This window comes from Leishmania martiniquensis, chromosome 34 (assembly GCF_017916325.1).
Source record: "Leishmania martiniquensis isolate LSCM1 chromosome 34, whole genome shotgun sequence".
In the NCBI taxonomy this organism is placed as follows: Eukaryota; Euglenozoa; class Kinetoplastea; order Trypanosomatida; family Trypanosomatidae; genus Leishmania; species Leishmania martiniquensis.
Genome location: NC_090169.1, coordinates 385,073 through 452,525, shown reverse-complemented (window position 1 = coordinate 452,525; position 67,453 = coordinate 385,073). Strand labels below are relative to the sequence as shown.

At 61.5% G+C, this 67,453-nt stretch overlaps 15 protein-coding genes across 15 annotated transcripts; all 15 read right to left on the bottom strand.

Annotated features, from left to right (window-relative positions):
- Window positions 1–20,587: 20,587 nt before the first annotated feature.
- LSCM1_02154 (uncharacterized protein) lies at window positions 20,588–23,290 on the bottom strand (the record flags this gene model as incomplete). Its single annotated transcript, XM_067319741.1, has 1 exon — window positions 20,588–23,290. The coding sequence occupies one exon, from the start codon at window positions 23,288–23,290 to the stop codon at window positions 20,588–20,590; it is 2,703 nt and encodes a 900-aa protein (XP_067175116.1).
- A 2,201-nt stretch (window positions 23,291–25,491) lies between these two features.
- Window positions 25,492–28,548, bottom strand: LSCM1_02153 (uncharacterized protein; the record flags this gene model as incomplete). The annotated part of the gene is made up of 1 exon (XM_067319740.1): window positions 25,492–28,548. One exon carries the CDS (start codon window positions 28,546–28,548, stop codon window positions 25,492–25,494), a length of 3,057 nt encoding a protein of 1,018 aa, XP_067175115.1.
- A 1,984-nt stretch (window positions 28,549–30,532) lies between these two features.
- On the bottom strand, window positions 30,533–30,856 carry LSCM1_02152 (uncharacterized protein; the record flags this gene model as incomplete). Its single annotated transcript, XM_067319739.1, has 1 exon — window positions 30,533–30,856. One exon carries the CDS (start codon window positions 30,854–30,856, stop codon window positions 30,533–30,535), a length of 324 nt encoding a protein of 107 aa, XP_067175114.1.
- Window positions 30,857–31,965: 1,109 nt separating this feature from the next.
- On the bottom strand, window positions 31,966–34,248 carry LSCM1_02151 (uncharacterized protein; the record flags this gene model as incomplete). The annotated part of the gene is made up of 1 exon (XM_067319738.1): window positions 31,966–34,248. One exon carries the CDS (start codon window positions 34,246–34,248, stop codon window positions 31,966–31,968), a length of 2,283 nt encoding a protein of 760 aa, XP_067175113.1.
- A 1,756-nt stretch (window positions 34,249–36,004) lies between these two features.
- LSCM1_02150 (uncharacterized protein) lies at window positions 36,005–36,370 on the bottom strand (the record flags this gene model as incomplete). The annotated part of the gene is made up of 1 exon (XM_067319737.1): window positions 36,005–36,370. One exon carries the CDS (start codon window positions 36,368–36,370, stop codon window positions 36,005–36,007), a length of 366 nt encoding a protein of 121 aa, XP_067175112.1.
- Window positions 36,371–37,375: 1,005 nt separating this feature from the next.
- On the bottom strand, window positions 37,376–38,242 carry LSCM1_02149 (uncharacterized protein; the record flags this gene model as incomplete). Its single annotated transcript, XM_067319736.1, has 1 exon — window positions 37,376–38,242. One exon carries the CDS (start codon window positions 38,240–38,242, stop codon window positions 37,376–37,378), a length of 867 nt encoding a protein of 288 aa, XP_067175111.1.
- Window positions 38,243–40,254: 2,012 nt separating this feature from the next.
- LSCM1_02148 (uncharacterized protein) lies at window positions 40,255–40,734 on the bottom strand (the record flags this gene model as incomplete). Its single annotated transcript, XM_067319735.1, has 1 exon — window positions 40,255–40,734. One exon carries the CDS (start codon window positions 40,732–40,734, stop codon window positions 40,255–40,257), a length of 480 nt encoding a protein of 159 aa, XP_067175110.1.
- A 1,433-nt stretch (window positions 40,735–42,167) lies between these two features.
- Window positions 42,168–45,203, bottom strand: LSCM1_02147 (uncharacterized protein; the record flags this gene model as incomplete). The annotated part of the gene is made up of 1 exon (XM_067319734.1): window positions 42,168–45,203. The coding sequence occupies one exon, from the start codon at window positions 45,201–45,203 to the stop codon at window positions 42,168–42,170; it is 3,036 nt and encodes a 1,011-aa protein (XP_067175109.1).
- Window positions 45,204–46,389: 1,186 nt separating this feature from the next.
- On the bottom strand, window positions 46,390–48,015 carry LSCM1_02146 (uncharacterized protein; the record flags this gene model as incomplete). The annotated part of the gene is made up of 1 exon (XM_067319733.1): window positions 46,390–48,015. One exon carries the CDS (start codon window positions 48,013–48,015, stop codon window positions 46,390–46,392), a length of 1,626 nt encoding a protein of 541 aa, XP_067175108.1.
- A 1,209-nt stretch (window positions 48,016–49,224) lies between these two features.
- On the bottom strand, window positions 49,225–49,893 carry LSCM1_02145 (uncharacterized protein; the record flags this gene model as incomplete). Its single annotated transcript, XM_067319732.1, has 1 exon — window positions 49,225–49,893. The coding sequence occupies one exon, from the start codon at window positions 49,891–49,893 to the stop codon at window positions 49,225–49,227; it is 669 nt and encodes a 222-aa protein (XP_067175107.1).
- Window positions 49,894–51,521: 1,628 nt separating this feature from the next.
- On the bottom strand, window positions 51,522–52,796 carry LSCM1_02144 (uncharacterized protein; the record flags this gene model as incomplete). Its single annotated transcript, XM_067319731.1, has 1 exon — window positions 51,522–52,796. The coding sequence occupies one exon, from the start codon at window positions 52,794–52,796 to the stop codon at window positions 51,522–51,524; it is 1,275 nt and encodes a 424-aa protein (XP_067175106.1).
- A 2,917-nt stretch (window positions 52,797–55,713) lies between these two features.
- LSCM1_02143 (uncharacterized protein) lies at window positions 55,714–56,418 on the bottom strand (the record flags this gene model as incomplete). The annotated part of the gene is made up of 1 exon (XM_067319730.1): window positions 55,714–56,418. One exon carries the CDS (start codon window positions 56,416–56,418, stop codon window positions 55,714–55,716), a length of 705 nt encoding a protein of 234 aa, XP_067175105.1.
- A 3,078-nt stretch (window positions 56,419–59,496) lies between these two features.
- Window positions 59,497–59,730, bottom strand: LSCM1_02142 (uncharacterized protein; the record flags this gene model as incomplete). The annotated part of the gene is made up of 1 exon (XM_067319729.1): window positions 59,497–59,730. The coding sequence occupies one exon, from the start codon at window positions 59,728–59,730 to the stop codon at window positions 59,497–59,499; it is 234 nt and encodes a 77-aa protein (XP_067175104.1).
- Window positions 59,731–61,691: 1,961 nt separating this feature from the next.
- On the bottom strand, window positions 61,692–62,396 carry LSCM1_02141 (uncharacterized protein; the record flags this gene model as incomplete). Its single annotated transcript, XM_067319728.1, has 1 exon — window positions 61,692–62,396. One exon carries the CDS (start codon window positions 62,394–62,396, stop codon window positions 61,692–61,694), a length of 705 nt encoding a protein of 234 aa, XP_067175103.1.
- A 765-nt stretch (window positions 62,397–63,161) lies between these two features.
- Window positions 63,162–63,500, bottom strand: LSCM1_02139 (uncharacterized protein; the record flags this gene model as incomplete). The annotated part of the gene is made up of 1 exon (XM_067319727.1): window positions 63,162–63,500. One exon carries the CDS (start codon window positions 63,498–63,500, stop codon window positions 63,162–63,164), a length of 339 nt encoding a protein of 112 aa, XP_067175102.1.
- Window positions 63,501–67,453: the final 3,953 nt, after the last annotated feature.

The window sequence follows — 67,453 nt, the reverse complement described above, 5'->3', positions numbered from 1 at the left end:
ATTGAGCCGCGCCTGCATAGGTTGAGAGCGAGGGAGGCGCGCAGCTTCGCACAGCAGAAGTAGCTGGATCTCTCTGCACTGTCGCGACACCAGCACTCAGCATTATACGTCGTGGCTTATCTTCTTCCTCTCACGTCTCTCCCCATGCTCAACCTTCCCTGCCCTCATCCTCGTTTCGCAGCTTTCCTACCCGGCAGCCCGCGCGTCTCCTCGCTACCGGCCGCTGCTCCATTCTCACACACCACTCGCACCCGCCACCCGCGACGTGTTTCGCACCTGTTTCTACACCGCCCCCTTCTCAGCCGCTCGAGCGCCACGTACACTAACCTTTATGTACAAAAAAAACGGGAAAGGAAAGAAGAAAGAGCTGAAAGGCGTAGCCCACTAGCACGGCAACATCAGGAAGAAGATGTTGATGAAGCAGAGGCCCCATCCGACAATGTGGAGGGCGAAGCCGGCACCGTACGTGTAACTGGTGAGCTCTGAACCGTCACCAGTGGCAAAGGGCTGAGTGACGGATCCCCTCTTGCGGAGCGCGAAGCAGGTATTCTTGTCGCGCTGAGGGCCGTCCTCGTGATTGTTGTAGTAAGCGTCGATCATGAGCGCGGTGACGGCGCAGCCGCAGCCGGTGGCGAGAACGTTCAGAGCCAGGCACACCCCGCGCAGGCAGCGGCAACAGCAAAGCATGACAAAGCCGAAGAGGCACGCCACACCGCTGATGGCAATAGCAGCAATGCTTAGCGCCTCGGCCGCGCGGAAGCGCTTCAGGCGCTCAGGGCACTCTTTCCATAGCTCGTTCGTTCGGACATCCCACTTGGCCGAGTTGCACTCCTTCTTCAAGCCCCACAGCGAGAGGCACGGACTGTTGCTGAAGATTTGCGTGTTCTGCACACGGAACTGGTCAATGGGGGTGCCAACGAGGATAAAGAGGAAAGCGGCGAGCTGCAGAATGCAGTAGATGGTGATGCCTGCGCGGCAGGGTGCGTTGCACATCTTCAAGTAAGCGCAACAGGTGTTCTCGTCTTCGTTGGGAAAACGCTTAGACGCCTCGGTAGAAAGAGAGCCCCTGCCGTGAGAGAGTCCACCTGTAGAAGAGCGCAAAGCAACGGTGTGTGTTTGTGTAAGGGGAGGGGAGGGGGGGCACAGACGCTGGGGCGATATGCGTTCGCTAAAAGGGAGAGTAAACGAAAGTAAGAGAGAGAATAGAGACGATGAAAGCGGATTGCGCACGCGCAAGGGAGAGACAAAACGGATGAGAACGAATAAGAGCTGGTGTGGAGGAATGCAGCGTTAAAAGGCAAGTGCAAGCGAGAGAGAGAGGGCGAGCGAGCTGGGGGAGCGGCCAGTGAGCACGTGCACCATTGTGGATGAGTTGGTAAGCGGGGGTATAAATAGTGGCATGCAACGATGCGATCACCACACAGGAAGACATGTTGAGATAGAGAGAGACAGAAAAGGAGAGGAGAGTGAAAGATTTGTAGCAGCGGCACGAGCGCAGTGGAAGGACGGATGCATATGTGGACCGGATCGCCACAAAGGGGGGCAGCAGCGCATAGAAAAAGGTGGAAAGGAGAGGGGGGCATGTAGCGCGAGAAGCTTGCGTGTGTGTGGGAGGGGGGAGGGGGAAGGAGCGCATTGAACACTGGCGAGCAGGCGATCGAAGACACGGAAAGTGGCACGAGGTGGAAGAACAAATGAGAAGAGAAGGGTAGTGGACGGAGGCCGAAGCACAGAAAGCGCATGGCACCGCACTCTTTACCACCGCGCCTTTCCCTTGCTCGCTCACCTTCTCCTCCATCTCCAATCTTCCAATCATTCCTGCTCCCCTCTCGGTGGCTGTACCCTCTCCTCCTCTGCTACCCTCTTCTCACTCTTTCACCACCACCCCACACACACACACACACGCATACGCGCCAACCTTTCCTTTTTCGTCAACTGAGACTGATGCAGGCGCCTGCGCCAGCACTCTTCCTAACTTCTGCGTTGGTGTGGCATTTTCTTCCGTTGCCTGAACGCCTGGGATGTATGCTCCTCTCCGTTTGAGAGAGGGGGGAGTCGGTTATTTACGGCGCCTGTTGCATTCGCTCTCGTTTCGCCGCACCCACTCGTCCCCTGAGTATGTTTTTTTTTACGCAGATCAAGAGAAAAAAAAATGTATTTCTGTTCTGAAAGGGCGACAATGACGCGCTAACAACGCTCAGCTGCCTTTGCTCCTCTGTCATGGTCGCTTCCACATAGGTCCTTCTCTTTTGTTTCTTCTTTTCCGTTTCTGTATATATGCACTGTCTACGGTACAGCTGACGTGGGCTGCAGCGGCGCCAACGCAAAGGCATTCTCACACTCAAGGAGAGATACAGCAGCATCGAAGACTAAACGTGCTCCTGTCCCGACAGGGAGAAAAGCGCTGACGGAGAGAAAAAGAACCACAAGGGGGGAATGGGGAGGGGGGGCGCACCACCAGCCAACGGCAGGAATATGTCACAGCCGTGAGAGGGGAGAGCAAGGAGCACAAGGCGAAGATGCATAACGTAGTGAGCTATATGTACTGCTAAACGACCACACTTTGGCAGAAAGCACAGAGAGAGAGAAAGAGAGTGCACACGCGAACAAAAAAAGAAACGAAACGTGTCACGGAAGACCGTTCAAGAGAGCTCTCGGGGAGCACTGAGAACTTTCCCTGGCCGTGTCGAGAGAGAAACAGAGAGGCATGGAGCAAAAATGTTGAAAGAAAAAAAAGAAGAAACGAAACCGAAAATAGAAAAAGAGGAGCAAAACGGAACAGACGGAGCACCACGAAAACAGTGGGGGGGGGGGGTAGAAATAAAATACGTATACGCATGCACATACATATATCTATCTAGATACTTAGATATTATATATAGATATATATAGATATACGCATACATATCTGTGAACATGTATATATATACCCGGGATACGCATGATACCACGCCTTCCTCCCTTCTCGCCCTTCACCTGCTCCTTTCCACGGCAAACGGTCAGAAATCATTTCCAAGAAAAAAAAGAAAAACTCTCTCACACGCCCGATGAAAAAGAAACCCAAACACAGCCAAACTGTGTTGCGCGCCCACCTGCTCCTTAACTTCACAAAGCAGTCCGGATCACGACATCTCCAACGGCACTCGCACGTTTCACGTCGCGATCGATGTCAAACGACCAGTCACCAAAAACGCTTTGGGGAACACACAAGCATTAAGGCAACCTGACATCGGCAAGCCAACGCTTCGCACGGCCAACGCGGCGAAAAAAGGCCATCCCTCTACCACGCCCGTTCAGGCAAAGAAAGCAAACAAAATTTCCCCATCCTCCTCTTTGCTGCTCCCTTCAACTTCTGCCAGCTTCTCCCACATCCGCAGGGGAACACGCCGACCTCTCCTTCAATGAAGCAGCTCCTCCTACCCTCCGCTTCTCCTCTCGCAGACGAGTGGGACAGGGGGCGGCAGTCGTGGCGGTGCCGCCGTTGGCGCACGCCAGTCGAGCAGCGAAAGCACGGACAAGAGAGATCGAAAAAACGCGCAGAGAGGCGCCGTTGAAAGCACAAACAGAAGAGAGAAAGGAAACGCACACGCGCACACTCCTGCCGTCTCAGGCGGGGGCGAAGCGCAGTGTGCGGCGTGTTGGTGGTTTTGGTTACGGTGCCGTAGGGCAGTTATTGCGCTCTGCCGCGCCCCTCTGCCAGCGGCAATGCAGCACTCGCCCTTCTGTCAGTCGCGGCGCGCATTTGCGTGGACACACGCGCACGCACCACGGCGCACCGGCCTCTGCTGCGCAGCAGCGCCGTCCTCATCAACAAGGACGTGCCGTCACCCGCCGAGTCGGGCCATGCGTCGAGCGGGACTCCCCCTGCCCGTCCTCGTCCCTTCTCCGCACACGCGCCGCTCGGTCGGCGCCGGACGGACCCGGGTGCACGGCATGCCCCGACCCACGCGGGCTGCGCTCAGGCTCCTGCACCACCGCAGAGGCCGTGGCGGCCGCCGTGAGGCTGACAGAGGGTGCTCTGCGTGGATACCGGGTGCGCCCGAGGAGAAAGTCGGCCAGCGGCACACCGGGGCCTTGTGAGGCCCTGGGCTCCGCCAGCGCCTCGTGCCTCTCCCCCGGCCGCACCAGGCGCACCATCCCACAGTGTGAGGTGGATGCTCCCCACAATAGCGTCGGGGGACACACTGGTGGAGCGAAGCGATGAAAAGCACAAAAGAGGCCGAAGAGGCGAAAGAAAAAGAAAACCGAACGCATACACAGACGCAGAGAGACGCGAGTCGCAGAGGAAAGAAGCGCAAAGCCGTCCTCTCTCTCTCTCTACCCGCACCGCTGCGCGCCCTCTGCGTCAGCGTGCGCGTGGCTGCATCCGCCCTCTCCACACGCCTCCTTCGCCTGCACGCACACCCAGAGAGAGGGGGAGCGACAGACGCAAGAAGCAACGGCGGCACAGGAGGAAGAGCAAGAGGGCGCGAGAGACGAAAAGGCAGACAGCGGAACGAGCACACGTGCAGCCGTGTGGGAGACAAATGAGGAAACGCAGCAGAGGTGGGCAGCGCCAGCGACGGCGCTCGCTGCCTCTCCTGCTGCCACGGTGCCGCCACCCCTCGCGCGCGTGCCGGGCGCACAGCACAGCCGCAGCGGCAGGGCAGCGGCGTCGTGGAGGGGGGAGGGGGACTCGCGCATCGGGGCGGCGGAGGGCCACGCGTGCCCCGCCCGCTGCAGAGCACCGCACAGATCGGCAGCGCAGCGAGCACAAAAGCGGAGAGACCCAACGGCGAGCAGTGCAGTAAAGGAGAGACGCCGCGGCAACCGCATTCGGCCTTCCGCTCTCATATGTACGCGCCGCTCTGCCGTCAGCGCGCCGGCAGCTGCCCGCCCACACCGCAGCGGCAGTGGGGAGGGCACGAGAGGGCACCCGAGAGCAGTCGCTCACACACGCCGGGGGCACTGCGGAGGCACACGAACGGCCATGCGAGGCGCCACGGCCAAGGCAGCGGAGAAGAGCGAGAGGCCAGCGACAGGCGGGCAAGAGGGCCCGCTACATTCGCTCCCTCCCTCCCTCACACGCTGGCACAGGTCTCGCCGGCGCCCTCGCGAGGACATCATCGTGCAGGCGCCGCGCCGCTACCAGGCGAGCCTCCTCTGCGTGCCTACTCAATGCCCCTGAAGTGTGCCCCCCCCTCATCACCACCCGCGGCCCCTCGTCTAGTACGGCAGCAGCAAAAATAGGATGTTCAAGATATTCAGGCACCAGGCAGCCACGAAGAGGGCAAAGCCTGCACCGAAATTAAAGTCTGTAAGAAGATTTATGCAAAACTTATCATGGTCAGTGCGCTGGGCCGTCAACATCAACGCCCACGGGATGCACAGGGTGGCAATGCCGATGATGTTGAGTGCCAGACAGACCCAGCGGAAGCCAGCAGAGCTGTACAATAAGATAAGTAAGCCCAGCACGGCCGCAGCGCCGTAAAGGAAGATGGACATGACCGCAAAAGCTTCACCAGCGCGGAAGCGGCGAAGGCGGGCCGGGCACTCGGCCCAGAGATCCACTAGCGTGATATCGAAACGAGTTTTCGAGCAGTTTCTACTAAACCCCCACAACGTGAGGCAGACCCTCGTCTCAAACCCAAGGCCCTCCTTTATGACAAAGAACTCGATCGGTGTGCCCACCACCACGAACAGAAACGAGATGAACTGCAGAATCACGTATACACTAATTCCGATCCTGCACTCCATTGTCGCAGAACAGATGCGTGATTGACGGAGGGGCTCCAGTGGAGGTGGGCAGCAAAGACAGCCACGAGGGGGTGTCGCGCCCGCGCAGCAGCGCTGATGGGGCGGCTGAGACAGGTAAGGGAATAGGGGGGTAGAGGGGGAGAACGGAGGAGAGACGGGAGCAGAGCAAGAGAGGATCGAGTGTAGATGGGCGTGTGCCTTTGTGTCTCTGCTCGTGCGTGTTTGGCGCCAAAGAGAGGATGCGCCGATGTGCAATGCGAGCCCGCGTGGCAGCGAGGCGGACAACAAAGAGGGGGGAGGGAGGAAGTGCGAAGTGCCGGGTGGCCAGAGTGGTGGGGCACAGAGACGTGCGGCTCAGGTGGCGTGGCGTGCGCAGCGGGAGCAGAGGCGCCACCCGCCGACGCGCACACAGCACCAATGGTAACTGAGGGAGGCAGGCGGGCCCAAGACACGCCGCGACGGCACCGAGCGAGCGACACAAGCGCAAGAGGGGCCGGTCAAGCGTACAGGGCAGAGGGCACTGCGTGCTCCTCACATCACCCCTCCCCACTCGTTCGCTGCCCCGGTGGCGGAGCACAGGAGCTGCGCACAGCGGGGAGGGCGGGCGCGCAGGGTGCCGCCGCTGCACAGCGCACCCCCGGCCCCTCGCCGCGGCGTTCTCCACTCGCGCTGCCCTCGGTGCACCGGTGTGGCGCCCTCGAAGCGGCCGGTGCGTCTGTGCGCCTGCGTGGAGAGTCGCCGCACCGCGTCGCCACCGCCCATCCCGCTCACGGCGCACAGCACGCGCAGACAGGCTCAGCAGGTCCACGCGGGCGCAGAGGCACCACCGCAGCGGCTCCGCATGCGCGTGACAGGGTGAGGGGGGGGCGTCGGCGCACGCGCACCTCGCCACCACACACGCACCCAACCCGAGACGCCGCGAGGGCTGCGCACGCAGGGGCGCCGGGCGCACACCCATAGGCAGGCCTCCCGGGCTGCCGCACGGCTCTGCCGCAGACGCCTCCCGCCGCGCCGGGCAGCGGGCCCAGTGGCGGCGCGGCCACGGGGCACACACCGCTGCCTGCGTACCGCCGTCGCCACCACCGCTCCAGAGGCGGCCGGTCAGTCACAAGCGGAAGGGGACATTCCGCGACGCGTGCGCAGCCGCTCCACGGGCAGCAGCCGCAGCTCCTCAGCACCGCGCCTCGCCAGCAGGCAGCAATCCGCGCCACTACGCGCGCACGTCAGCTTCCGTTCGGGGAGTGGCCGTCTCCGCGTCGGCCCCAGGGCGGCAGCTCATCATCATCACCTTCCGAGGAGGCACGCCCATGACACGGGCGCGAAGGTGCAGCAGACCGCAGAGGGGCAAATGGAGAGGCGCGAGTGCAAGAAGGGGGGCCGCATCGTCAGAGGGACACGCAGAGTCGTCTCCACACGATTACGCGCACGAGCCGCGCGTGCGAGGCCGCGCACATGCACGCACACAGCGCAGCCCTGCCACTCGCCAGCAGCAAGCGAGTCAGCGCCGCCTCAGCCCCTCCTCTCGCAGACGAGTGGGACAGGGGGCGGCAGTCGTGGCGGTGCCGCCGTTGGCGCACGCCAGTCGAGCAGCGAAAGCACGGACAAGAGAGATCGAAAAAACGCGCAGAGAGGCGCCGTTGAAAGCACAAACAGAAGAGAGAAAGGAAACGCACACGCGCACACTCCTGCCGTCTCAGGCGGGGGCGAAGCGCAGTGTGCGGCGTGTTGGTGGTTTTGGTTACGGTGCCGTAGGGCAGTTATTGCGCTCTGCCGCGCCCCTCTGCCAGCGGCAATGCAGCACTCGCCCTTCTGTCAGTCGCGGCGCGCATTTGCGTGGACACACGCGCACGCACCACGGCGCACCGGCCTCTGCTGCGCAGCAGCGCCGTCCTCATCAACAAGGACGTGCCGTCACCCGCCGAGTCGGGCCATGCGTCGAGCGGGACTCCCCCTGCCCGTCCTCGTCCCTTCTCCGCACACGCGCCGCTCGGTCGGCGCCGGACGGACCCGGGTGCACGGCATGCCCCGACCCACGCGGGCTGCGCTCAGGCTCCTGCACCACCGCAGAGGCCGTGGCGGCCGCCGTGAGGCTGACAGAGGGTGCTCTGCGTGGATACCGGGTGCGCCCGAGGAGAAAGTCGGCCAGCGGCACACCGGGGCCTTGTGAGGCCCTGGGCTCCGCCAGCGCCTCGTGCCTCTCCCCGGCCGCACCAGGCGCACCATCCCACAGTGTGAGGTGGATGCTCCCCACAATAGCGTCGGGGGACACACTGGTGGAGCGAAGCGATGAAAAGCACAAAAGAGGCCGAAGAGGCGAAAGAAAAAGAAAACCGAACGCATACACAGACGCAGAGAGACGCGAGTCGCAGAGGAAAGAAGCGCAAAGCCGTCCTCTCTCTCTCTACCCGCACCGCTGCGCGCCCTCTGCGTCAGCGTGCGCGTGGCTGCATCCGCCCTCTCCACACGCCTCCTTCGCCTGCACGCACACCCAGAGAGAGGGGGAGCGACAGACGCAAGAAGCAACGGCGGCACAGGAGGAAGAGCAAGAGGGCGCGAGAGACGAAAAGGCAGACAGCGGAACGAGCACACGTGCAGCCGTGTGGGAGACAAATGAGGAAACGCAGCAGAGGTGGGCAGCGCCAGCGACGGCGCTCGCTGCCTCTCCTGCTGCCACGGTGCCGCCACCCCTCGCGCGCGTGCCGGGCGCACAGCACAGCCGCAGCGGCAGGGCAGCGGCGTCGTGGAGGGGGGAGGGGGACTCGCGCATCGGGGCGGCGGAGGGCCACGCGTGCCCCGCCCGCTGCAGAGCACCGCACAGATCGGCAGCGCAGCGAGCACAAAAGCGGAGAGACCCAACGGCGAGCAGTGCAGTAAAGGAGAGACGCCGCGGCAACCGCATTCGGCCTTCCGCTCTCATATGTACGCGCCGCTCTGCCGTCAGCGCGCCGGCAGCTGCCCGCCCACACCGCAGCGGCAGTGGGGAGGGCACGAGAGGGCACCCGAGAGCAGTCGCTCACACACGCCGGGGGCACTGCGGAGGCACACGAACGGCCATGCGAGGCGCCACGGCCAAGGCAGCGGAGAAGAGCGAGAGGCCAGCGACAGGCGGGCAAGAGGGCCCGCTACATTCGCTCCCTCCCTCCCTCACACGCTGGCACAGGTCTCGCCGGCGCCCTCGCGAGGACATCATCGTGCAGGCGCCGCGCCGCTACCAGGCGAGCCTCCTCTGCGTGCCTACTCAATGCCCCTGAAGTGTGCCCCCCCCCTCATCACCACCCGCGGCCCCTCGTCTAGTACGGCAGCAGCAAAAATAGGATGTTCAAGATATTCAGGCACCAGGCAGCCACGAAGAGGTCAAAGCCGACACCAAAGGTGCATTCCTCCTTCAGCTTGGAGCAGAATTGCCCATCATCCTTCTCATAGACTATCACCATCATTGCCCACGGGATGCACAGGGTGGCAATGCCGATGATGTTGAGTGCCAGACAGACCCAGCGGAGGCCGGAGCAGCAGCAGAGGGAGATGAATCCGAAAAGGCACGCGAGACCAAAGAGAAAGGCTGAGATAACAGCGAACGCCCCAGCCAGGTGAAAGCGCCGGCGTCGGTGTACACAGCTATCCCAAAGTGTGTCTGAGGTGATCTCAGTATGCGTACCTCTGCAGTTACTCTTTAGTCCCCACAGAGTCATGCACGACCCCGCGAAATATCCCCCTCCCGCCCCGACGCGAAACATCTCCAGCACCGTCCCCGCTACGACCAGCACAAAGGCGATCAGCTGGATCATTGAATAGATGATAATTCCGATCCTGCACTCCATTGTCGCAGAACAGATGCGTGATTGACGGAGGGGCTCCAGTGGAGGTGGGCAGCAAAGACAGCCACGAGGGGGTGTCGCGCCCGCGCAGCAGCGCTGATGGGGCGGCTGAGACAGGTAAGGGAATAGGGGGGTAGAGGGGGAGAACGGAGGAGAGACGGGAGCAGAGCAAGAGAGGATCGAGTGTAGATGGGCGTGTGCCTTTGTGTCTCTGCTCGTGCGTGTTTGGCGCCAAAGAGAGGATGCGCCGATGTGCAATGCGAGCCCGCGTGGCAGCGAGGCGGACAACAAAGAGGGGGGAGGGAGGAAGTGCGAAGTGCCGGGTGGCCAGAGTGGTGGGGCACAGAGACGTGCGGCTCAGGTGGCGTGGCGTGCGCAGCGGGAGCAGAGGCGCCACCCGCCGACGCGCACACAGCACCAATGGTAACTGAGGGAGGCAGGCGGGCCCAAGACACGCCGCGACGGCACCGAGCGAGCGACACAAGCGCAAGAGGGGCCGGTCAAGCGTACAGGGCAGAGGGCACTGCGTGCTCCTCACATCACCCCCTCCCCACTCGTTCGCTGCCCCGGTGGCGGAGCACAGGAGCTGCGCACAGCGGGGAGGGCGGGCGCGCAGGGTGCCGCCGCTGCACAGCGCACCCCCGGCCCCTCGCCGCGGCGTTCTCCACTCGCGCTGCCCTCGGTGCACCGGTGTGGCGCCCTCGAAGCGGCCGGTGCGTCTGTGCGCCTGCGTGGAGAGTCGCCGCACCGCGTCGCCACCGCCCATCCCGCTCACGGCGCACAGCACGCGCAGACAGGCTCAGCAGGTCCACGCGGGCGCAGAGGCACCACCGCAGCGGCTCCGCATGCGCGTGACAGGGTGAGGGGGGGGCGTCGGCGCACGCGCACCTCGCCACCACACACGCACCCAACCCGAGACGCCGCGAGGGCTGCGCACGCAGGGGCGCCGGGCGCACACCCATAGGCAGGCCTCCCGGGCTGCCGCACGGCTCTGCCGCAGACGCCTCCCGCCGCGCCGGGCAGCGGGCCCAGTGGCGGCGCGGCCACGGGGCACACACCGCTGCCTGCGTACCGCCGTCGCCACCACCGCTCCAGAGGCGGCCGGTCAGTCACAAGCGGAAGGGGACATTCCGCGACGCGTGCGCAGCCGCTCCACGGGCAGCAGCCGCAGCTCCTCAGCACCGCGCCTCGCCAGCAGGCAGCAATCCGCGCCACTACGCGCGCACGTCAGCTTCCGTTCGGGGAGTGGCCGTCTCCGCGTCGGCCCCAGGGCGGCAGCTCATCATCATCACCTTCCGAGGAGGCACGCCCATGACACGGGCGCGAAGGTGCAGCAGACCGCAGAGGGGCAAATGGAGAGGCGCGAGTGCAAGAAGGGGGGCCGCATCGTCAGAGGGACACGCAGAGTCGTCTCCACACGATTACGCGCACGAGCCGCGCGTGCGAGGCCGCGCACATGCACGCACACAGCGCAGCCCTGCCACTCGCCAGCAGCAAGCGAGTCAGCGCCGCCTCAGCCCCTCCTCTCGCAGACGAGTGGGACAGGGGCGGCAGTCGTGGCGGTGCCGCCGTTGGCGCACGCCAGTCGAGCAGCGAAAGCACGGACAAGAGAGATCGAAAAACGCGCAGAGAGGCGCCGTTGAAAGCACAAACAGAAGAGAGAAAGGAAACGCACACGCGCACACTCCTGCCGTCTCAGGCGGGGGCGAAGCGCAGTGTGCGGCGTGTTGGTGGTTTTGGTTACGGTGCCGTAGGGCAGTTATTGCGCTCTGCCGCGCCCCTCTGCCAGCGGCAATGCAGCACTCGCCCTTCTGTCAGTCGCGGCGCGCATTTGCGTGGACACACGCGCACGCACCACGGCGCACCGGCCTCTGCTGCGCAGCAGCGCCGTCCTCGTCAACAAGGACGTGCCGTCACCCGCCGAGTCGGGCCATGCGTCGAGCGGGACTCCCCCTGCCCGTCCTCGTCCCTTCTCCGCACACGCGCCGCTCGGTCGGCGCCGGACGGACCCGGGTGCACGGCATGCCCCGACCCACGCGGGCTGCGCTCAGGCTCCTGCACCACCGCAGAGGCCGTGGCGGCCGCCGTGAGGCTGACAGAGGGTGCTCTGCGTGGATACCGGGTGCGCCCGAGGAGAAAGTCGGCCAGCGGCACACCGGGGCCTTGTGAGGCCCTGGGCTCCGCCAGCGCCTCGTGCCTCTCCCCCGGCCGCACCAGGCGCACCATCCCACAGTGTGAGGTGGATGCTCCCCACAATAGCGTCGGGGGACACACTGGTGGAGCGAAGCGATGAAAAGCACAAAAGAGGCCGAAGAGGCGAAAGAAAAAGAAAACCGAACGCATACACAGACGCAGAGAGACGCGAGTCGCAGAGGAAAGAAGCGCAAAGCCGTCCTCTCTCTCTCTACCCGCACCGCTGCGCGCCCTCTGCGTCAGCGTGCGCGTGGCTGCATCCGCCCTCTCCACACGCCTCCTTCGCCTGCACGCACACCCAGAGAGAGGGGGAGCGACAGACGCAAGAAGCAACGGCGGCACAGGAGGAAGAGCAAGAGGGCGCGAGAGACGAAAAGGCAGACAGCGGAACGAGCACACGTGCAGCCGTGTGGGAGACAAATGAGGAAACGCAGCAGAGGTGGGCAGCGCCAGCGACGGCGCTCGCTGCCTCTCCTGCTGCCACGGTGCCGCCACCCCTGCGCGCGTGCCGGGCGCACAGCACAGCCGCAGCGGCAGGGCAGCGGCGTCGTGGAGGGGGGAAGGGGACTCGCGCATCGGGGCGGCGGAGGGCCACGCGTGCCCCGCCCGCTGCAGAGCACCGCACAGATCGGCAGCGCAGCGAGCACAAAAGCGGAGAGACCCAACGGCGAGCAGTGCAGTAAAGGAGAGACGCCGCGGCAACCGCATTCGGCCTTCCGCTCTCATATGTACGCGCCGCTCTGCCGTCAGCGCGCCGGCAGCTGCCCGCCCACACCGCAGCGGCAGTGGGGAGGGCACGAGAGGGCACCCGAGAGCAGTCGCTCACACACGCCGGGGGCACTGCGGAGGCACACGAACGGCCATGCGAGGCGCCACGGCCAAGGCAGCGGAGAAGAGCGAGAGGCCAGCGACAGGCGGGCAAGAGGGCCCGCTACATTCGCTCCCTCCCTCCCTCACACGCTGGCACAGGTCTCGCCGGCGCCCTCGCGAGGACATCATCGTGCAGGCGCCGCGCCGCTACCAGGCGAGCCTCCTCTGCGTGCCTACTCAATGCCCCTGAAGTGTGCCCCCCCCTCATCACCACCCGCGGCCCCTCGTCTAGTACGGCAGCAGCAAAAATAGGATGTTCAAGATATTCAGGCACCAGGCAGCCACGAAGAGGTCAAAGCCGACACCAAAGGTGCATTCCTCCTTCAGCTTGGAGCAGAATTGCCCATCATCCTTCTCATAGACTATCACCATCATTGCCCACGGGATGCACAGGGTGGCAATGCCGATGATGTTGAGTGCCAGACAGACCCAGCGGAGGCCGGAGCAGCAGCAGAGGGAGATGAATCCGAAAAGGCACGCGAGACCAAAGAGAAAGGCTGAGATAACAGCGAACGCCCCAGCCAGGTGAAAGCGCCGGCGTCGGTGTACACAGTTATCCCAAAGTGTGTCTGAGGTGATCTCAGTATGCGTACCTCTGCAGTTACTCTTTAGTCCCCACAGAGTCATGCACGACCCCGCGAAATATCCCCCTCCCGCCCCGACGCGAAACATCTCCAGCACCGTCCCCGCTACGACCAGCACAAAGGCGATCAGCTGGATCATTGAATAGATGATAATTCCGATCCTGCACTCCATTGTCGCAGAACAGATGCGTGATTGACGGAGGGGCTCCAGTGGAGGTGGGCAGCAAAGACAGCCACGAGGGGGTGTCGCGCCCGCGCAGCAGCGCTGATGGGGCGGCTGAGACAGGTAAGGGAATAGGGGGGTAGAGGGGGAGAACGGAGGAGAGACGGGAGCAGAGCAAGAGAGGATCGAGTGTAGATGGGCGTGTGCCTTTGTGTCTCTGCTCGTGCGTGTTTGGCGCCAAAGAGAGGATGCGCCGATGTGCAATGCGAGCCCGCGTGGCAGCGAGGCGGACAACAAAGAGGGGGGAGGGAGGAAGTGCGAAGTGCCGGGTGGCCAGAGTGGTGGGGCACAGAGACGTGCGGCTCAGGTGGCGTGGCGTGCGCAGCGGGAGCAGAGGCGCCACCCGCCGACGCGCACACAGCACCAATGGTAACTGAGGGAGGCAGGCGGGCCCAAGACACGCCGCGACGGCACCGAGCGAGCGACACAAGCGCAAGAGGGGCCGGTCAAGCGTACAGGGCAGAGGGCACTGCGTGCTCCTCACATCACCCCTCCCCACTCGTTCGCTGCCCCGGTGGCGGAGCACAGGAGCTGCGCACAGCGGGGAGGGCGGGCGCGCAGGGTGCCGCCGCTGCACAGCGCACCCCCGGCCCCTCGCCGCGGCGTTCTCCACTCGCGCTGCCCTCGGTGCACCGGTGTGGCGCCCTCGAAGCGGCCGGTGCGTCTGTGCGCCTGCGTGGAGAGTCGCCGCACCGCGTCGCCACCGCCCATCCCGCTCACGGCGCACAGCACGCGCAGACAGGCTCAGCAGGTCCACGCGGGCGCAGAGGCACCACCGCAGCGGCTCCGCATGCGCGTGACAGGGTGAGGGGGCGTCGGCGCACGCGCACCTCGCCACCACACACGCACCCAACCCGAGACGCCGCGAGGGCTGCGCACGCAGGGGCGCCGGGCGCACACCCATAGGCAGGCCTCCCGGGCTGCCGCACGGCTCTGCCGCAGACGCCTCCCGCCGCGCCGGGCAGCGGGCCCAGTGGCGGCGCGGCCACGGGGCACACACCGCTGCCTGCGTACCGCCGTCGCCACCACCGCTCCAGAGGCGGCCGGTCAGTCACAAGCGGAAGGGGACATTCCGCGACGCGTGCGCAGCCGCTCCACGGGCAGCAGCCGCAGCTCCTCAGCACCGCGCCTCGCCAGCAGGCAGCAATCCGCGCCACTACGCGCGCACGTCAGCTTCCGTTCGGGGAGTGGCCGTCTCCGCGTCGGCCCCAGGGCGGCAGCTCATCATCATCACCTTCCGAGGAGGCACGCCCATGACACGGGCGCGAAGGTGCAGCAGACCGCAGAGGGGCAAATGGAGAGGCGCGAGTGCAAGAAGGGGGGCCGCATCGTCAGAGGGACACGCAGAGTCGTCTCCACACGATTACGCGCACGAGCCGCGCGTGCGAGGCCGCGCACATGCACGCACACAGCGCAGCCCTGCCACTCGCCAGCAGCAAGCGAGTCAGCGCCGCCTCAGCCCCTCCTCTCGCAGACGAGTGGGACAGGGGGCGGCAGTCGTGGCGGTGCCGCCGTTGGCGCACGCCAGTCGAGCAGCGAAAGCACGGACAAGAGAGATCGAAAAAACGCGCAGAGAGGCGCCGTTGAAAGCACAAACAGAAGAGAGAAAGGAAACGCACACGCGCACACTCCTGCCGTCTCAGGCGGGGGCGAAGCGCAGTGTGCGGCGTGTTGGTGGTTTTGGTTACGGTGCCGTAGGGCAGTTATTGCGCTCTGCCGCGCCCCTCTGCCAGCGGCAATGCAGCACTCGCCCTTCTGTCAGTCGCGGCGCGCATTTGCGTGGACACACGCGCACGCACCACGGCGCACCGGCCTCTGCTGCGCAGCAGCGCCGTCCTCGTCAACAAGGACGTGCCGTCACCCGCCGAGTCGGGCCATGCGTCGAGCGGGACTCCCCCTGCCCGTCCTCGTCCCTTCTCCGCACACGCGCCGCTCGGTCGGCGCCGGACGGACCCGGGTGCACGGCATGCCCCGACCCACGCGGGCTGCGCTCAGGCTCCTGCACCACCGCAGAGGCCGTGGCGGCCGCCGTGAGGCTGACAGAGGGTGCTCTGCGTGGATACCGGGTGCGCCCGAGGAGAAAGTCGGCCAGCGGCACACCGGGGCCTTGTGAGGCCCTGGGCTCCGCCAGCGCCTCGTGCCTCTCCCCCGGCCGCACCAGGCGCACCATCCCACAGTGTGAGGTGGATGCTCCCCACAATAGCGTCGGGGGACACACTGGTGGAGCGAAGCGATGAAAAGCACAAAAGAGGCCGAAGAGGCGAAAGAAAAAGAAAACCGAACGCATACACAGACGCAGAGAGACGCGAGTCGCAGAGGAAAGAAGCGCAAAGCCGTCCTCTCTCTCTCTCTACCCGCACCGCTGCGCGCCCTCTGCGTCAGCGTGCGCGTGGCTGCATCCGCCCTCTCCACACGCCTCCTTCGCCTGCACGCACACCCAGAGAGAGGGGGAGCGACAGACGCAAGAAGCAACGGCGGCACAGGAGGAAGAGCAAGAGGGCGCGAGAGACGAAAAGGCAGACAGCGGAACGAGCACACGTGCAGCCGTGTGGGAGACAAATGAGGAAACGCAGCAGAGGTGGGCAGCGCCAGCGACGGCGCTCGCTGCCTCTCCTGCTGCCACGGTGCCGCCACCCCTCGCGCGCGTGCCGGGCGCACAGCACAGCCGCAGCGGCAGGGCAGCGGCGTCGTGGAGGGGGGAAGGGGACTCGCGCATCGGGGCGGCGGAGGGCCACGCGTGCCCCGCCCGCTGCAGAGCACCGCACAGATCGGCAGCGCAGCGAGCACAAAAGCGGAGAGACCCAACGGCGAGCAGTGCAGTAAAGGAGAGACGCCGCGGCAACCGCATTCGGCCTTCCGCTCTCATATGTACGCGCCGCTCTGCCGTCAGCGCGCCGGCAGCTGCCCGCCCACACCGCAGCGGCAGTGGGGAGGGCACGAGAGGGCACCCGAGAGCAGTCGCTCACACACGCCGGGGGCACTGCGGAGGCACACGAACGGCCATGCGAGGCGCCACGGCCAAGGCAGCGGAGAAGAGCGAGAGGCCAGCGACAGGCGGGCAAGAGGGCCCGCTACATTCGCTCCCTCCCTCCCTCACACGCTGGCACAGGTCTCGCCGGCGCCCTCGCGAGGACATCATCGTGCAGGCGCCGCGCCGCTACCAGGCGAGCCTCCTCTGCGTGCCTACTCAATGCCCCTGAAGTGTGCCCCCCCCTCATCACCACCCGCGGCCCCTCGTCTAGTACGGCAGCAGCAAAAATAGGATGTTCAAGATATTCAGGCACCAGGCAGCCACGAAGAGGTCAAAGCCGACACCAAAGGTGCATTCCTCCTTCAGCTTGGAGCAGAATTGCCCATCATCCTTCTCATAGACTATCACCATCATTGCCCACGGGATGCACAGGGTGGCAATGCCGATGATGTTGAGTGCCAGACAGACCCAGCGGAGGCCGGAGCAGCAGCAGAGGGAGATGAATCCGAAAAGGCACGCGAGACCAAAGAGAAAGGCTGAGATAACAGCGAACGCCCCAGCCAGGTGAAAGCGCCGGCGTCGGTGTACACAGTTATCCCAAAGTGTGTCTGAGGTGATCTCAGTATGCGTACCTCTGCAGTTACTCTTTAGTCCCCACAGAGTCATGCACGACCCCGCGAAATATCCCCCTCCCGCCCCGACGCGAAACATCTCCAGCACCGTCCCCGCTACGACCAGCACAAAGGCGATCAGCTGGATCATTGAATAGATGATAATTCCGATCCTGCACTCCATTGTCGCAGAACAGATGCGTGATTGACGGAGGGGCTCCAGTGGAGGTGGGCAGCAAAGACAGCCACGAGGGGGTGTCGCGCCCGCGCAGCAGCGCTGATGGGGCGGCTGAGACAGGTAAGGGAATAGGGGGGTAGAGGGGGAGAACGGAGGAGAGACGGGAGCAGAGCAAGAGAGGATCGAGTGTAGATGGGCGTGTGCCTTTGTGTCTCTGCTCGTGCGTGTTTGGCGCCAAAGAGAGGATGCGCCGATGTGCAATGCGAGCCCGCGTGGCAGCGAGGCGGACAACAAAGAGGGGGGAGGGAGGAAGTGCGAAGTGCCGGGTGGCCAGAGTGGTGGGGCACAGAGACGTGCGGCTCAGGTGGCGTGGCGTGCGCAGCGGGAGCAGAGGCGCCACCCGCCGACGCGCACACAGCACCAATGGTAACTGAGGGAGGCAGGCGGGCCCAAGACACGCCGCGACGGCACCGAGCGAGCGACACAAGCGCAAGAGGGGCCGGTCAAGCGTACAGGGCAGAGGGCACTGCGTGCTCCTCACATCACCCCTCCCCACTCGTTCGCTGCCCCGGTGGCGGAGCACAGGAGCTGCGCACAGCGGGGAGGGCGGGCGCGCAGGGTGCCGCCGCTGCACAGCGCACCCCCGGCCCCTCGCCGCGGCGTTCTCCACTCGCGCTGCCCTCGGTGCACCGGTGTGGCGCCCTCGAAGCGGCCGGTGCGTCTGTGCGCCTGCGTGGAGAGTCGCCGCACCGCGTCGCCACCGCCCATCCCGCTCACGGCGCACAGCACGCGCAGACAGGCTCAGCAGGTCCACGCGGGCGCAGAGGCACCACCGCAGCGGCTCCGCATGCGCGTGACAGGGTGAGGGGGGGGCGTCGGCGCACGCGCACCTCGCCACCACACACGCACCCAACCCGAGACGCCGCGAGGGCTGCGCACGCAGGGGCGCCGGGCGCACACCCATAGGCAGGCCTCCCGGGCTGCCGCACGGCTCTGCCGCAGACGCCTCCCGCCGCGCCGGGCAGCGGGCCCAGTGGCGGCGCGGCCACGGGGCACACACCGCTGCCTGCGTACCGCCGTCGCCACCACCGCTCCAGAGGCGGCCGGTCAGTCACAAGCGGAAGGGGACATTCCGCGACGCGTGCGCAGCCGCTCCACGGGCAGCAGCCGCAGCTCCTCAGCACCGCGCCTCGCCAGCAGGCAGCAATCCGCGCCACTACGCGCGCATGCCAGTTTCTGTGATTTATCGCGAAGGTGGAGAGGTTCTTATGTCATGTTAGTAGAAGCGGTTGAAGGCAACGTGCGCTTCTTTGGGAGAAGGGAAGCGCGAAGGGGGTATAATGAGGCTTTAGCTGTAGATGAGCCGAAGGGCGGCGCGCGAGGTGAGGAGGATGGAGACGTGAGGTGGCGATCACCGAGACGCATGGCACACACAGGAAAAACGGAGGCGACGAGGAGGAACGAGTGGGAGAGGGCATTTGAAATGAGAGGAGAGGATTCTGCCCGAACGTCTGTCCAGCGCCGGCTGGCTCAGGAACGCGTGTACTCAGGCCGTCATGTGAACCCGGACAATGGAGTGAGGGAAGGGGGGCGGCTGTACTGCCGCGCCTTGGGTCAGCTGTAGCACTTTAGGTCAAGAGGTCGGTGGAGGGACTCCCAAAGGACGAAGACGATAGTGAGGGGAGGGGGTAGAAATGCGCCTCCCGTTGGGCAGAGGCAGGAAGGGTGCGGCTTCTCAAGGGCGCGAGGAGACAGTGTCTCACTGACTCTCCTTGCCCTCCCTCCCTCCCCCTGTCCGCTCATCGCTAGTCTCTCCCCTCTCTCCCTCTCTCTGTATTTACCATATCTCTGTGTGTAAGGACCTCCCCTGACAGTCGGATCATCATGAGCACCTTCGTCTCGAAAGGGAAACGAAGTGCCTCTTTCACCACACCAGCCTTGCTTGAGAGTTGGCCCACAGAGAACCGGAAGGCGCGATGCGTCGCGCTCCCTCCTGCATGCGCACTACCAGCAGATATGCGAGTGCCGCCGATGAGGCTGGGGAAAGAGAGGGCGAGACGCTTCGCAGGAGCCATAGAGAGCCAGCAGAAGGCGGAGGGGCTGGTCCGAAGTCCCTTATTAAGCGAAGGTCCGCACGGACGCAGGCGACGCATGTGCCACAGCCCTCTCATCAGTTCCTTCGAAAGAGTCGAACAAAGACGCGTAAGAAGTCACTGTACAAGCAGTCGGTGATGGCACGCAGATACGAGAACATGCTTACGAGCACACAAGGTTAAAGGCCAAGCACCGCGCGAGGCCAGAGAAAGGTCGCAGCATGATGGGACGAAAGGTTGTGTGTGTTTGGGGGGGAAGGGGAAAGATGTACGCCTTTATGGGCTATCCTGATCCCTTCTCCGCTTTGGCAGCCATCACCGCGACCCACCCACCCCACACACACACACACTTACACTTACGCTTACATGCGGGCCCAACGCCTGCGATTGTGGCGCACTCCTAAAAGATGCGCGACTCTCCATCGCTGCACGTGAATGCAGGAGACGAGAGAGCAAATAATAATATAACTTTCAGCTCTTGGATACCGCGGAACGCGGCCAGCATCCGCACCTATTGGGTGATACCGGTGCCCCCCCTCCCACCCACGCTTCGCCTCCGCCTCCGTCCTTATTCTGTTATGCCCTCGCTGTAGAAGTGATGAGGCCCTCGGGGCTGCTCATGTGCGCGTACGGGCACGAAAACGCTCAGCGTGGAATGGGAAGCAGGAGAGAAGGGATGGTGCCGGCAACACCAAACGTTTCACTGTTTCAGTGTGGTTGAGGAAGAGGAGGGGTGCTGGCGCGTGCGAGAGTGGCTCACTGTTCCGTTGTCGGGGTGAATGGTTTCCTCCAAAGGGCGTCATAGACAGATGAGGCATACGCACCAAAAACGCATGCGCACGTATGTTGATGAATAATCGGAGAGGGGTAGGAGAGAGGAGAGAGGGAGGGGGAAGAGGGGGCGTTTCGCACCCACGCATCGACAGACAAGCCGCACCTCCTTCCTCTCCTGCAGCACAGCACCTCTCCTCCCCTCCCCCCATACTGCATTCCGCCTCGCCAAGAGTCTGCAGATATATATATATATCTGCTTTTGGATGAGTGGCGTGTGGCTCTATCGAGGTGGGGGGAGAGAAGGAAGTTGCACACGTTCACACAAGGGATACACGTACACTCTGAGCAATAACGACAATGCGTAGGTAGCATGAAACGTTTGAGGGTGGTGTGCCGAGGAAGTCTTACATCGGCGGGGCAAATGGAAGAGCTTTGTGGGGGGAAAGGGGGAGGGAGGGAAGGCGCATATGTGGCGGCACTCTTTGTGGGCGTGTGTGTGTGTGCATGTGCGCACTCTTCGGGTCCCTCTCCTACCTGGGTCAGCTAATACAAACAATGGAGCGGTCCTTCACCCTCCACAGGTCCGGCCGCTGCGTCATGATTTGAAAAGCGCCACCCGAGACGTTGGAAATGCGCAACGAGCGCCACGTCATGGTCGCAGAGGTTTCCATGGCGCGCTGCAGCAACGATGAGGCGATCAGCGAGCGATATCCACCAGCGCAGTAGATGACGACATCAGAGAGGGACGACTCCTGCTGGACGACGGGGAGGCCTGCAAGGAGCGCTGCGGAGTGTATCCTTTTCATATAGGCGTCCGCCAGCCCCGGGGAGCAGCCGCAGCACCACTTCGATTGCAGCGATGATGTCACCAAGGCGTCCTCCACAGCCATTGCGCATAGCTCGGAGAGCCCCACGTGCACGCTGTGATGGTGCGAGCCGTTTTTAAACTCGTACGGCGTACGCACGTCCAGCACGACGCGCGCGGAGGCGGGCTCTATTGCCGTGAGGTCCTCATACGATGCCAGGTGAGTCAGTGCAGCACCGTGTTTGATCCAGAGCAATTTTCGAGGAAGGGGCACATCGGCAGGCACAGTTGCAGGCACGTCACACTCCACCTCCTGCCATGGCAGATCCGTCATCGTTGCTGGGCCGCCTTCTGCCGGGTTTTCTGCCGGAGTTTCCGCGGCATCAAAAAATTCGGCGACCCTAAAGATGTGTACGGAGCTGCCAGGAGAGAGGGCTGAAAGGCGTCGCGACAGTTCGGCTCGCTGCGCCTCGGCTGCACAGATGGCCACAATCGGCGTAAACGGAACGAGTACACATTGAAGCCATAATTCCGCTTTCCGGGCACCGTAAGCCACCCCTGGGAAGCTCATTGGTACGTTGACAGCGCCGCATACGTGCAGCGCGTGATATTCGGCGGCATCGCGCACGTCAATGATGTTTGCATAGAACGAAGAGGCGGTACATTGTCGGCAAGACGCACTCAACAGGTCACCCGGGGCTCCAGTGGCAGCGAAAGGGTCGAAGGAATACCGCAGCGCGTATTGCATACCTCCGGGCAGCTGCGCCACGCAGTCTGCCTGCTGCTCCGGCCGCAGCAGCGTCAGTAGTTGGCGAAGATGCGCTACTCGACTGGCGTCAAAGGAAGGCGGATGTGGCAGCGGTGGCAAGCGCCTGTTGTACCTGGCGAACGCCTCTGCTGTTGTGGCGAGTGTGTCAATAACGATTCGGGTATGCTGCATACGGGTGAGGTCGCCCAGATGCGCCGCCCAGCAAAGATCCAGCTGATTCGTCACGTTGCTATACCCGCCGTGTGCGGGGAGCAACACGACGCGCTGCAAAGCATTGCTGACAGCAGTCAACTCCCCCGCCTTCTCCCCTGCGCTCTCGGGAGAGTCGTCACGGCGGGGCGACTTCCCCACGTTCCTGCTTGGCCAACTTCGCTCGGCGCCGCTGGCGCAGAGCGGCGCGAAGTAGGGATCAAACACATACTTCCTGAGCACCTCGTAAGTGCGCGTCAGGGCCGTATCGCGGTCGCCACCACTGTCGTTGGGGGAGAGCGATGGCGCGCGCCCGTGCGCCGCCTCACGGGGAAAGGCAGACCACTTCAGCAGGTCCCAGCGAGGCGCGGCATCGGTGCTCCACAGTGTACCTGTGCACAGGCCAACGAGAACCTCGGAAAGGTAGATTTCTGCGAGCAGGCATTCGAGCGAGAAGGCTGGCACGCGCACCGTGCGGAGCTTCAGGCGAGGGCTGAGATGCACGTCCTCTGTCGTGCCGGCAGGCGCGAGAGGGATCCCGGAGACGACGCGAGCAGTCGGGAAGCGCGCGAGAAGCTCCGCCAGCCCAGACGCGCCGTCGACGTAGCAGTGCGTAAAAATAACACTGCTGAGGGTCGCACCGATACGGCTCAGATCTTCGGCGTAGGCATCGAGTTGCTCGGCCCGCGGGTCGATGATGGCCGCTGCCGCGAGGGTGCCGGCGAGGTCACTCGAAGAGGTGGAGAAAGGGTCCGCTAGCAGGAACGAAGAGGTACGGCTGGCCTCATTCACGTAATGCCGTAGCACGAAGGTGTTGGCCGAGGCCGACACTGACTCTGACGGAGGGCAGTTGTGAGTCATGGCGAGCGGCAAGAAATGGTACGCCATGAAGTCCTCCAGCCGCTGCACGGCACGCGTGTGGCAGTCGGCAGCGGTCGCAACCTCAGAGAGCGCTATCGTCGCTGCGCCTACGGCCCAGCACGGCTGAGAGGCACCGCAGGAGGCATCGGGCTGCGCCGTCGGCACCACACCAATGGCAGTGGTGCTGGGATTCCTGTGCTGTGCGCCAACTAACTGCGGTGGGTAGAAGCGCGACACGAGCGGGTACGTCTTGTTGACAGACACAGCGCTCTTCGGCACCGTGAAGAGCTGTCCTGCACCCGTGGCTGTGGGGTTGGGCCCAGCTTCCAAGGCAGCGGCAGCACCGTCCCCGAACAGTCGCGCCTCTGGAACTGCGGCGGCGACCAGCGTGAATATGCACCGCAGCAGCGGCTGATATCGGTTGCGGTAGCACCGTAGCCGCTGCGTGACGTCGCGCACGATTGCGTCCTCCATGCTGCCGGCGACTTCTATGAGTACAGCATAGAATGGCATCGTGGTGCGAGCGGCCGCTGATCCCGTCGTCTCCGGCGCCTCGACCTGAAGACCGGCAGAAAATGGCGCCTGGCTGGCACGAGGCGTGGGCAGCGAGGACATCATTACATGCAGGTCTATTCAATGGGACAGGGGCGCGCTCCGACCGAGCGAATGCGTCGACCCCCTTACCTCTTCTCACACGCGATAATCAGAAGTGGCCTTACCAATCGAGCGTCCCGCCGCCCCTTTCTCTCCTTCGAGGCGAGGGGGAGTGTACAGAAGAGCAGCAAGAAATGTGCAGGCGGAGGCAATGAAGTGCTTGTGCGCCCGTATATGCGACATGCAGAGCGGCGGCACTCACCGCTAGGCCTCTGTTGCGCCTCCCCCGGAGAAAAGCCACGTGCAATGATGAAAGGACCGTCGTTCGACGCAGAGACAGGCTGGCACACACAAGTGCGCAGTCCGTGATAGAAGAAAGCGGCGAGCATGGCAAGAGAAGAGAGAGAGGGAGAACAGACGCAGTACTAACGCTGCGCCAGCCGTGAGAAAAAGCAGCGCTCGAAAAGCCCATCACGTTCCGACTGCAAGCACCGCGGCTGCTTGTCCTGATGAGAGTTTCAGACCCACGCCCCGGGGGGCGGGGATGACACATAATACGATGCCGACGATCCCGTTCTGCGGCTCAGTCGCTCTCTCCGCATCACACGCGCATCCCTTTCCGCCCCCTCCCCCTCTCCTTAGCGATCGTGTCACGGGCAGCGGGAGAGAGAGACAGAGAGAGAGCGAGAGCGAGAGCGATAGCGGGAGAGGAAGAGCGCACATGGCGAAGGAGAGAAGGATGCGCCGTAGAAGCAACACTACATGTGCAGGTCGGCGGACACTCAAAAGAAAGAGCAGACAGGTCCGCACATCAGCCCCGCAGGTGAAACGTGTGCGGTCAGATGACGGTCTGTTGCAAAAGAGTCGATCATAGGTGGCTGTGCTAAGTTGCTTGCTCGCTCTTGTGCGTCCCGCGCTGAGGAAGCGGCAGTGGCGATGGGGGCCCCGAACAAACATCCGGAGAAAAACGGTCGACTCGTAAGAGAGGCACGAGCGATCATAGCGCTGAGCGAATGGCCTCCCCGCAGGCGACTGACTGACAAAAACAGAGCGGTACGCCTCAAAGGCACACAATAAGAAGAGCCATCCTTTTGCCGCTCTGCGAACCCTTCCGCTCCGTCTCACACGGGGGAGACGTCCGCCTCCACTCTCCGCCCCGCACACACACACGCGCAGCACACACACCAACAGGCAGCCAAGGCCGCGTGAGAGACGCTTGAGTCACGCCGACACTCTGCCCGCCATGCCGGCACGGTCGCAGGTCGCTCCGGCGCCACACCACCCACGCCCTGCCCGACAGCATCAGCAGCGATGCACCGCCCTGACCTCCCCCAGCTCCACCCACCCACCCACCCCAGAAAAAAAACGCCGTGGGCGCTTCGCCCTGCCAGCACCAGAGGCGGCTCCTCCTTTCGCAGGGGTGCAGGGGTGGACGGCTTGAGCGGCTCTCTCTCCCTCCACGCACACATACACACAGACACACACACGCACCAGGTGGGGGCCCCGTGGGCGTTGGCACCACCCATAGGGTGCTCCTCGTCACATGGGGATACCGGTGGCAGAGCAAGAGGAAATGTCGGGCACTTTTAGCGGCACAGAGGGATGGGGCGAAAAGAATTTACTTCTGTGCGCCGGGCGACCATCTATGAAGCGGAGGACAGAAAAGGCGGTTCAGAAACCGAAAACGGCATACGTATAAGGCAAACGTAAACGTGTCTTAGAGTGCGCACCTCTCCGCTCGCGCCCTCGTCTCACCCTCAGCCTCTCCCCCGCCCCACCCCCTTCCACCACCATCACCTTCATGAAGAGATGAGGACGCAAAAGGGAAGGAGAGCATGCGAGAGGGCGCGTGCGAAGAGGAAATACGGCAGCGCCATACCACAGCAGAGGAGCCGTTCCCACCCGCACCTGCTTGCACTCCGCTGCCGACGCACAAGCAGAAAGAAGAAGGCAGAAGCATTGATGAGCAGTGGTGCAGACGGGCAGAGCAGAGGGAGCACCCAGCGAGGAAAGGGATGAAGGTGTACAAGAGTGAGTCGCAGATGCGTTTGGAAGGCACCATTGGACAGCTCACTCACAACAGAGTGGATGCCCCCCTGGGGAGCAGGAAGCGCATACGCAGAGAGACTGCGGCGAGAGCGAGCTGCACAGGAGCACCCAGACACGCAGAGGTGCATGCCCAGGTCCGGACATCGCGGTGCACAGAAATGGCAAGAGCAAGGGCGCTAGTAGTTCAGAGTCGTTGGTGTGCACGCCTCATCACGCTGAGTCGGAGACACGGGCAATTCTTCAGATCGTCGCTCGCGCGGGGGCTGCAGCAATCGCTCCTCTTGCTGCTGCTGAGGATGTTTCAGACGCTGCAGCTGCGGAGGTTGCTGACGGTGCCGCTCGTACTGCTCTTCGTCTTTGCAGACGTTTCCTCGGGTAGCGAGTCGGTGCACGTCCTGCTGCGTTGTCGTGAGGAGCCACATTGATGCCTCCATGAGCGCACTCACGCACCGCAGTGCGTCCACCGTGGCTGTTGCGACACCATCCTTTCCCCATGGCTGCTGCTGCTGCTGCTCCTCCTCCTGAAGTCGCTGAAAGCCTTCAGCGCTCTCCGTCCACCGCCGCATCGCCGCAGCGCTCGATAGCAGCTTAAGCTCCTCGGAAGAGGGCCGCAGGTACTGTAGTACCTGCCGTGCAGTAGGTCGCTGCGGGGGATCGCTGCGCAGCAGCGCCACGACAAGCTCCACTAAGTCGACCGAATACCCGCGGCGGCGCAGCATCTCTACCGGCACGCGGCGGCGGAGCGCTAGGAACTGATCGCCGTTGCGGGGGAGCGGCTGGCCCGACATGAGCTCGAAGAGCGACATCCCCAGCGAGAACATGTCCCCAGCCTTGAAGTGCTTCTTTTCATTCAGCATGTCGGCGCACAGGTACCGACAGTCGCCCTCGTCGACGCTCGCTATGCTAAGCTCGTTGCCTTCGTGCCAGTTGTCGAAGACCAGGGCGGGCCCCGGCCCGTCGGCGGCAGCGCCTGTGGAAGCGACAGGACTGCCGTTCAGGTTCGCGTACACGGCGCCTCCGACCATGCCAGGTCGCTGGCCTCGTGCCAGGGCGCCGTACCCGTTCCGCGTCTCGGACCTCGGCCGGCCTCTCTCATCTAGCCATACGCTGCAGCCAAAGTCAGACAGCTTATACGCGCCATCCTTGTCTATGAGGACGTTATCCGGCTTGAAGTCGACGTGCGCGATGTTGGTGCGGTGCAGCGCGTCGAGTGCGATGCTCATGTGTGCCAGAAATACCTTCACTTCCGCCTCGGGCCAGGGCTCGTTCCGGCTTTGCTTCTCCTTCGCCACGGACGCGACGGAGCCGCCGGGGCAGTACTCCAGTTGCAGGTACATGCGCGGCACCCGACCCTCTTCCCAGGCGGCAGAGAGCTGCACAATGTGCGGTAGCCCCCGCACCATGCCCATCACAGACCGCTCGCGACGATAGCGCCGCTCCATCTCCGGTGCCCGCAACGGCGGCGACATCTTCACGGCAACGTACTCGCCTGAGCTGATCTCTTTGAACAGGGACACGGTGCCGAAGGAGCCGCTGCCCAGCAGTCGCACCTCGTTGTACTCGTTTAGGATTCGCCGCGCCAAGAAGTTGGAGCACTCCGTGTCAGCCTGCGACATGTCCAGTACGTCCTGCGACGGATGCAGCAACATTTGCGAGAAGGTATTCGAACCGCCGATCTGCTGAGACAGAGCTACAGGCGTGGCGTAGTCTATAATAAGCGGGGAGACGGCGCCGATAGCGTTGCTGCCGCCGCCGGCTCCTCGGTAGACAGTCGTCGATGGCGACGGCTGAGATGGGAAGGCGTTGGGCACGCTGCCGGTGTGGGTGATGCTGGTGAAGCGGCCGGTGCCCGTCTGTGCGAACGGCGTTGCTGGTGTCTCGTCGAGATCCAGCGCACTGAATTGCGACAGAACGTCCGAAGACCGCTTTCGGCTGCCCTCGCGGCGATAAAATTTGAAGGGCGGCGGAGGAGGGGCGGTACCCGCACCAGAGCTGGTGGTGACGGAGGCAGGCGTTGACGCAATGTTCTCCGCCGAGCTGTAGCCGAGTCCTCGAAGCGGTGCAGCAACGCGCAGAGACGGCTTTGGTGACGCACCTCCGGCAGCGGCAGTGACGGCGGACGTGGTAGCAGCAGCCGAGACACAGGGTCCAGTGCTGATGGTAGCGAAAGAGGGCACTCGAGGACCGGCGCCGATGCCTGCACTAGGCAGAGTTCTCCTGCTGCCCGCTCCTGTGTGGATGGTGCGACGCTGTTTCGCCGGCGTTGGCGGCTCAGCGACGAGTACGGTGTCCCCCAAGTTGGCGGGTGTCACAGAGGCTGCAAAGCTGCCACCACTCTCCTCGCCCGACGGCCTTACCCACCGGCCCTTCGGCCCACTCAGCACTGGCGACACCAAAGGCACTGCAGCGCTGTTGGGCCCCGTCAGGAACAGAGGCCTTTGCAGCATTCGGCCGCTACTGCCCAGATTTCCAGCTGTTATCGTTGCTGTGGAGTCGCTGCGACTGTCCAAGTAGCCTCTGTTCGAGCGCGCTGTGGACGCAGGAGCGTGCGCCTTGGTAGGCGCCACCACGCAGCCTTTCGAGGTTTGGCGCGCAGCAACGAGGCTCTGCCCCTCCGAAGTGGCTGCGTTCCCCGTGGCTGCCACGGCAGGAGTGTGTGATGGGGGGGAAAGGGAAGCACACGGGGCGGTGCTACCGCCTTGGAGGCCAGCGGACGGTCTCGCCAGGTTCTCAGAGCCCCACAAGCCCCCCGGCTGCGGCGCTTGCGGTGATGCAGGCGGCGGCAGCGGAAGTGATGATGTATACGGCAGAGAGGGTGCGATCGCCGTCGCAGGTGGCGGGTGCTGGAAGAGAGGCTCCTCGTTGCTGTCGGACTCGCAGGATGCAGGAGAATCATGTGCAGTAGCAAGCGCCCGCGGATTCTCACGTTGCGGCCGCTGTTCCGGCGCCGGGGATGACGAGTGCCGATGCAGTGGTGGCGGCGTAGGCAGCTTCGGGGATGGGTAGAAGACTCCGTTGGTTGTCGCCACCGTGATCGTTGGAGCTGGTGCGCTGCCGCTGTCAGAGCTGCCTGCATCGCGGCCTGGTGCATCAGTGACGCCAGCATTCACCGTGGTGGTACGAATGGCGCCGTTGCACGAGAGGGGCTGAGAGGCGGTCAAAGGGCCCACCTGTGCCAACGGCAGAAGCGTCACTGCCACGGAGGAGTTCTCGTCGTCTATCGTTGCTCGCATGTATGTGTACAATCTGCTCTAGTCGAAAAGGGCACTCTTTCTTCTCGTTGGTCGCGCACTTGAGCTGCTCCCGTTTGCCTCGAGGACTCTTCGAATGAACACGTCTCCCTCCTCCTCCCAACGCGCATCTGCAGTATGTGCGTGTGTGTGTGTGTGTTTGTACACGTAGGTTAGAGACAGAGACGCAATAGGGTAAGAAGAGGAGGCGCCCCAGTAGTGTGAGCGATGGACGCGCCGAGCGCGAACGTATATGCCGATCTGTGAGTTGCGGGCACACACACTGACAGGCAAAAAAAAAGGAAAGGGAAAAAGTCAGAGGTCCGGTTCGCCAAGATGTGTTCTCTTCACTCCGCAGTGGGCGGGAGGGAGAGTCACGCGTGTGAGTGGTTCAGTATGCGTATATCTTAATGTATCTATGTATGAGGCAAAAAAGTGTGACGAAAGACCTCAAAGTGATGTGATGCAGGCAGCCGCGCGCTCCTTGTTTTGTGTGTGTGTGGATGGGTGATTGCGCAGGAGGAGGGTTCGATCTTGAGACCTGCACGCAAGTGTTGAGGAGAAAAAGGGGGAGCGTATTGGCTCGTGCTGCGTTGAGGTTTGAGGTGGGGAGAGGCGGCGAAGAACGTGCTCGTAGTAGAGAGGTGAGAGCACGCTTGATGACGCGGGTGGGCGACGCCAGCCCGCAGGCCAAAGTCGTAATGCGTCGAAGACAGGGAATGGGTTCATGCGCGGTGGGGCCTGCCGATGGAAGTGGGACAGCCTCGCTGCGATGCGCGAGGGCGAATATATATATATATATATATATATATATGAACGCGCAGCAGAAAGACACCTTCCAGCGGCGTCGACACGATGCGTGATGGGCGCGCTTCGTGAATGCGCACTAGCAGGTGGATAAGTAACGCGCTTTCCGCTGCAGCACGAGAGCTGAGGGCATCATCGCTTCGCCTTCTCCTCGCCGCAGCGCGCGTTCGCAGCGGAGAGACGAGAGCGAAAGCGAAGAAGAGGCGCATCAGGTATGGCGCATAGAACGGGCGTCAAGTTGGATCAGCGCGAGGCGGCACACGTGCGGCTGCGCATACACGTCCCTCTGAGTCGAAGTCTCTTTGTTTGGCCAGAGGGGCACCGTCCATTCCCTGCGCCAAGGCAGAATGCTCCTCCTCCTCCTTTCTGCCCTCCTGTCTGGCTGTTTCCGCGATGCAGAGAAGGCGTGGACGTGTACGCCCCAACAGCAGGGGACACACGCCACCTTTCAGCGTACGTGAATGGGCAAACAAAAAAAAATACGCCCTATCAGACGCAACGCACGCAGGAACCCCTCCGCAGATGTGCGGGGGATGCGTGGCTCGAGACGGCCCTCCGCTAACACGTACACATAGGCACACTTACCGTGTAGGTATACTTCACCTGTCCCAGCGACGGCGCCTCTTTACGTGGCTTTCCTCACCCCCACCTCCTCTCTCCTCCCCCTTTTTTCTCGCTTCCTTCCCTCCCCTGTTTGGAGGATGAGGGGGGAGGAGATGGCGACTATACCGACCCCTTCTTCGTCATTCCAGGTCAAGCGCGCCATGAGAAAGGAGCACGCAATGCTCGAGGCACAGCGATAGTACCGCGCAATCGTGATGTGAAGCACGGCAGGTCCGACCCCACACACACACACACTCTCAAGTGAAATATGCCACGAAAGCTGGCAGAGGGAAATGTGCCGCTTAGGAAGAGAGGAAGGGGAGGGGGGGAAGATGTCATGCCACCATCCAGTACACAGCGTGTCTGCACCCGTCCATGCGAGGTCCTCAGCGAGAGAGGAGGCAGTCTCCCTATACCCATCAATCAGCTGCTGGAGCAATGACGCACATTAGAGATGGCGCGCCCATACATAGAGGCACGCATCCGCCAGCCCATGAGAGTGAATGACAGGAGAAGAGTGAGCCCTTGCACGCTCGCCGCCCCTGCTTCTTATCCGTGCCCTTCACTGCCGCACACCTTAATGCTGAATGTCTTTACGAGCCTGCTGCTGCATCATTTCCAACCGCATCTTCTCAAGCTGGTCGCGCTGGTACTGTTCATAGAGGCTACTAAAGTGTAAGAATTCTTTCTTGGCAAAGCCCGCGTAGAGGATGGCGAACTCCTCCACGCACATGCGCTCCTCTGGCGTCAGGTCGTAGCCGTCATCCTTGCCCTTCGAGGAGGGCGCGATGCACTTCATAAAGGCGCGGTGCACCATGCGGTGGCGCGCTTCCTGGTACTTGAGGAACTGCTCGGCCGAAACGGTGTCTTTGGCGAGTGCTGCGCCGTTCGATTGGCCCATTTTTCTTCGCTCGTTCCCCTTCGGGTGTGGGCAGGTGTGCTCTCGGCGAATTTCAGTGCCTCTTCTCTTCTCGTTTCGCGAGCGATGGTATCCCGCTGACGACTATGCCTCTCTCTCTCTGAGCCTACGCACGGGCACCCCTCACCGTCGCTTCGTGGACGGGATGCAAGGCGATGAAGGAGCGTTAGACACCCGCAATCCCTTCTCCTACGCGGCCGCCGTGAAGGGAGAGAGAGAGAGAAAGCGAGACGCCCGCGTGTGGTGTGTGGTGAGCGGCAAAAAAAAAATGGCAACAGGCGCGCTTCCGAAAGCAGAGAGCCGGCGAGAGGCAAGCGATCCACTCCGCATACGAGCACACTCGTATCGCTATCACTCTCAACACGAGCCGTGACCCAGCCGATGAGCATGGCGCCCAGGGGTGTCAGGCACGCAGAGAGGGGGAGGGGAGGTGACGAGAGACGGACGAGTGGGAGGACGAGGAGGCACACCAGCACGGAGGTGAGTGCGACGAAAAAGTGGAAGGAGGGGAGGGGTAGTGCAGGAGGATTAGGGGTGGATAGAGGGTGGGGATTATGAAGAATTGCTCCATAGTGCTCCCCTTCGGTTGCGCCGACAGTGATGCAGGTGCGAGAAGCCGAGGAGAAAAGAGCTCACATCGCCCCACGAGACTGGAAACCAACGGCGGGGAAGGCGCACACGGCATACGGTGCAGCCGCTCCGTCGTGTTCTTCTCATCGAGCGCGACGTGCCGTCGGCGCGGCCACCCAACGTGCAAACGACACCCTTCCGGGGGGGCGACAACTTCTGCAACTGTCGTTGCCGCACACGCGTATGGGTGGAATTTCTTTTTCTTTCCGTGTCTATGACTGCTGTAGTGGTGCGCCTGCCCGCGCATCGCGAGCGTCTCCAGTCCCTTCACCATCCTCCCTCCTTCCGCCTTCAGCCAATGCTCCTGTCTGCGATGCACTTGGGTGGAAATGCACGCACAAAAGCGTCACGCGCACACACGCTGCTGTAGGCAGAAAGGTGTGCTGCGGGGAGGTGGGGGGGCAACGATGGATCCGCAACACGCCTCACAGTGCGCGCATGTCTGTGCGTGCACAGCCAGATCACACGATGTGCTCCAGCTCGCAGAAGGCCTCATGTACCATCTTGGTATCGTGAAGCCCCCGACAACGCACCTGAAGCGTTGCGCCAGCCGGCAGGAAGAGGCAGGCCGTGAGGGTGTTGGTGTGCAACTGCGCTGGCTCGCAGCAGGGTCGCTGGCGCAGTGTCGCATCCGAAATGTCACTGTGGGCACGGCGCCGCACGGGTGACCCGCCAGGGGACGCCAGCGCGGGCGAATACGCACTGCCATCAAACGCAGAGAGCCGCTCACCTGCGGAAGCGCAGGCGTGGCGCCAATTGCCTTGCGTGGTCCTCCACGGCACCGCAGCCTCGGCAGACGATGCGGCACTGCGAGCGTAGAGAAGTGTGTGTGTGGCCACCTCCCGCACGCCAGCCACGGCAGCACCGTTCAACCACAGCGTCAGCGCACCACCGCAGCAGTCGTCACGGCTGCCAGCCTCTGCGCGCCCTGCGCCGCTGCACAGGCTTGCTGATGCGCAGTGACGCACGAGGCACACGCGGACTGCATAAATGCCAGCCCTCTCCACGAGCATCGCTGATGCTTCAGGCCAGCTAATGAGAGACGACGCCCATGCCATCCACCCAAGCCGAGCGTCATCGCTCTTGCCGCTGGCAGCCTCTTCCAAGGCCTGCTCCACCTGGTGTAGGTGGCGCCGGTAAGTCGCCCACGTCCCCAAATTGTACCAACAGTCGGTGCGGCCGTCAAAGGCATGGCACTCCGTCCACGGAAGCGCGGGACTTACCCCGCTTAGAGCCGGCCGCGGTCGTGCGTGGGGCAATGGCGAGGCGGCGAAGCCGTTATCAGCGCGGCGGATGGCAGTGGAAAAGTGACTTTGTGCATCCCCCGTCCAGTACCAGCGGACGCGGCGGCCGGAGGCCGGCAGCGCGAAACAGCACGCCGCGGCGCGCGCGTCCTTCAGTGCACAAGATGAAGGGCAAGCAGGCAGGCAAAGCGGCCGCGGGGCGTTTTCATAAGCGCTCTCCGCGCCCTCCACCCTCGCCCTCGTCACACCGCTGATCCTCTCCGGCGAGTTGCGGCGGACGCCTTTCGAGGACGCTCGTGGCCACCGACGACTGGGGGACAGGTTCGTACTATGGCAGCTGCAGCCTTCTTCGCCGCCATCGGACGAATCCTTGCACTGGGTCACTACGTCGGGCAGAGACGCCAGAAAATGTCGCCACTGTCGCCGCAGCCGCTGCACCTCGCGCTTCACTTTTTGCGTTCCGGGAGAAGCGGCGGCAGCCGCCGGCGCCAGCGCGCGCGGGCTGGAGTGTGGAGTAAGCGCAGGGACGCCTGTCGTGGCGCCTCCGCCTCGGCGAGGGCACTCCCCGTGCCGGACGAGCGAAGGTGTCGGCGAAGACGTAAACGACGGCGAGGTGGAGCTGGAAGATGAGGCAGCGGAGCGGTGGCGGCCCTGTGAAGCGATCGCGCCACAGCCGCCGAGGTCATCGTTGCCTCTCGCCGGTAGCGTGGAAGAGACAGAGATGGCGCTGCGTGAGCGCACGCGGCGATGGTGAAGGGGGGTATGAGGGTGCGGCAGTTCCACCGCTTTGAGTCGCTGCCGAAGGTCAAGTAGCTCCTGTCGAAGCGGGGCTATTCGAGCTTCCACGATCTCCTCGAGCCTTTCCTTGGCCGCCTCTGGTGTTCGTTGATCTGACTGTTGTGACGGGGCCTGTTGTTCGGCCTCGAGACGGATCAGACGCTTCCATAGCTCGTCTGCCTCCTCACGGTGCGCAGCAGCATCCAAGCGATAGCGCTCCTCCTTGACCTCACGATCCCGCACGAGCACAGAGGTGTACTGCTGCAGCTGCTGCAGCGCATCCTCCATCTGTTGGGCTCGCATAGCATGCGTTTGCGCGGTGGCGACGAGCAGCTTCACCGCGTGCAGGACGCAGGGTTGCACGTTCAGCCACGTCTTCTCCTGCCGTCGCTCCGTCGCGCAGATGTCCCGCAGCACCGCTTGAAGCCGCGCCACGGTGGCTGTCGGGTCGTCGGTCACATGCCCAACCAGCTTAGAGGACGTCATGCCAAAATTCTCCCCCATTGCCAGCGATGCCAAGGGAGGCGGCGGCGTGGCCGCAGAAGGGCCTGAAACGTAAGTGGAGGGGTAGGCGGTGGACGGCAGCGGCGGCTGCGGAGGATGTGGAGCGGGAGGAGCAGTCGCTCCCACTGAGAAGGTGGGGTTGGAATCACGGGGTAATGGTGGCGGGGAGCCGCGCGTGCCGTGCATCACACGAGACCGCCATGCTGCATAGTCGTTCATGCTTAATATGGTGGGGCGGCAGAAACGAAGCCCCCCGGCCTTCTCGATCCGCTTGTCTATGTGCTGAGGTATACTTGTGTGCCAATGTCCAGTTCATGTATGCGAGAGGGGGGAGGGCAGGAGGGGTAGGGTACAACAGATGCGGATGGAGCCAAGAGCAGCCAAGGAAGGCATCAGAGGACAAGCAAGAAAGTGCGTGGAGGAGGGAGGGGGACGGGGGAAGAGGGCGTGGCGCTGAAAGGAGGAGGCAGGGGGAGGGGGTAGAGAAGGCAGCAGCAACCGCTGAAGAGAAGAAACGAAAAAAAACTCTTCCTCTGTAATGCGGGCGCGCCCCATCGACTAAAAGGTGACGAATCAATCGGTGTTGGTCGCCACGCTCCCTCCCTCAGCAGCCGGGGCGTGCACCTGCCACAATGTGACAAGATGTGAAAAGTGAAACAGGGAAGGCACTTCTGCTCCTCTCCTGTGCGGATGAGACGTGCACGCGCACGCCAACGGAGACCCAACGTCGAAGCGGAAAAGGAGGCGACGGCGGTGTGCTCCAGAGAGTCCCCCATCCGCCCCACCGGCACACAACTGCGATGAGATTCAGCGCGGGGGAGGAAAGGTGTGACTTGCCCACTTCACTGAGGAGTCAAGGAAGGAAAGGGGGGAAGCGAAGAAGCAAAAAATGAACGTGGAGATGGCAGGGCATGGAAAAGTGGGACCATCACTAAAAAACGCCTCCAAAGTGCGGACAACCCTCTCCGTCTGTGCCGCCGACGTGAGCGATCGTCACGCTGGAGCCTTTTTCTCCACCCCACCCCGCGCACGCGAGCGGCCGACGAGCCTACGCCATCAGCGAACGCGCAAAAAAAAAAATACACCAGTGTCCTGGAGGAGGAGGAGAGCTCAGCGAGGGCACAAGAAACAGAGGGGAAGATGTCATCCTTTGCGCGGTCTTTTCCTCTTCCTCCCCTCTCTCCCCTCGGCCCAAATACTTCGATTCGCAAGTGCGCACACGAGTGACACGTTGGTACCCGCGCATGCGTCCAGAGCAACTGCTCCGCCTCGCGATGCGTGAGCCTGGGCCCTCTCACGCACCTCCGCGTGAGGATCCATGAGGTTGGTGCTCGGTCTTTTGTTTTTTTTGCAGATCGCGTGTCCTTTAAAGTACTAGAGCTAAGAAAGAGAGAGGGGAGGAGGAAGAGGAGAGGGGTGGCGGTGGTCGTTGCCATCGTGGTGAGAGAAGGGGCGACGAGCAACCGCCATGGCACCGGCAGACAAAGGAGGGGATGAAAACTGTGGCAGAGCGATGGCGCGCGTTAGCGAGCACAGCGTCCACGACAACGTAAACGGACAAAACAGAGAAAAAAGGGAGAAGAGAGGCGGGGGGAGCCCACACGGGTGTTGCGGCTGCTGACGCGTGCGCCGAGACCAGGGAGAAAAACGCGCACAAAGAGGGAGGCCTTACGAACATCACCGCACTCCTTACCCCCCCTCCTCCTCCTCTCCCTCTGTCTTACTCAGAAACGGCCCCGTTTCTGCCCGCAGTAGCGCCCATTACCCTCTCTGCCGTCACACCCGCCGCTGTAAGACACTCCTCCCTTCCTCTGCGCGAGCACCGTCGCTCGATACCTTTGTTTTTTCTCTCCCTTCCTCGGCCGCATCTGCAGAGACGGTTGGCACTGTGTTGTGAGCAGCAGAGGCGGTGGATGCGCGGCTGCCTCTCTCCTCCTCCTCCGTGCCGCCTGGCGTTACGTCTCTACATGCCGCTTTAGAAGGTGCGAGAAATGGCTTCGGTAATATCTGAAGCCTCCAGCTCCGTGCTCCATTCTGTGTACGTCTCATCGAGGACACGGCGCAGCTTCTGTTCGGCACGCTTCTCCTGAAGGAAGTGAATAACTGGCAGCTTGTTGTACACGAAAGACGGAACAATCATGTCGGCCCACAGCACAGGCAGCCAGAAGAAGAACGAGTACCACCACACGCACGTCCACGAGGCGAGGTACCACACGCTCATCGGCTCTAGATGGCGGCGAGACTCGACGAGAGAGGTCTGCGCAGCCGCCTTCGACGCCGCCAGCTTGGTCATCGATCCACCGTTGCGACGAACGGTGTTGCTGCAGACGCGACGCATCATCTTTGCAGTATTTCTCCTTCTTTTGTTAGGGGGATGGAGAGAACGAAAACAAAACGAAAAGCGAAGGCGAAAGGCCCACACACAGACACACACACACACGCACACACAGAGGAGTTGACTGTTGGTGAGGCGCACGACGCGGCCGTGAAAAGGAAGAGGTCACGCGAGAAAGAAGCGCATAAGATGAGAGAGGGAGCAGCGCGCGAGTCAGACGTGGAAAGCGAAACGCGTAGGGGAGATGAGTAGCAGGTGGCTGCATCTCGCTGGCCGCAGGGGAAGGAGTAGAGTGAAGGCCACAATGCAGGACAGAGCGCAAGCTGAAGAGGGCATCCGCCAGCCATTCATCCGGGAGTGCGTGGGGGGGTCGAAGTTGCGCTCGCTTTGTTCTCTATTTCTTTTTTTTCCGGGGGTGGGGAAGGCCGACGGCCTTTCACTGGGGCAGCACATAATAAGAGAGGCACAGCGGCGTGCGCACGGGGCGCAGGCACAAAACAGAAAGCGCCGTATCAGCAGTTTGCAGAGACTCCGCGCCGCGGGGCGAAAGGAGTAGACGGGGGAGGGGTGTGGGCGCGGTACAAAGAGGATAGCGCCACCGACGGTATGGAGCGACAACACGAAGGCCAGCGTCTGTGAAGGGTGTTTGCTCTGTCGAGGGGAGGCAGGGAAGCAGCCATCCACTGAAGTGGGGCTCTCTCTCTCGGTCTGCCTGTCTGCCCGTCTGTGTGCCTCTGCCTCGTGGAGCCGCCGCGTCACGTCCGTAAAGAGTGTGTAAACAGATACGCATAAAGGGATGGGGGGGGCATGTTTCAGTGGAAGTAGAAGGCACGAGAGCCTATACCACCAACCCACCCACCCCTCTTCGCCCCTCTCACCCTTGGCGTCCACGTTCACACGCGAGGCACAGCGCGAAGTCGTGAGAGCGAAACGATCCGGGTTGCAGCCTTCATAGATCTCCTTCAGAGTAGGGGGGTGCGCTGCCTAGGAATCTGTGCTCGCCGCACCAACTCACATCAGCTGCCGCAGGAGACCCAGTCCAATAGCGAGTAAAACAAGGAGTGAAGCGTAGCGGCGCCACTGCAGCTGGCCACCTCGTTGGGCTGCGGTGCCACCAGTGCTCCTATTCAGCTGGTGATGACGGTGGTGACGGAGCCGCTGAGCGGCGGTTGCCGCCTCGGTGTCTGCAGCTTCCATGCCTCCGTCATCAGGGGCTTCCTCAGTCTGAGCAGCGGCTGTCGCGTCGGATGGCACGCGCTCCTGCGCGACGGCTTCGGCTTTTGCGCCGACCCGCGTCTCCTCAGCCTCCGTCGCCCCCTCATCACTGCCGTCGCTGGCGCCGCCTTCACCCTTTGAGGAGATGCCGCCATTCTCAAGGAACGCACTATCGGCTGCAAAGGCATCGGGCAACACCCGCTTGTACACAGCGTGGAGCCGCTTCACGTTGTACCTCCTACTGTTCGCCGCGTACTTGCGCCGCTCCTCAACCGTGGCGTTCATCGACCCTGTCGTCGGCTCCTCTGAAACAAAGAAAGATACGAGGGCGAGAAGGATGGTGCGCAGTCCCCACATTGGGGACCAGTTTTCGGGGTGGTAGGAGCTGTTCGACAAGCAAATCTGCATGCCCGTCTTCAGGCGCCCGCTTGGGGTACACATCTGCACACTCGGGGGTTTGAATGGGTAGTCGGACGGGATCTCAATGAGACCGACGTAGCGTCCGCCCTCATATGGCGTGCCGGCAGGCCCATCCACGACGAAGTAGCAACGCAGCATGTTCTGCGGATCGGCGCCCACCCGAAACGGCAGCTCCCACTCCGTATGGAGCTTGCGCAGCTCAATTTGAAGCCGTTTCAGGCATTGCGCAGTGGGAGCCGTCATTACTGGACAAGATGATGGGAAAGGGCCAAGATAGGAAGCTATGGGAAGAACTCAGTTGTGAGACTGACTACACGTCAACAGATGCGCGGCGATGGCACTGTGAGAAGCAGAGAGCATGAGAAGAGAAAGAGAGCGGAATGTTTTGTTCAGAACGCAATGGGGTCACGGTGTCCGGTGCCCCTCTCCCTTTATGCTGTATCGCTTAGCCCAGGCACGCACCAGCGTGGCGACAAGCGAAGGGTGCACACGGCAGCGAACAGCAACATCACATGGTGCGCTAACGCTTCTGCTCCGGCCAGCACCGTCTTCAGGTACAAAACGCAGCCGGCCCATCCGCCATTCCTCCGCAACTTTCACACGAAAAGCCCCGGCAAATGGCGCTAAAGAGTGTACGCGCGAAGACAAATTTTCTTTTCTACCCTTCAGCGGCACATGGCCGCCCCGGGGCGCCACGCAGCCGCACACACGCGCCGCACCAATGCGCCCCGCCCCGCCCCACCACAGGACAACGGCCGCGGCGCCCCAGCCTCAGCACACACACCAGCAGGCAGTCAGGGCCGCATGAGAGGCGCTCGAGTCACGCCGACACTCTGCACGTCATGCCGGCACCACAGACGGGGGCGCTTCGCCCTGCCAGCACCAGAGGCGGCTCCTCCTTTCGCAGGGGTGTAGGGGTGGGCGGCTTGAGCGGCCCTCTCCCTCCACAAACACACACAGGCACACACGCGCCGAGGGGTGTGCGTCCCCTCGTCACAGGGGGGCCGCGAATAGAGGCAGGAGAGCAGAAGAGGTGCACAGAGGGCTGCGGCACTGCTGTGAGAGGGCTCGCCGCAAGGCAGCGTTCGTGTTGTTCCCTCGCTGACCTCTTTTTTTCGCGTCGTGCAGTCCAAGTCCACCCGCCGGCCATCGCCGCTGCTGTAGTCTGGCTTGCCCGCCACCCCCGCTACTCGAAGCCCTGCGCCGGCGCGTCTCTCGCCACACCCAATGCACACGTAAGGAGAGAGGTGAAGAGGGTGGACGGTTCTTGGCGCCAACGGATACGCCGTGGATGCGCGTCGGCCCTGAGCATGGGACGGCATGCCCTCTGCAGAGGATACCAGCGTACCTATGCGTGCATGCGTGTGTGCAAGTGTGTGTGTGTGTGTGTGTTTGGACTCCACATCAGGGGTAGACGCCGACAGATTCTCTACAAGCTTTGTTCATAGGGTCGTGAAGGCGCGCCGGCACAGAATAAGGAAGAGTGCAGTCAAGGCGTCCGGGAGCTGCTGCGTACCCTCCTGCGCCCCCTCTCAGTGACAGAGCAACAAGTGCCCGCATCGTCCTCCCCATCAAAGTCGCAGTGCAGTGGCGCGGTGCAACACCTCACAGCAAATACACTGCGCGGAGGCATTCAATGCGGAGGCGGAGCGCTCTCACCGCAGCTGTTGTGTCGGTGCACGGCCGCCTATCCCACAGAGGCAAGCAGCGGAGGCCTCAGCGGAGGATAGCGCACACTAAGGGAGCTAATACCCGAGAGAGCACTGAGAGGCGACAAGGCGCCGCGGTTCGTGGTGTTCGCCACTGGCAGACCATGAGTTGTCGCAAACAATAAAGCGACAGAGAGAGAGGGCATACTTAGCGTGACAAAAGTCCCCCCGCCCACCCTTCCAGAGTGGTGTCCACCGGTCGCTATAGCCTCCCGTCACGGTGCACCGCTGCGCTTGCACCGCTCCTTCGGTGCGGCGGAAGACACAGGGTTCCTCTCTTCCCGTCGTCCTCATCTGTGCCGCATCGATCTCTTTTTGGGCAGGCGCAGCGAAGACGTGAATGCAGAACTGAACAGGAAGCCACGCGCAACGCACCAACTCACACCGCCCTCCCTTTCTTAAGGAGGTGCATGGTCATGACGGCCTCCATAGCCAAGACGGGGCCAAAGCAGTCGCCACAAAGCGCACAGCTCCCAACTCGTGATCAGAGGCACACAGCGATACGAAACAAAAAAAAAAAGCACACACGCGTACGCAACGTGCCACTTAAATATTAGTGTAGCGCTCATCCGCCGGGCGATCGAAGTCCACAAGCAGCTCGCTAACGCTCCAGTCCTCGTACGTGTTGTCCGGCAGTATGCGACGAATGATCAGCGGTGTGCGGCGCTCCCGCAGCTCTTTCACAGCAATCGTCAGCGGATCTGTTTCGCCCTCGAGTGCCACAGCAACCGGAGCGTTCATGCTAATTTGCAGCGCGCGCGTTCCAAGCACACGTGCTCGTTCATACTTGGTCATGACGGCAGTCGTCACGCGCTCGTTGATGCCACGGGCCCGCGCACCCTTTTCCGCTTGCGCGTTGCCTGACAGGATGACGTTCGCCGCAACGTCCTCAGGTAATTGATCACCCTCCTCTTCCTCCTCCTCATCAGCACCGCTGCGCTGCAAGTCGCTACCGCTATCGCCCTCCTCACGGTCGTCGCCAAGATTGAGGCTGAGGAGATCGTCTTCGTCGTCGCGCTCCGACATGATGCTATCCCCGTCCCCGAAGTCACTAAGAAAGGTGAGGTATGCGTGTGAGCGCTCAACGATGGGAATGCCCTGAGCCTCCCCAGCCTTCGACGAAGCTTTTTCACTGCTGCTGATGTTGCTTCAGCCGGAATTTTTGTATTCAGAGAGAGAGACATCAAAAATGAGGCTAAGAGACACATCCAGCACTGAAGACGCAATACGCACAGCAGACACGCATTCGAATGTCGCGGCAGATCACCGCTCGGCAGGACAGCTTCGACAGCAGAGGTTCGGCAGCGAGAACAGCACTTGGTGCCCGCTTTACCTCTGCGGCGCGTCCCTCTTCACTGCCGCACAGGGGAGGCGTCCGCCCCCGCCCTCCCTCCATGCCCCTCAGCGGCACATGGCCGCCCCGGGGCGCCACGCAGCCGCACACACGCGCCGCACCAATGCGCCCCGCCCCGCCCCACCACAGGACAACGGCCGCGGCGCCCCAGCCTCAGCACACACACCAGCAGGCAGTCAGGGCCGCATGAGAGGCGCTCGAGTCACGCCGACACTCTGCACGTCATGCCGGCACCACAGACGGGGGCGCTTCGCCCTGCCAGCACCAGAGGCGGCTCCTCCTTTCGCAGGGGTGTAGGGGTGGGCGGCTTGAGCGGCCCTCTCCCTCCACAAACACACACAGGCACACACGCGCCGAGGGGTGTGCGTCCCCTCGTCACAGGGGGGCCGCGAATAGAGGCAGGAGAGCAGAAGAGGTGCACAGAGGGCTGCGGCACTGCTGTGAGAGGGCTCGCCGCAAGGCAGCGTTCGTGTTGTTCCCTCGCTGACCTCTTTTTTTCGCGTCGTGCAGTCCAAGTCCACCCGCCGGCCATCGCCGCTGCTGTAGTCTGGCTTGCCCGCCACCCCCGCTACTCGAAGCCCTGCGCCGGCGCGTCTCTCGCCACACCCAATGCACACGTAAGGAGAGAGGTGAAGAGGGTGGACGGTTCTTGGCGCCAACGGATACGCCGTGGATGCGCGTCGGCCCTGAGCATGGGACGGCATGCCCTCTGCAGAGGATACCAGCGTACCTATGCGTGCATGCGTGTGTGCAAGTGTGTGTGTGTGTGTGTGTTTGGACTCCACATCAGGGGTAGGGACGTTGAGTGGGCGCAACGCTTTCAGCGGAAGAATTCGCGTGGAGATTAAAAGGCACCACGGATAATGAAGTGCCGCGATGGCGGCAACACAATCGCAGCGAAGCGATGGCGCGCGAAAAAAAAGAAAAAGAGATGAGAAACAGAGCGACCGATGCATTACGCGACACAAAAGGCGAGCAGAAGACGTAAAGGCACGTGTGAACAGACGCCGTGGTGGTCGACCGCACCCACGCATACGCACCCTCACATCGTCCTTTAGTACATGAGATCGTTACTGCTTGGCCTCGTGCCGCTACAGACCGGTCCTTACATCACCCTGTTAGAAGAGCGCTGCAGGCCTTCCAGAACATCGGCCAAATACACCCGAAGGGCCATGTCATGCAGCTGCTCCGAATCGTCTGTGCTGGCAGCGTCGTTGGAAAGAGGAAATAGCAGCGGCGTCTCCGACAGCTGTGCGATGCGGGCGTGAAGAGCGCGGAGAGGCGCGTCACCCAGCATACGGGGCAACATTCCATGTCGTGTGGTATGGGCTTCAGCCACCTCCTCGCCACTTGCGCCGATGCACACCCACGACGTTTCCGCCCGCGTCATTACCCCCCGCTGCACGCTTGTCGGCCGCGTCGTCAGAAAGTGCGCGCGGGAATCCATCACAGTTGGCTGCGCCGCTGGCACTGATCCGTCGCTGAGGAACTTCTCGCGGGCGGCGTGCGTGTGATCGTAGTAGAGAAGGGCAAAGTGCGTGCGGAGACCACCTAGCAGGGGCTGGAGGTCAGTCACCGTAGTTACTCGCCTGGAGCGTAGCAGCTGATGCACAATGTACTCCCGATCAGCGGCAGAGAGGAAGTAGCGGCGGCGGTCGGCCCACAGCAGGAGCTGGTCAGCCCACACAGCGCGGAGCGGCAGGCCGAGGTCGTCAACGGCGTGGCGGTATACTCTGATGAACTCTGGCGCCTCCGCACGCAGGTATAGCTTCAGCAGCCGCGACACGATTGGCGCTGTCATGGGCACCTTGGCCTCCTCCATCCTAGCTAGCACCTCGGCCGCTCGCTGTGCGGGACACATGGAGTTGTGAGCCTCCTGCAGAAGGCATCCATAGTAGAACTCGTCCGCGCAATGCAGCAGCTGCGTGTCGCGCGCGGGCTGGAGGTAATCCTGCTCGTAGCGTGGCACCTGGCACTTGGAGAGCGCACTGAGAGACGTTTGCAAGAGGTACTCCAGTGCGCCTCGCTCCACGGTCGTGGATCCGCTCCCGGTAGTGCCTGCGGGGCTGGTTAGCCGCTCCAAGGCGTGGCTGTACACCGCGAGCACCACGTCCACCGCCCGTACGGAGCCAGCGGAGATTAGAATCAGCGTCCATATGTGCGCCTTCACCTGCGAGACGGCACCTGCCGCGATGAGCGATCGCGCAAGATGGACCGCAAGGTGGTTTTCTTTGGCCGCCTGCAGCATGGAAAGGAAGCGGTGAAGGAGAAGCTCTGTGAGGGCAGCGCCATCCGTGAGGACGCCGGAAGAAGCGGCTGCTGGTTGGATCGGTCGAGGGAGGGTAGCAGACGTGCTTGGATGGCTGCTTGTGAAAAAGGCGGCAAGTGGGGCCCGTGACGCGCCATCTACTGCCTCTGGCAATGTTGGAGTGATGACCGCGTCGGCGTTGCGTGTTTCAGGACCTCGGCCGCCCCCAGCCCCCAGCAGCAGCGCCGTCTCCGCACCAAAGCCCTCACTGTCCACGAGTGGTGGGGCACCGAGAAGGCGCCTGGCTTCAGTGAAGTAGAGTAGCGCCTCCGGGACAAGCTGCCCTGCAGCACATGTGTCGATGAGCGCAGCATAGAAAAGTTGCACCTCATCCTCGCTGTACGGGAGCCTCCTTGCGTTGCCAGCCGCTGCTGCAGAGGACAGCACTGAGGCAGCGTCGCTTGCATCACGCGGCACACTCCACAAAAGCGGTTGTGGTGACCACAAGATCCTTTCCTCCTTGCAGAACCGATAGAAGGCAAACTCGCCATCGTCGCCGACGGAGGCGTAGCGCACAAAGTGCAGCGCCTCCGCCAGCAACTCGGAGGATGGCCTCTCCGATAGTTTCAGTGTCGCTGTTGAAAGGGGTGAGTGCTCGTGGCAAGAGCGCGCCCCCGTCGCAGTTGCAGCCAGCACCGCTGCGGCCGCCTCCCTCCGCACCGAAGCCACCTGCCGGCACCCGTCCAGGATCGCCAGAGCGTCGGCAAGCGCCTGCTCTTTGCTTCCTTTGGCCGCCTGCGCACCGCTGGCCTCGGCACACCCATAGTACTCAGCCAAGCACAGCATGCGCCAGAAGCATCGCACCAGCGATAGCTCTGTGGCCACCTCCCGAGGCGTGCGAACAGCCATCGCTCGCAAAACCTTTGCCGATGAGGTGCGTGCATCTCCAGTGGTGGTGTCATGCCCTTGTGCGTGGAGTGGCGCCAGCAGTTGGGTGACGCAGTATGCGGCAAGTCGTGTGAGCTCCACGGTGCGCTGTGCGGCGTATGCGCTATCCACGACGAAAGTGCTTACAAGCACAGCGCCCTCGACAGCCAAGTTAGTGCCGCTGCCGCTCGCCGTCGACGGGCCGGCGTGCCCACTGGCGTCTGACTGGCCAGTGCCGGGTGTCGAAGCTGGAGTCAGAAAGGCACAGGGCGACCTGAGAAGCAGCGCTGCGGCAGGCATGTGCTCTCGAGCGGCGTGGTAGAGCTCGATGCACGTCTCGTGCAGATTGGCTGCATTCGCGACATGAAGGTGGTCCTGAACCGTCTTGACGGATACGTACGCCAAGCGCTGAGGTCTCATGAACTCCTTGAGGTGCGCGTAAAGCAGCGGCCGCTGTGCAGGAACGAAATTTGAGCGGCTGAATCGGTGTATGCGCTGGATGAAGTCATCATTCGAGAGAAGAGAGAGCTCTCGCGCTAGAGCAGGCGGCACAGCGCCGCTGATCACGCCAACGTCCTCGCGCGCTCCGTACAGGGTGGAAGACGAGGAAGGACTCGCCGAAGCCGCGACGTCAGCGACGCGTACAAGTGGCGGCATCATAGGAATGCGCAGCAGACGCGAAGGATGGAGAGCTGCGGCAGCGACCCCAGCAGTACTTGCTAGCCGGACGTCTCTCATAGAATTGCGAGCTGCTTGCACTGCGTATGAGATGAAGTAGCCCTCGGCACCAGCGCTGCCAAGATCGCGTGCTATTCGGTCAAGGAATGTGCCATGAAGACGTATTGCGGCGGTAGCGGCGCCTGCGATCGGATGCGCCAGCCGATATGCAGCGCTGCCTCCCCATTCTCGCATGGGGGCAAGCAGCCAGCGAGAGCCTCCGGCCTTTCCATTCCCTTTCGCGTTCATCTCGTCTGCCTTTTCTTTTTCTCTCTCTCTTTGTTGTTGTTGCTCGTTCCACCTCCCTCCTGAGCTTCGTACGGTCACGTTGAGTCGTTGTCGAGACGAACGCACACATATGCGCACGCGTGCCGAGAGAGAGCGAGAGCAAGAACAGCAATGGCCAGGGCCGGAAAGGATATGCCACGTGCAGAGAGCAGGGCGAGCATGAAGGTGGTCAGAGCGAAAATAAGATGGCAAGAAGGAGAGACGCCCATTTCTGATGCGGCCGAGCAGGTCATGCATTTCTCACGCTCACCCTCACTGCAGAGTAGCAGAGCACAAATCGCGTGTCATCTGCAAGAGGCGGTGAGTCCTGCTCGTAGAGAAGCAAGCCTCGCCACTGTGTGTGCGGTTCATCGTACTGCAGCTGGCGCTGACGCTCATGCAATTCGAGCCGCATTTCATGGCAGGAATCGTGCACAAAGCGAGGGAGCGGAAGAGGGAGACGAAACAGAAACGCCGCAGTCGGCGCTGTGTCGATCAAACACCGACAAGAGTGGACGTCTACTCATCGAAGGTCTGCACCTTACCGGAACTGTGGTGCCGCCAATGGTGCCTATGTTTCGGTGAGTCTTTTCATTTTTGTGTGTGTGTAGGTGTTGTGTGTCTGGGTGTCGCGCCACAGGCCGCTTGCAGTCTCAGCCGGCGAGAAATTTCTGCTTATTGGCGTCGTTTGTGTCGGCGTGCCGTCAAACCGAACGCGAAGACAGAGACGAAAATGTTTGCGGGTCCGCCACAAAGCCGCAGACCTCCGCGACCGTTCACTCACTCAGGACGAGAGGGAAAGGAGAGCCGCTTACACACACACCCACACAGAGAGAGGCAGAGACAGAGACAGAGAGAGACATCCCCACCAACTCCGCAGACACGTTTACTGCGAAGGGCACTCCAACCAGAGAAACATCAAAAAAAAGATGACCGCCAACGTCCGATCAGTGTCGCGAGCAGCACCGCGCCCTTTTAAGAAAGAAAAGAAAGCGAGAGAGAGGAAAAGAGCGCCGAGGCGCATTCCGCTAAACCTTTGAAGAGGGCTCGAAAACAGCGCGCAACGCCCCCCCTCTTATCCTCCTACTCCTCCCACGTCGCTCTTGACGGCGCCATCAGCAACACCAGCGGCAGCGGCAAGAAGACAGGAAAGCCTTCGCAGGCCGGCCTAGTCCTCTACCTCCTCCGCTTTCTCCGGTGCGTCCTTCCTGAGGCCTTTAAGAGCTGACATGATATCCATCAGGTTTAGCTTTGTCGCCGGTGTAGGGGCCGGCACCGGCGCAGGCTCATCCTCAGCCTCCCTGTTGACAGCCTCCTCGCTGAGATTATCATCGTTGGCATCACCGTCGTCCTCGCCCTCCTCCTCTCCATACTCGCCCTCCCCCTCTATCACGCCTTCCTCGTCAGCGAGCGGGGACGTTAGATCGCCCTCAGTCGTCTGAGCTCCCTCCTCCCCTTCCGCATTCCCCTCCTTTCCTTCCGCCAGCTCGGCAGCCACCGCCGGCACTGTCGCTGCTGGCGCCGCCTCCGATTTCTTCTTCGGCTGGCGGGGAGCAGGGCGCCGTCGCGCAGGGACGTATATTCTAAACAACTGCTCCAGCGGACCATTGTGCCACAGCTGCCACTCCGCGCTGTTCGGGCTGTCGCGCCGCCGACTCACCCACGTAGCCCAGGCGCTGGCCTCGTCCTCGAGGTCACCCTCGAAGCGCTCGCGCGGCGGAGGCTCAGAAAGGTCAGGGAGATCGTAAACATCTTGGTGCAGAAGACGGCACGTCTGGCCACCGCCCGCGGTGTTAGCGCCACGGTCTCGGCGAGCGTTACGCCCGCTCTGGTTGTTGCGGTGGTGCTTGTGATGCTGGTGGTGCTGGCCGCCGTGTCCGTGTCTCTGCGCATTGCGGTTTGCGTTGGGGCCGCCGCCACCGCCACCTGCTGTGGTGCCTCCGATGGAGCCGTTGCGCCCGCGGCACAGTCCCATCAAGTAAGCCAGGCACAGATCAGCAGGTGCATTGCGGAATAGACACGTCTCGCCGTGCTGGCACACGCCCCACACGCGCAGGCACGGGTGCGTGCCACTCGGGGTGCCGGTGTTGCCCTGCGCGAGTACCTCGTCCATCTTTGGGTCTGCACGCCGCCCACCCGCCGCATCTCCGCCGCGGCCGCGGCCAACAACGGCTATGTTCATAGCTATGGCTGGCAGCTTGCCCAGACTGGTCGCCCTGTCACCGCCCGTCAGCGTTGGAGCAGCCATACGCTCACCCGACGGCGCCACCGCCTCCGCCGGCCGCTCCAGCACGTCATCGGGCATCTCCATTACGTGAGAAGGCTTATAGTTAAGCCACGACAGCAGCGATGGGAAAGGCACTACCCTGCTCGGCGTGTACGTGCGCGGGCGGATGATGCGAGTAAAGCAGGCCGCGCAGAGGATGATGCGGTTCTTCAAGTCGATGGCCACACTGTCCGACTCGACATTGTCGCGGCGGCACTTCACACAGCCGAAGCAGACGCGGTCAGAAAACTGATAGAGCTGCGTGTAGAGCGCTGCCTTCGTATTCGCATCCGGTGGGAGCTTCTTGACACGTGCACGGAAGGAAGAAAAGTTGTTGATGGTGAGTCGCGCTGGACGGTGGCTGCCGGCAGTCGGCGCAGCACCCCCACCAGTGCTTGCACTCACCGCACGTGCGACCGTAGTGGTTGCCGCCGAAGACGCCGCGGGCAAGAGCGAGCTCGCTGGCCTCGCGTACGGCGCCGACGACGGCGAGGTGTACGGGCGAGAGAGCTGCGGTTCCTTTGGCATTCTCTGACGTCCACACCTCCGAGTCGTGGAAGAGGACTAGACGGCGAGGCAGTCCTCCACCCCACCCCACACACACGCACACACACACCAATCACGCCAAAAAAGCAAAGGAGCGTCAAGGGAGCATGAAGACGGTGAGACAGGTAGTAGACGAAGAGAAAGTGTGGCGCATGGCTCCGCAAGAGTTCAGGTGCGCGCGGCTTGACAGAATCCACGAGTGTAGCAGACAGCATCGGCATGAGCTTGCAAGGAGACCGTCCCACGGCATGCATGGGTAGCGATACAAACGCCCGCTACTGGCGCCCTTGTCGATACCGCCTCTTGCTTCGCCAGCACAAGCGCTCACCAAGTCCAGCCGTGCATCTGTATGTGCGTATGCGCGCAGGGGCGGGGTGGAATACAGTCGACAGAGAAGGAAGAAGCAACTCGCATTCATCAGACCACACGCACACAGTCTTCTTCATGCCCCCTCTCCCTCTCTCCCTTCCCTGTCAGCTAACCCCCCCACCCCCCACACACGCACACACACACTTTCCCTCTGCCACGCCGTTGGCCAGTGCTGTTGGCCTCGACTGTTTTTTTTCTTAATTTCGTTCGCTACTGTCCCTTTGCTGTTTTGTACGGTCAAAAATGAGCTCGCGCACGAGAGGAAAACGAAAACGTAAAGGGAAATGTTGCAGGTCGAGTGCTCACATGACCGCACACACAATGCGCCACGGCACGCACCGCCACACACAGACACAGACAGAGGGCACAGAGAGAGGTACACACGGGCATACATCTGTATATGCGTGCATGACTCGGTGTCTGTGTGCATGTCCCCTCTCTGGGGCAAGAGAGCGGAGGAGGAAAGGGGAGCAGGGGAGGGGGAAAGCCCACGTTGCACTTTCATTGAGAAGCGCACCCGGCCTGAGACCGTCCCCGCCCCACCCAAGCGCCAAACGTGGGCACAGAGATGAGAAAAAGGAGGAGCACAGTAGCAGAAGCGACGCTTCCGCCGGCCAGCGCCGCCCCCTCCCTCCCCCCTTCTTCTCATCCATACGTGTCTTCCCAGGTGCTTACCCTCGCACGCGTCAGCAACTTGCGTCGCTACTCTCTCCCTCACTCCCTCCCCCTATTCATCCATGCGATGTTTCCTGAGATCCGTACGGGTGGCTGTGCCGATGTGTCCGTGAACGCGGCAGCGCGTGCTCGTCTCTGGCCGTCGGCTTACGCGTAGCCGAACTTCCTGAGCACCTCGACGTTGTGCTTGGGCATCTTAGCGAGCGCTTCCCTTCGGGCCGCCTTCCACGCGTCGCGGAGCTTCGCCTGTTTCGTGTGGTGGCGAGACGCCTTCTCCACACGAGCCTGCTCGAGCTTGGCGACAACGTCGCTGTACTTCCAGCCAACATGCTTGCACATGTTACCGAGCACCGTGTACGGACGCTCCGGGCGGTAGCACACATGGCGCTGGGCGCGCGGGATCACCACGCGACCCCCAGTGCGCACCACGTTGGCCGGCACGCCCTCGTAGGCCACCAGCGAGTTCAGCGCCTTCATGCCGCGCTTCGTGTAGCGAGGCAGCATGCTGCGCACGGTGCGGATGAACACATCGGACGGGGAACGGTGGTGGAAGGGGCCCTTCGTCGGGTTCGTCAGCTTGCGCTTGCGCAGGTACTGCAGATACTTAATCTTGTTGCGGATCTCTGTACCGGCAATGTTGAGCTGCTCGCATCGCACCACGGTGATCTTCTTACCGAGCAGCAGTTGCTTGGCAACCACGGCTGCCGCGCGACCGAGAACGTGATCCTTCAGATCAATCACGATAATCTCGGGGCGGTGCTTCTTGGCGCCCTTGCGCTGCGCGCGAGACGCATCCTTGCGGCTGGGGAAGGCCATTGGTGCGCAATCGACTTACTGCAAGGGAAGCGTGAAAAGATAGAAAGATGTGTGTGTGTGTGGAGGGAGTGGAGGGGGGGGCCGACGTTGGAGGAGGGAAGGATGGTGAAAGTGAGAAAGCAAAGGACATGTCCCAAGACAGCGAGGCAGAAAGAGAAAGAGAGGGGGCGGGGGGCGGGGGGCACGCGGATGCGGGACGGGGGAAGGCAATAGTGCATGCGAAAAGGCACCACGCGCCATCATCGATCAGAGGAACGCACAGAACAAGGGACCGGCGTAAGCCAAAGATACGCCCAGCGGCGAGGGCAGCGCATGACCCTCCCCCCCATCACCGATTAAGGGAAGCGCCATCATTCATTCTCGTTTGCTTCTGCTCGCGGCAGCATCAGTAAGAAAAGCCCGCGGCGAGCGGTCGTTGCGTTTCTGCTCTCGTGTCACCTGCGGATGCCCTCAGTCAAAGGTGTGACAAGCAACGCCGCCCACTTCCCGCACAGACGCACACGCCAACGTGCCGGACAGCTCAAGCGATAGCGCGGCAAGGGAGTGAAATGTGCGCCACATCAGAAGAGGCGACAAAGGCAGCGACAGCCGGAAGCGGATGAGCAATGCAAGTGCCTTCCTCACCACCACAATCACGCATGCACTTCGCCCACCCACACGGCGTCCTCCCTCCCCTCCCCTCTCTCTCTGCATCTGATACTGCGGAAAGAACAAAATTTGAGGGACCCGTGGGCAGGCGATGTCATGCAGTGTCTCGCCCTACGCGCTTCTCGTACGCTTCCCTTGTTCTCCTTGGCGTGACTGATCGATGTTACTGAACTTTTTTTTAAAATGAGAAACGACCCGATGCCAACTACGCCGACACGCGCGGAGGAGCCGCTTCACGCCCGACGCCAGCGTCTCCTTTTTTATACGTCCCTTCGCTGTTCTATTTCGCCTCCTCCCACTCTTTCGCGCGCGCCAACGGACGCCATTCTCTCCCCTCGCATACACGCAAGACGTGTATGTCGCAGCAGTTGCCCTGAGCCGCAGAGAGGGGTGCTAGAGAAAGGTAAAAAAAAAGAGTGGCAGGCGTCACCGACGTCGAATCTAACCAACCGTCTCGCTCACCAGCTCAACGATACAGATGCCCACAAGGGCACACAGACACACCGACACGCACACGCAGAGCAGGAGAGGAGGTAAGGAGGAGGAGGAGGGGCAGAAGACTCCGACAACACCACAGCGAGAGAGGTGCGCCGAGAGTGGTGCGGGCGAGGAGACCGAAACGGGGCGCCAACGCCTTTGAACAATGCACGAAGTGCAACTCGAGAAAAGGAGGACACCTCAACAGCACAGTCACAAGGCGCACGTCGATGTATGTATGTATGTATGTGTGTGTGTGTGTCAACTTGCAGGAGGGCACTGCCGTCACTAGGAAACGAAGCGCGCACACATATGTCCTCACCAGGCCTGAAAGGCAACCCAGGACTCATTCATAGCGATCCGTTCCCCCCCCTGTGGGGAACAGCTGCTGCTGCTGCTGTGGTTGTCGTTGCTGCTCTTTTCGATTGCGACTGTGGCGCACCTGCCTGAACGGACGCGCGTCCGTAAGTCATACTTTCTTTTCGCTTCCCTTTGGTTTTTGTTTAGTACTCGGGCTTAAAGATTTGGAAGCTGCACGTGCAGTTTTCGTCCATCAGCATCATGGCGCCACTGTTGGTGAACTCGCCACAGTAGTTCGACGCGCTGAAGATGGTGACAAGGCGCCTTCCCGCGAAGAAGGAGTAGCCATCATCCACCACCTGATGGGCTCGGAGAACAATGTCGATACCAAGGCTGTCGCACATGCGCCTCACTACATCTTCACCAAACGTAAAGCTAACACCGCGCTCGCTTGGCTGCCAGCCAGAGGAGCCCTCCTCCGGGTCAGACCAAAGAAGGTCGCACGCCAGCCCTTCGTCGGGCACCACCAGCGGCCGGCATATCTGTTCGATTTGGCGCAGGTGGCGCAACTCAGGGCTAAGACCGCCGTGCATGCACAGAGCGATCTCCTCAATCAACGCCGCCACAGGAAGACAGTTGAACACATCCGTAAACTCCTTGAACAGGCGCACGTTGAAGCGGCGTTTCACCTCATCGAAGAAGCCGTAGATGCGGCAAATACTGTCTGTTTCATGGTTACCGCGCAGCACGTACATGCGCTTCGGATATAACACCTTCAGCCCCAGCAGCACCGTGATGACCTCTGTACCATACTTGCCGCGATCCACGTAGTCACCGAGGAAGAGGTAGCGCGAGTCAGGAGGCAGTCCACCGGCCTTGAAGATTTCTACAAGGTCTGTGATTTGGCCGTGTATATCGCCGCAAACGTTCACGGGTGCCTCAGTGCGGACGAGCATTGGCTGACTCATGAGGATAGGGCGGACACGACGCAGAATTAAGCGAATGATATCCTCCTTTAATAGAGTGACGCCGCTACGCCACTCCGCTAGGATGCTGGTGACTAGTTTGTAGATGGAGGCGTCCTCGGGAGACATGAGTGCCATAGGGGAGGTCGATATTGCCGCCGCCGCCGCCACCGCTGCTACCTCGGACGATGCGGTCGCCGCTGCGGCCGTAGCCGGCGTTTTACGTACATTGCGCGGGCTCTTGTCACCCGAGTGCTTGGTAGCAGAGGACGAGGAAGACGTCGAGGTCACGCTCGGGCTCCGGCTGCCGTGGCTGCTCCTGTGAGGACTAGACAGGACGGGGCTGGTCGCGGTCGCACTTTGCTGCTGATGGTGCTTCTCCTTCGCATGCACTGGCTGCCCAATGACGCCCTCCAGTTCCGCCTCATGAAGCGCTGAGACAGGTGCCTTCTCCGAAGAACGAGAGCGGCTTCGCTTTTGTCCGCCGGCGTGCTGCACCATACCGTGGCGCATGACAGCGTGTCAAGGCCCACACCAAAAAGGCAGAAAACAACTGCGCGTCACAAATGCCTCGAGCAGGCGCCGCGTTGAAGTGTGTGTGTGTGATGGAGTGCAGCGTGCGGAGGCGGAGGTACAGAATGGAAAGACCAAGACGCAGAGCGGAGGGCGTGAACGAGAGAGAAGCCCACAGCGGCGTTAGGAGCTTTGAAGCGTACGCAAGCACGCGCTCATGCACGCAAACACAACCACAGGCGTAGGCACTCGAGCGCTTCTTCTCCGTGAGCCGCTTCTTGTATTAGGTACAGAGGGATGGCGTCTTTACCTCCGGCCTCCTCTCTGCGTATGCGTGGAAATGGTGCGTGGTTGTGTGTGAGGAAAGCCCCGCCAGATGTGTGTAGAGGTCGTACTTCCCACCCACCCACCCAGTGAGAAAGCGGGAGAGAGAAGTGCACATGATGGTGCATGCGTGAAGGCAGTGCGTGCATTTTTGATGAGCAGTGTGAGGCAGAGAAGAGAGGAACCACTTATACACACATATCGATAGACAGATAGACATATATATATATATATGCCCGAGTCGTCCCAAAAGCGGTGTCAGTGAGGGCATGCACACAGAGAGGGGGAGGGCCACCTAGTGGAGAAGTCCACCGTGCAGGCAACGCTGAGAGGAGAGCGGTCGGGAAGTGCTGCAGAGCCATCTCGCACCGCGACGCGGGTGTGCCTATCTGCGTGCGCCCCGCGATTTCTTGTTGGACTCCTTCCAGTAGCACTCGACGAGGGAGATGTGCAAGGCGGTCGAGCGAGATGCAGCACAGAGGTGGAGGGACCGGAGAGGAAAGGGCGTCCTGCTGGGGGCCAGTCCTCTATGTCGAGCATGTGGTGTCACACTCATCATACTCAACGACACACATGCACACGCAGTGGCTCAGACTCTTCAGCGGCGGCCTCATATTATCTCCCTCATCCCCTTCCTCCTCCTCCCCATTAATGCTGTGCGCACCTCTTCGGGCCCATGCGGCACACGTGTCATTCGCCTTCAGTAGGCTACCATTCCCGCTTGCCCTCTCGTTGGGGGTGCACGACCACTTGGCCTTCCCTCGCCACCCTTCTCCGCGAACGCAAAGCCCCGCTTGGGCTATCCAGCCTAGCCGCCCTCTTCCACTGTGTTCTGCCGTAGAGAATGAGTCGACATGCACATCGGCAGATTTTTCGTGCAGGCAGAAGTGTGCCTGCGTCCAAGAACTGCACTTGTCCGTGCGCTTCAGACCTTCTCTCTTTGCTTCTTTGTTGTTGTTTGGAAAGGGAAGATGAAGGAGTGGATCTGCGCAGCTGCAGCCCCACTCACAGACGGGAAGGAGGAGGCGAAAAAATGGGGGCGGAGAAGATTGGGAGTGGCCTGGGAGAGCGCGCGAGAGGCTATGCGCTGAAGCAGGAAACGAACAAGCGCAGCAGAGCAAGAAAACACAGGCGGCAGGAGTCACCAGCACACACACACACAGGCACTCACATGTGTGTTGTGTGTGTGCGTGTGTTAGAGCGAGGGTCTGTGAGAGAGAGGAGTCCGAAAGAAGAATCACGCCTCTTCAGTGCGACTCCACCACGCCCTTTCCCCATCATACACTCGCACCCACAGACGCCCGCGAAAATGTGTGGGCATATGCCGCCCCACCCACTCAATTTCCTCCCTCGTCCCACAGCTTTCACCTTTCTTGTCGACGCAGTCAGATGACAAGCGCGGGCAGGCCATGCGCACACGGGTGAATCCGCCTCACGACGAAACCGTCATGCCACCGCCCCTCCGTGCACTGCGCACCGCCTCCTTCCGCTCGCCCTCTCCCGTCCTCCGACAGATCAGCCACCGTCCCACCACAACAACAACCTCCCCTTTTCCTTCCCTCCTCTCCTCCTCCCCAACGGCAGTCGCCCCCCCAACACCGTTTCCCATGCGAACATTAATCATTAAATAAAAATTCATAACAAAAAAATGTGTGTGTATGTGATGTATCACCTCTGTGCTTCTCCTCCGCTTCGCAAGAGCCCTTGCCTTCACCTCGCCTCCACCGTATCTGCCCTTCGCGCGAGCGGGCGGCGCTGCGAGGCGACAGTCGAAGCGCGGCAGCGGGAGAAAGAGCGCAGAGAGGAGGAGTGACAGCGCGGCAGCTAAGAAGCCTGCAAGGGATAATGTTTTCGAGACACCGTCACTGCCCCCCCCCCTGTTATTCCATCGATACATGTACACGAGTCATATGCACCGCCTCTCTCTTTCTCTTTCACCGATCCACACACACACATACACACACGCTGACACCGAGGGGCACTAACTGTAGAGCCGTACACAGGCCCGGCATCCACGGCGTCCGTGCACTTCAGCAGTACCCGTTGCGCTGTGCGATATTTACTCCTCGGTGTTTTCTTCTCCACTTAGCTGAAAGGCGCCAAAGAGGCTGACGCAAAGGCGTGAGCAACCAGCGTAAGACAAGTATTCAACAAGGCGGCAAAGAGCCCTGATGCGGGCGGCCACATCGCCCAGACGCAGCCCGTCACATGTGCGGTGACCGAGTTCGACAGCTACGCGCGGTACCCACGCCTTCGCTCGTGTACACCTACTCGGATACAATTGCTAGCGCATCACCTCATTGCATCTAGAAGCAGCAGAGTGAAGGAACACTATCACATGTGTGCAGCTCCACAGCGAAAAGGATGAGCTACAAGTGAGTCTTGCTAGCCTGACATGTTGGGAAACATGTGGCGTCCGTCATACTACCGCAGACTACAACAACAAGCATTTCCTTCGCCACACCAGCTCTCATCCCGTACGAGGCGCCGCCCTCCTCACCCAACCTCCAGCGGTCACACCTTCCCCGGCGAGACGCCAGCCAGATCACGCTCCACCTGTCATGGGTATCAACCCGATCTTTGAACTATGACCCTAAATCTTGTTCCAGGCAACGATATCCATCGACTGCACCTCGTCCTCGAAGCCCATGATCATCTCCTCCAGGTCGTCGCCAGACACCTTGTCGTCCTCGATCACGATCAGCTGCTGCAGCTTCTTCACGCCGAACGCAACAGGCACGAGCTTATAGTCACCCCAGATCAGGCCGTCGCGCTGGATCGCATGCAGCTTCTGCGCAAGCGCCTCCAGGTCGACCGTGTCCTCCCATGCCTTGATGTCGAACAAGATCGACGACTTCGCAATCACGTCCTTCTTCGCCTTCTTCTTCTCAGCGTCCTTCGCCTTCTTCGCTTCCAGCGCTGCCTGCTCCTCCTCCGTCGCCTCGCCGAACAGGTCGATGTCGTCGTCCTCCGCCGACGCCGCGGCAGCAGCAGGCGCAACAGCAGCAGCAGCCTCTGGCGCAGGCGCAGCCTTCTCCGCCGCAGGCGCAGCAGCAGGCGCGGGCATGCGCAGCTCCGGCGCAGTCACACGCACCGGCGCGCCCCACGCCTTGCGCTCGCCCTCGGTGTACGTCGCCATGTTCTTCACCCACCGGTGCAGGCCCGTGTTGCTCTCCCCGAGCAGGTCGTTGAACACCTTCACGTCCTCGGCCGTCGGCTTCGCGCCGCCCAGGAACAGCTTGCCGCTCAGCTTCGCCTCCAGCGCGGCGGCCTTCTTGCTCACGTCCTTCACAGACATGTCGAGGTGAACACGGAGGGTGCGGGGGTGGTTAGGAGGGGGGAGACAGCGGGGGAGACAAGGGCGCGTGGGCTGCGTAAACTGCAGGAGGGGCGGAAGGCACGTGGGTGTGTTTGTGTGGAGAGAGAGAGAGCCACAGAGGCGCGCAAGAAGTCCGTGGGGGTGCAATGGCGCCCGTAAGGGGGAAAGCGCAGAGAGGCGGAAGAGAAAGAGTGGAGGCAAAGGCGGTCAAAGGCTCCGTACGATCGAGTTGGCTGCGAGCACGCACGGCCCCACAGGAAACACTCACCAGCCTACGAGGCTAGCGCTCGCGACGCAGGGCACTGATAAGAGACGACGCGGCACCACAGAAGGCGAAATGAGGTCGAGGAGTCGCAGCGCGAGCGCCGGCGCGCCCTCCCGCTGTTGTTGTTGAATCCCTTTTTTCCTGTTGTTGTCTGGGCGACGTTGGCCAGCATACGCTATCGTGCGCTTGAATTCGCCGCAACGCCGCATAGGCGGATGTCAAGTCGACCTAACTGTCGCGCAGATGCCAACACCTGTTAGACGGCACGCACCTGCACAGAGAAAGGAAGAGCCGCCCCTCAGAGAACATGAGCGTAAGCTGCCCACACAGGGCGCACACAGACAGGCCATCGAGCCGTGCACACCAACGAACAACCCACAGCATCTGAGGTGTGCTACGCGGCGTCAACGACATCGATCGCTTTGCAGCAGCCTCAAAATCGCCTCTCCCGGTAGCGAAGTTGGCGTCTGCGTCCGCAATCAGAGACAACTACGCAATGCACGAGCGGTGAGCCAACGCGAACGCTCACCAGAGGCCGGTGGTAGTCATTACTGCTGCAGAGTAACAGCGCCGCGCCAGATCAGCACAAAAAGGGAGACAAGCCCGAAGGCAGTCACAGTGAAAGAGGGCAGCTGACAGTTTCCACCAACGAGAGATTCAGCGGAGTTGGCCAACAATAGCATACCGCCACAGGCTCACCGGCCTCTGCTGCGCAGCAGCGCCGTCCTCGTCAACAAGGACGTGCCGTCACCCGCCGAGTCGGGCCATGCGTCGAGCGGGGCTCCCCCTGCCCGTCCTCGTCCCTTCTCCGCACACGCGCCGCTCGGTCGGCGCCGGACGGACCCGGGTGCACGGCATGCCCCGACCCACGCGGGCTGCGCTCAGGCTCCTGCACCACCGCAGAGGCCGTGGCGGCCGCCGTGAGGCTGACAGAGGGTGCTCTGCGTGGATACCGGGTGCGCCCGAGGAGAAAGTCGGCCAGCGGCACACCGGGGCCTTGCGGGCCCTGGGCTCTGCCAGCGTGTGTCAAGCTTCCACCTCCGTCGCATCATGACGCGGCACTCCGCAGTAGGGCGTTACATGCCGGCACATTCGAGCCTGGATGGCTCGTCGGTACGATGAGAGGAGTTCGCGCCACGCGGTCGGCACCTGTGCCCCTGCAGTCAGACCCTCCAAGTCGGAACGGAGATGGCTCTCGCGTTGAAAGGGCATGAGCTGGGGGAATGGCCAAGGATGGATCCGTTCGCACCTTTTGGCCTCGATAAAACGTTTCTCCTTCGGGTTCTCGATGCGGTGCGTGGAGGTGATCCGGCATGTCAGCTATGTTTGACAGCACGTGCCCACACTGGGCCGCTTATGGTAATTCGGCGCCTGATGCAGGACGGCCCTGCTCTCTCCGAGGCTCACTGCCCCCATGCACCGTTTCTATCCATGACATATGGGGGGAGGGGGGGCATGGCCACGCGGTGTTGCCTGCATGGGCCGCAACAGTTGAAACGCTGCTATGCTTCTGTGTCAAGAGGGGCATTCGGCACTCTCTCGACTCACACGTCTCCAAGAGACCTTCGCGCATCTAGCTGAAAAGGTCCGTGGAGAGGCACGTGCCTGCGCACCCAGAGCTTGCCGCTTGCTACCCTGAGGGGAGGATTTAAAGGCAGGGATAGGCCACCTGAAGGGTGACGCTGAAGCAGCACTGGTGGAAAGTGCATAATCATATCACCGCGCGCGGAATCGCATCGCGGAATGCGGAAGGCGTTGAGCTTTGAGCGATTCGCGAGGCTCACATGGCAAATATTCCATGCGGCTGACAGAAAAGAGAATACAACGAAAAAAGAGGGCGGTCGTATGGCCTGCGCAGAACAGAAGTTCCAGCACCGGCGCGCCTCATCGACCTCTTCGAGTTTCCAGGCCGCGTGCTGTCCACGTTGCGATGGATAAACATGCAGCTGTGGACTGTTGCAGGCGTGGAAGGCATCTGTCTCCCGGTGTGCTCAGACGCGTCGCACTTGGGCATGCGCGCGGGCGAGGAAGGAAGCAGAGCCTCAACAGAGCGGATAGTGATGCACTGCCACGTCGGCTACCGTATACAGTGAGTCGCACAAGCGTCAAAGTGGGAAAAAAACTTCAGCGCAGGAGGAGGGCGGGGGCACCATGCGACGACCTCAAGTCACACAGCGTCTCAATAACAGTAAGAAGCGGCAGCGCACAGGCGCCAGCACACCCGTCTGCCCCTCCCCTCCCCTCCCCTCTCTCACACTCACACACACCGGCGCTGCGTTTATTGATTTTTGGCATTCGAAGATGAGGAGGAAAGAAGAGACGCGCAGCGGATACGGCAGAGGTGAGATGGAAAGACAGCTGGCCAGTGAAAGCAGCAGTACTGTGCGAATGCCTCTAAGAGAGAGAAAGACAAAGAAAAGCAACTATGCGATGAGTCAGCATCGGGCTCGTCCGAGTTGGAGAGTGCTAAACAAAAGGGGGAAGGGGCAAGGGGAAGCTGTGGTGGGGCCGGTAGTAGCAGAAGAGAAAAGTGGGTAGCGGTGATGAGCGCACGGCGAGGAAAGAAGGTTTAGGTACGCTCGCCTCGGAAGCAAACCTCGCATCCGCGCCGGCCACAGCAATCTCACCGAGGACGCACTTTCCTCTCACTCTCTCTCACACGAACATCCTCGTCCCTCCTACGGGCATGAGGAGCTCCATGTTAGCATCAGGTGCAATACTGTCTACTGTCAGTGCTCTTGCTGAGTGCCCCATGGGCACCGGCCTACGGTCGCCTCTGCACATCTCCGACACTACTGAGTCTCTAGCCGACCCCACGACTTGCGCTCTGACTCCGTGAATGACGCCATGTTGCGCATCCAGCGATAAAACGCGATGTTGTCCTCACCGAACATCTCGTAGAACTTATCCACGTCCTCCTTTGTCGGCTTCGCCCCGCCGAGAAAGAGATGACCCTCCAGAACCTTCTCCAGCTCGTCTGCAGCAGAGCGTACCTCCTTAATGTCCTTCCCTTTCGACGAGGGCATCGCTGCGTTAGAGGGAAATGCGGTGCAGTGAAACTGACAAGTAGCCGGGCTGCGGAAGTCGAAACAGTGAAAACTTCCACGATAAGCACAGAGATATGTGTATATGTAAGAGAGAGGAGGGAGAGGGGGAGGGGGGGCGATAGTGCAGAAGTGCGCTCCTCAGGTGACCTTAGGGCTTCTTTCCTCTGCTTTCGCTGCAATGCCGTTGTCGAGCGCACATCAACGGAATGACCAAAACGGGGGCAGTTGTAAAAGACGCACAGAATCGCGGCGTAAACGTGTGTATGTGTGTGGTTGTCAAGATTGATAGCCGATAAACGCACGGCACGTCATATATTCGGGTTACATAAATTTCGGTCGACCCATGCGGGCCGGTAGGGCGGTGAACAAGCACACAGACACCCACATACACCCCGAGATCATCGTGAACAAAGAAGAAGTAGCGGGTGGAAGGCGAAGATGATCGGCAAGCACGCACAAGACAGAGTGAGACGGGCAACAAAAGAGGTCCACGAGTGGTTCGGAGTCCTTTGTGACTAGGGGAAAGGAGAACCTGCGGCCGGTATGTGCGCGAACAGAGGCAAGCTCCAATCAAGTGCACTCCAGCACCACCACTCACGGGTCGATGGACGCGCAAAAGTGCTCTTAATTCTCCTGATCCTCATCCCCAAGTCGAGTCAAGGCGCCGACTGGGCGAGGCAAGCGGGCGGGGGCTGTTGGGGCCCGACGGTCGCGTTGCCGTGTCGCTTTTGTAGAAGGTGTTTCTTGTGTTCCGAACAGAGAAAGGAGAGCTTAAGGCTCCGTTAGCCTGATGGCGCAGTAGCATGTCTCTGTCTGTCTGTTTGAATATGTATGTGCGTATGTATGGATGGATTATGAGTAGCGCGCGCGCACCTACGCCCACACCCCCCCCCAAAAGAGGCGAAGGTAAACACCGTCGGCCGCTTCACTTCTGCTTTCAACTTAGAGAAAGTTAGAGACTCACAGGAAAGGGAACGGGAAAAAAAAGAGGGAAGAAAAATAAGCTTGCTGCTCAAACGTGCGCACACGCACCGAGGCACACATTGCAGCACCCTCGACAAGTCCATGTGCTTTCACGTCATGTGGTGCGTGGAGTCGCTGACGGCAAGAGGAGGGTGAAGGTTAGCGTGGCATGGCGCGAGAAGAAGAGGAGGAGGAGGGGGGAGGAGGCAGTCAAAGCGGATATGCACCGGCGTTTACCCTTTTTTTGCGTTTGTCCCTCGCAGGGGGCGGACTCGTTGAAAGGCGCGAGTAGCAGCCGCGGGTCACTACGAAGCAGAGGAAACAGTTGGGGGAAGGGGGAGGGGAGGGAGGCGGAGACATTCAGCGCGCAAGGAAGTTATGGCGTGTGTGTGTGTGTGTGTGACAGAGCATTGGCGCACGCGAATGCGCGAAATGTCTCCTCCCCCGAAGCCACTCAAAGAATCAGCAACCACAAAGGAAAAGAATGCAGGAACTTTCACAGAGCTATGGAAGAAAAAAGGGGGGCCCACGCCTGTTCAAAGGGGAGCGGGAGGAGGGAGGAGGACGCACCGTCGAGTTCCCCGCGCACGGCCACTACTCGCTCATCCCTGAACACTTCTCGTTTCCGTGTCATCTGTTTTGTTCTGCGATTTCCCCCTCCCCCCTCATTCCTCCGCCCACCGCCTCTGAGCCCCTGCACTGCCTCACTCAGAGCCCATTCCTTTCGCAATAGCCCTCGCCTACACCAACGGCGCACCAGCGCGAAACAAAAGATATTTGTGTCTGCGCGTGAGCGTGACCGAGTGAGTGCCGAGCACCACATACTCTGCTCCTCCCGCAGAAGCACTCGCCTCTCTTCCGCCTTCCTATAGAGAAAGCAAATGGCCCGCCACGCTACAAGCAGTCACACGCTTGCACCAGCGAGGAACTCTTCCGCGTATATGAAGCGACACACATACATGCCTCGAGAAATGCCCCTAAATCTTGTTCCAGGCAACGATATCCATCGACTGCACCTCGTCCTCGAAGCCCATGATCATCTCCTCCAGGTCGTCGCCAGACACCTTGTCGTCCTCGATCACGATCAGCTGCTGCAGCTTCTTCACGCCGAACGCAACAGGCACGAGCTTATAGTCACCCCAGATCAGGCCGTCGCGCTGGATCGCATGCAGCTTCTGCGCAAGCGCCTCCAGGTCGACCGTGTCCTCCCATGCCTTGATGTCGAACAAGATCGACGACTTCGCAATCACGTCCTTCTTCGCCTTCTTCTTCTCAGCGTCCTTCGCCTTCTTCGCTTCCAGCGCTGCCTGCTCCTCCTCCGTCGCCTCGCCGAACAGGTCGATGTCGTCGTCCTCCGCCGACGCCGCGGCAGCAGCAGGCGCAACAGCAGCAGCAGCCTCTGGCGCAGGCGCAGCCTTCTCCGCCGCAGGCGCAGCAGCAGGCGCGGGCATGCGCAGCTCCGGCGCAGTCACACGCACCGGCGCGCCCCACGCCTTGCGCTCGCCCTCGGTGTACGTCGCCATGTTCTTCACCCACCGGTGCAGGCCCGTGTTGCTCTCCCCGAGCAGGTCGTTGAACACCTTCACGTCCTCGGCCGTCGGCTTCGCGCCGCCCAGGAACAGCTTGCCGCTCAGCTTCGCCTCCAGCGCGGCGGCCTTCTTGCTCACGTCCTTCACAGACATGTCGAGGTGAACACGGAGGGTGCGGGGGTGGTTAGGAGGGGGGAGACAGCGGGGGAGACAAGGGCGCGTGGGCTGCGTAAACTGCAGGAGGGGCGGAAGGCACGTGGGTGTGTTTGTGTGGAGAGAGAGAGAGCCACAGAGGCGCGCAAGAAGTCCGTGGGGGTGCAATGGCGCCCGTAAGGGGGAAAGCGCAGAGAGGCGGAAGAGAAAGAGTGAAGGCAAAGGCGGTCAAAGGCTCAGAGAAAAGGGTATATGCATCGCGCCAACAGCTCGGCAGAGTCGTTGCCTTTCTTGTCTGTGGGTCACCGGCTTGCTGCAGGTGCACACTCGAGCTGCAAGGCATAGGCACACTTCCAACCGGGGAGGAGGGGAGCACGCTACGCACTCACGTGAGCGCAGGCACGCTTGCGGGTGCTGTGCCCCGACGAATCACGGCCGAGTAGCAGGCCTGCATGGTGGAGTGAGGCAGTTATGGATACATATATATATATATATGTTCTCACATTTTGGGTTTTGTGGCGTTCGTCGCGATCAGCTTCCCCGTAGTCGTCACGGATGGAGAAAAGCGCACCCGATCCCGGTAGAGCTGGAAAAAAGGCCACAAGGCACCAAAGCAGCCAGCAGGCGGCCGCGAAGGCGGGCCCAGCCCCGCGCGCGCGCCGAAAACGGCACGCCTCCCAGTCAGTCGCACTGTCACGCAAAGGTAGCGAAGCGATTTGGGAAAGAGAGGCAAAGGACTCTCCACTGCGGGCCTCATGCCGCAATTCATCCAGCGTCCGTGGCATTCGTGGCGGCCGTGGTGGGAGGGTAGACACGGAGGGTTCGCACAACAAGCTTTGCTTGTTCCAGGAGGGACCCGACAGCAGAGCGCAGGTCGCGCTTCGAAGCCGCCTGAATCGTTACTGCGACGGTGCGCTGAGACGGGTCCTCGTTCCACCAGTACACCTCCTTCAACGTGCCAGCGATGGAAGGGTCCGTCTTTAGCACCCTCCACAGCACACTGGCCGACGCCGCATCGGGCAGCGGCAGGCGCACGCTGCACTCCATCGAGAAGTCCCTCATTGTGTGAGCGCCGCCGGAGGAAGCGGCCGTTTGAGCAGGCATCCGGGGAAAGCGCTCGGCGAAGAATCGTAAGGGAAAAGGCACAGTTTGTCTTTCTGACAGGGTCGGCCTCTTCCTTTGTTTCCTCGTCTCGCGTTGGTTTCTGGTCCCTCTCTGTGCACAGCAGCACCGCCTTGCCTTGTGGACCTGGTGTCCTGCGCTGAAACGCTGCGGCAGCACCTGAGCTTTATCCCCTATGGTGGTGGTGATGGTGGGAGGGAGAGGGAGGTGCGAGAGAGGAGACGCAGCATCGTGAGATAATGCGCAGAGGTCGAGAAAGCAGGGGTGCGGTCGGCGTGCACTCGTGAAATATACGTGGGCAAAGAAAGCGTGAGGACGATGATGTAAAACAGGGGGATGCCAACGCGTGCCATAGCCAAGTCGATCGCATACTTCATCGCAGAACGTAGCAGAGGTGTTGCAGCCGTGCGCGCATGCGCGCGTGCGTGCTTTGTGCGTACATGTAACGCTTGTCCCGTCGCACACTGTGAGGCAGGGTAGCGTGCCTTCCGGGAGGTCCCCCTCCTCTCACCCGCGGCCGCCAAAGCCACTCACACTTTCTACTTATTACCTTCTCAAACACGCACGGAATCACGTCGATCACGGAAGACGTTCCACAACAGACGAAAAGGGGGGAACAATTGGCAAGAAATATAAGAGGGAGAGGAGGAGGCACGTCGAAAACAAAGTGAGGGAGAACAGAGAGAGCGACAGGAGAACAGCAAAAACGTCCGCCATACAAACACACACATATATATATATGCGACGCTCACGGAAGCACTGTGTCCACCAAAGAGGACAAAGACAGAGAGAGAGAAACAGCCACGTCGTAGCGTCCACAGAAGAGAGCACATCAGTCAGCGGCGGCATGTAGGCCTGACTGACGGAAGGGACGAAACAGAGAGGGAAGGGTGGGGAAGAAACGGCTTGGGAGAAGCGCACAATCGCGCGCACAGGTGAGAGCTGAGCAGGCGCTCCCTCCCTTTGCCGCCCGGTCGGCCGGGTATCCGTCCCCTCCCCCCTCCCCATCCCACCGCTGCCAGCACTCCCTTAACGGCAAACGCGTGGCCTATACCGATGCGGTCTGATTGGTCAAGTGCTGCGGGGAGTACAACGCGGCAACGCAGCGAGAAGACTCTCAGCTACGCCCCACAACCGCCATCGCACGCCCCAACACGCCTGCAAAGACACGCTTTTAAGGTCTGATCGAAAAAGAAAAACGGGGATGGGCGAGAGAGAGAGAGGGAGAGAAAACGGCTCCGTGTCCCCCTGTCCCTGCGCTCCTTTTTTTCTTCGCATGGTCTCATCAAGCCGCTTGAGAACCACAACTGGTCCGCCTCGAGCACCGCACCGCAGAGCAGACTCTGAGAGGCGAAAAAAAATATTTCTGGCCGTATACGTAGAAAGAGCGGCGGAGAGCGGTGACGGCAAAAAGGAGAGGTAAACCATCGAGGAGAGGGGAGGCAGGGCGGGGGGAAAGGATGGCTATCAAAGTTATAAAAGCAGGCCAGTGTGCGTCACATATGAGCGTCGGGGAAGGCAGATACAATCACGCTGAAAGGGTAAACATACAAAAAAAAAGAATATATACACGTTGAGGGAGGGAAGACCGATGGATGTCCGATGCGTAACGCGCACGCTCTTTTCGCGGAGCTCGTACAAGCACGAGCTCCCTCCCCCCTCCCTCGTCCACTCAGAAGTGGAGCCGAAGTGGCGCATGTAATCGGTTGGCCAGCGCCTGTAAGCCTCCGTGCAGCTGCGCTGATGCAGCTGTTTGTGCCTGCGTGTTCCGTGAGGTGTGTGCATGTACAATCATTTCCGCCCGCGCGCATCGACCACGACACGTGTGGAAGCGCCGCCCCCACATGCCGCTTCTCGTGTCTCTTTCCGTATTACGCGCGCTCCAACGTTGGCTTTGTTTGTCCATCTGCCCCCTCTGTGGCGCCTGGAGCCTCGCATTCCTTCTCTCTGAAATTCCGCTAGCAGCTGCTATTGTCGAAGGAGGGAGGAAGGGGGGATAGAAACGAAGAGCGCGCAAGGATCACGCTGCACGCGCGAAGGGCACGCGCACACAAGCAGCACAGAAGCAAAGGCGAGAGCGAAAAAAAGATGGAGGAACCGAAAGAGGTCCGTGGGACAGCGGTGTGTACCGTGTGTACGGAATCCAATCAAGCAACAAGGAAACAGTAATGGAGATGTATATATATACGCAAAATGTGCATGGCACACACACACACAGGTCCCCCACCACGCCTCCATGTGAAAAAAGAAAAAAGGTAACGGGGAACAAGCGGGGTCCGCCACAGCAGTAACTGTAGGCAAACGGTGAGAGGAGGGAGGGTGGGCGAAAGCAAGCACATACCGGAGCAGTACAGGTGTCAGGTAAACGGACAACTTGGTGCACCGGATGAATCAAGAGGCGCACGAGCAGCACACACGCAGAGACGCTTAGGGTTTTACGCTCTGCGTCTGCTTTCTTCTCCCTCCCCGCCGGAAGACAGAAAAAGACATGGTGCCCCCCCTCGACACACAATGCCGACCAGCATGTCCGCCGGCTCGCTCTCTCACAGACGCAAGATTCCTGCCACCATCGAGCCGGCCGCTTTCTTTCCCACGCTCTGCTTCGACCCTCACACCAAATACTCCGCCAACAGCACCCCTTACCGGCATTTCGCCAAAGGCCCCAAGCGACATGTACAGTGTTGACTTGTACAGGGCAGCCTGGCAGCGCGCCGTTAAAAAAAAAAGGAACCGCGCAAGAGAATCCCTTCTCGCCGGCGCCGCTCTTCACTGCCGCACAGGGGAGGCGTCCGCCCCCGCCCTCCCCCCATGCCCCTCAGCGGCACATGGCCGCCCCGGGGCGCCACGCAGTCGCACACACGCGCCGCACCAATGCGCCCCGCCCCGCCCCACCACAGGACAACGGCCGCGGCGCCCCAGCCTCAGCACACACACCAGCAGGCACTCAGGGCGCTCGAGTCACGCCGACACCCTGCACGTCATGCCGCCGCCACAGACGGGGGCGCTTCGCCCTGCCAGCACCAGAGGCGGCTCCTCCTTTCGCAGGGGTGTAGAGGTGGACGGCTTGAGCGGCCCTCTCCCTCCACACACAAACACACACACACACCTACAGATATGCACGCGCCGAGGAGTGTGCGTCCCCTCATTATCGGGGACCTCAAGGGGAGTTACGAAAACAAAAAAAGAGTCGGCTGAGTCGAAGAGCGTACACACGCGCACTGACTGAAGGACGAGGAGCAAGGGAGAGAGAGAGAGACGGGGGCGGGCGTGCCACCTGCAGTTCTTCGGCGCACATCTTTCTTCTCTGTTTCACGAGGTGGAGCACGCGTCCTAGCGAGGGAAGAAGAATACCAAAGAGCGAAGAAGGGGAAAAAAAACCAAGGTTGTGAACACATCCGTCAGTTTCAACGATTCAACGGCAACACTAACGAAAAGAAAGAAAAAAAAGAGAGAGCAATCTGAAGCAAACGGGGGAAAGGAAAGGGAAGAGGGCTGAGGCAAACCGTTTTAGACCGCTATGCACAAGCACACATACACAGACACATAAAAGAAAAAAAGAGAGAGGCTGACTCACTGGAGGAGGGTGAGAAGGGTCGCACATGATGTGTGATCGGCCACAAAACGCGAAACGAGTAAATGAAAGAGAAAATGGGAGCAGTCATACGGCAAACATTCGATCCGTCCAGGGAAAGCAACGAAAGGGAAAAAAAATGGAGCATATTCACACAAGACGGCAGATAAGACGGAGATGGAAAAAACAGCACGGACGGCTAATACAGGTACTGATGCGTCAAGGTGAGAGACAAAGGGGGGAGGGAGGGGGGGCAGAGAAAGTGGTGCTAGAAGGAACGCCTGGACGTCACCAGAATCATGAAATCCATACGCGCATCCACACACACATAGACATAAATATATATATATACATATACACCGAT